Source organism: Dryobates pubescens, chromosome 6 (genome assembly GCF_014839835.1).
Source record: "Dryobates pubescens isolate bDryPub1 chromosome 6, bDryPub1.pri, whole genome shotgun sequence".
Classification (NCBI taxonomy): Eukaryota; Metazoa; Chordata; class Aves; order Piciformes; family Picidae; genus Dryobates; species Dryobates pubescens.
This window is the reverse complement of record NC_071617.1, coordinates 28,897,265-28,969,353: the sequence shown is the minus strand read 5'-3', so window position 1 is coordinate 28,969,353 and position 72,089 is coordinate 28,897,265. Positions and strand designations below refer to the sequence as shown.

Sequence of the window (72,089 nt, the reverse complement as noted above, 5' to 3'; positions counted from 1 at the left end):
GCCCACAAAGTCCTTGAACTACAGCAGAAATCAGAATAAGAGTGAATACTGCTAGTGTTTAATGAGACCTCTGCCACCAAGGCTGCTGTCTTAAATCCTTCCTCCCTACCTGATACAGGATTTCAAGACAGTTGATTTGAATCTGTAGCTGCCTTTTAATCTAACAATAAATTAAAAACACAAGCATTGGCTGGAATGTTTTTGAAGAATCATGTCAGGACCGACCACAAGCTGCTCAAAATCCTGCAATTCAAGTAATCTGAGGACACTGAAAAAAAGTTTCCAGAGATGTGTGGTTAATATTCATCATTATGTGCATTTTTTCCAGTATAACTAAAAAGCTTTTAGGCCAGTCTTGCATTCCTGCTCACCTAATGCAAATGATGACACTGTGCAATCAGTCACAGTGAACAAAGTGTACTTTGTAAGCAGTCAACACTTCTGAGTTGACATATTCTGAGCCTGGTCCAGTTCCACTAATCATTTATCTGCTGACGAACATGGCATTCAACTTTTTGATTCCTGCTGGATGTCTCTGCTTTGCAAGTCACATCTTGAAAGTACTCTCATAACTAGAGAGTTCTGTCTATCACTGTCATGCATTTCACTTGTGACCATTTTTGATTTTGTGGTTCTTCCTGTAAAGATATATCTAAATAAAGAAGAATATACAATGCCATTTTTCCCTTTGGGAGAGTGGGGCAAGTATGTGCTACTTAAAACCACCTGGCAGAATTACAGTGGATACCAGCAAAAAATGGACTGAAATTTCCAGTAATTGGCTAGGCAACAACCTCAGCTGAAGCAGGAGTGTATATGAGTAAGAAAGCACAATTAGAGCCCTGATGGGCCCCAGGGCTCCCTGGGGGTGGTGGAGACTGTCCACAGGGGTCTATTAGGGCAGGGACTGGCAGCCAGGGCCCATCTCATGCCCCATACAGGAGCAGGGTAGCTGAGGCCACCAATATGGGGTAGCACCAGCACCAGGCACTTCCCTGGGGACAAGGATGGACTGAGGCTGGCAGGGTCCATGGGTCTGTGGATGGGGCACAGGATGTGGACATGGTAAGGGGAAGCAGGGTCAGACATGACTTCAGGAAGACTCAGTAAGGCTGAAGGTGGGGGCTTCAGCTGAGTAAGTCCTGAAAAGAAGATCCACCCCTGGCTGCTATGTTTCCCAGTTTTTCTCTAGTAGCAGCTCCTGCCACGGCTGAGTCCATGCTTCCTGTGAGTGACTAAGCTCCTGGTAGGGGTGTGTGCTGGACAAGTCCTAATAAGGACTCCTTGAACAGCAAATACCAAAGTTTCAATCAACAGGGGTACATATAGTATTGCTAATTCTACAATGCCTTAGGTATGTGAGGTATTTTATTAACAGAGACAAATTGAAGTACAATGTGTAAGGCAGGCAGTTTCTCAGAGCTGAGTGCTATGGGCAGGGCTCCTCATGCAGTGGTTTTTGGACAGGTTCCACCTACAAGGCACAGGCAAGTAGTACCATTCCACAGTAGCCAGCAAAAGAACATGTAGAGGAAAAGTCCACTGGTCACATAAGGTCAACACTCAGGAAGTTCCTGTGCTATTGGCCCATCTGTATTCGATATGAGTTTGCTGACTTATTCTGTCTTCCTACTTTTCAGACATTAGCTGAAGAGCCAGGGTATGTGGGCATGCAGGAAAACCTGGTAACATCTCCTTCTGATGGACAGAGGTGGCTGCAGGGAGCATCCATCATACACCTTTCAATTTTTTTCATAAGTGCTCTCCAGGGACCTGTCCCCTGTGTGTTGCATGATTTCACTGCTGCTTGGTCCTTAGTTTCCTACTCCAGTTTACTCCAGACTCTGAGTTTACTGGGAACTAGGCTCAGAATTCACAGCTCCTGCTCCAGTCTACTGTCTCTGAAACTGGGGCATCCTACCACACAAGAAGACAAAATGTGTGCCTCAGTGGCACCTACTACTAGGTTATAGGAGTCTTTGATTTAGTCAGAAATTGGAAACAGCAATATAGCTGCTAAGGAAAAGAAACTTTCCCCATGGGTAGCAGTGAGTACCTGTTTCTGCTACATTCATACTCAAAAGGCAGCTGTCATTCGAGATCTCTTACCTATCATCAAACTTCATTTGTGACTGAGAAGAGCAGTAATCAATAGACTGAAAACCACACTTTTACATGAAATCAGAGAACCTACTGTAGTCCAGGTGCCACTGTCATTCCCACATTCCAGAGTGAAAGCAAAAACATCTCTTCCTTCTGCTAACCAACAAAAAACAGATTTGGGAAATGGATTCTGAGCATTTTCCTTGGGAACTCTCTAGCACCTTTTTGAGAAGCAGCTGCTTTCAGACCATTTCTTCCTTTTTCTTCTCTTGATATGTATCTTTTAGATATTTACTTATCACAATGTAGCTTGTTCACTTGTTTTCTAAGTTCTGCGGAACTTAATCCAAAGTACTTGAGTACCTAAATTGTTTCCCTAGTGTAAACACACATATCTGTGAACAACATCGTAGAAACCAGTTCTTTTTGTGATATTTCACTAAGACACTCAGAATTCAGACTACAATATCCTTGATGTTCTTTTCCCAAATCAAAACATATAATTTAAATGATATATGAATTGCATAGGAACACACATGGTAGTTCATGGTGAGTCCTAAACTACAGTGGAAATGAGTGAGAGCTCATTACTAAAAAGTTTCCAAAAAGCTTGCTGAGTTCTACCTCCCAGGAGGGAAGCAGCAAGTGCTCCTGTTTCACTCCTTGATCCCTTTAGAATTCATAAGCTTTCTGGACAGTGACAAGCTTCCTCTAGGGTTTCTAAATAATATGGGTGGCAAATAAGTATGGGTTCATTTTTCTGATTCAAAAGAATTAAAAAATAAAAAAATCAGTCTGTTAATTTTGTCCTCCCAAGCGTAACACTGAATCAGCCTGCCTAAATCATTTGAGCTTTATGCCGAACCAAATATCCTGTCTTCCAGAGCTGGCACACTGTTATCTTAAGAGCATAAAGCTGGCATGCACTATGTATCCTGGGTACTTGGGCTGAAATACAATTGATTGTGTGCCCAGGATTGATTTTTCTTTGAAGATATGTCTCAGTCATCTTGCAATACACAGATCTGATGTGAGCGATTTGAAAGGCAGATACTTCTGATTTCTGCCTAGTTTTTATTATCTTATTTTATTTTTATTTATTTTATTATTTTATTTTATTTTATTTTTTAGAAAAGTGTCCCTTTATGTTCCAAAGACAAACTGTATCTTAATTTATGCCATTAGATTAACCATATAGAAAGATTCACACTGATTTCATATATTCACTTTCTCCCACACAAACCAACCCAGTGATTAGTGATAGCTCTGTGATTCTGCTCAAACTCTTAGAAACATCTGGCCTTTTACAGTTTCCTGTTAGAGGGCAGGAATTTTTTGTCTTGGAATATGCTAACATAATGTGTTATTGTAATGACTTAATTACCCATAAAGCAAGTGAGGGGATGACACAATAGCCATAAAACGTTTGAAGTCTGGTTGCGAAAAAATGCATCTGGGGAAAAGATCAAATGAGAGTTTGTTTTCCCTTTCTTTTCTTGAAAGTACTCATGGTAAATAAGATTTAGAAGACCTTACAGTATGAGAAATCTTAATCTGCTATTTCAATTGCTAAGTATATACGTAGGCTATGGAATGAGATAATTATGTCACCAACTGAAACAGAAGAATACAGCAGAACAGTTTTTTTGCAATCTGTGCATAAAAGTACAAGGTAAATGTGTAATGACATTATTGTAGCTAGCTTGCAGAGTATGAGTACCTTATTGCTGTCTATAGCTACCTGAAGGGTGGCTGTGGCCAGGTGGGGGGTTGGTCTCTTTTCCCAGGCAACCAGAAGCAGAACACAGGCTAAAGCTGTGCAGGGGGAAGTTTAGGCTTATCTTAGAAAGAAGTTCTTCACAGAAAGGACTTCTGGAATGGTGGGAGGTGGTGGGGTCACCATCCCTGAAGGTGTGTAAGAAAAGGCTGGATGAGGCACTTAGTGCCATGGTCTAGTTGATTAGTTAGGGTTGGATGATTGGTTGGACTTGATGATCTTGGAGGTCTCTTCCAACCTGGTTGATTCTGTGATTCTGTGATACTAAAGATCAGGTAATATAAATGTAATACACACTACAGTGCAAAGGTACACAGTTGACCTTGAGACTTCATAAAGCATATACATGAATGAAAATAAATAACAAAAAAGTCCAGTCAGGTGCCTTTACTCTTTCTTTAGATTCTTAGCAATTCTGTTTTTTAACAGCATTGCTTAAAAGCAGTGGATAACCCATGGTGTAGCTTATACCTTTTAACTTGTAACAGTAGAATAGCACTACCAACTTTGGAAAGTATTTTGCATTTGTATTATAAACATTGCTTGCATTCCTAGCTGTACTAGAATGCATGGCTGTTTGGCAGTTCTCTTAAAAACCTTAGCTGAGCCAGTTTCTCCTTTCCTGTGTATTTTCTTTAGGCATCGAAAGAAACGAGCACCAACACACTGAACAGTGCCACAAAGAAAAAGACACATAGAACAATGGATTTTCTTACGAAAGAGGGGTTGGACAAATGACCTTTGAGGGTCCCATCCAACCCAAAGCACTCTATGATTCTGCAATTCCATGAATTTACACTATTTTTTTAAACTGAACAGTAGTGATCTACCAACATGTATTCTCCTGTGCCTGCTGATAGGTATCTGCCCCTATATGCTTTTGGTAATTTTCATCAACCTGCATTTTTTTTTCAGACCTTTCCTTGATGACAATATCAGTTGGCACTGGCGTATCTGACTCAATAAGTGCACTTCTAATGGAACAACATACTCTGATACTAGAAAACAGCGGACAAAGGTGGATGCATGAACCTGCTGAGTTGGTTGTACAGTAGCAAATTGGGAGGCTGGAGGTGAGGAGACACCTACTTAAAAGAATTAGGTTTCTGTTCCAAACCTAATGCTGATTGCAGGGAAGTTTGCAGAGAAGACACGTTCCTTCTCTAGGAAAACTCAGTAGCTTTACCATGCAGCTATAGATAGACAAAGCAAAAGCAGGTGCTCTACTCCAGAGTAATGAGGTGTGGGGAGATGATTTATATTTAAAAAGGTTAAATGGTTTTCTTCCAGACTTAAGAAAGTTCTTTTTTTCATTTTTAGTAAAAGGATTCTGAGGGGAAAAGAACCCTGTGGTTTCAAGCAGACTTTTCCCCCAAGACATATTACAGTTGTGCAAGAAATATTTGTTTTGTTTCTCCAAAATTTAGTTCTCAAAACTGGAAGTACTTGCTTTTTATTTCTTTGCTTGACTCACTTTATGACACCATTCATGCTCCCCCTATTTCTTGGTTGACACACAAAGGAAGCCACAGGCATTGTACTGCTGACTTGACCATTATAGCAAAGTGTAGTGGCCCTGATCTATATGGGTATTTGATCATGTGGCTATTGCCATGAAAAGCTGCATTTAACCACCTTTTTGCCTTAAGCATAAGGACTTTGTGTGTGTGTGTGTGTTAAGAACAAATTCCAAAAGAGGTCTCAATTAATTTGTATGCATTTTATCTTTCATTATATACACATGCATACATAAACAAACAAACCCTCTCTCCCTTCCACTTTGCTTCATTTTCTGACTAGGCTAACATTTTTAAAAGTAAATCTTTTATAAAAGCCTAACCCCTTTACAAAGACATGTACTTACCTTCTGAATAACTGTCACTCAGTATAATCTAGCATAGTTGTAGTGAAGAGTCCTGCATCCCTTTTATGACTATTTACTCTGTTGTGTTCCATCATTTATGAATTCATACAAAACATAGAACTGTTCTCGGAAAGTACATTCATCTCACTTCCCACTGAAGTAGCTATTTTCTATTCTCTCATGAATTGCTAGGAAAAGAAACAGTAGGAAAAGAAGAAATAAGAGTCTCTCTCCAAAGCCCCAGGAACTGGATCTCTTAAACCAGAAAAGAAAAAAAACCCACTAGTGAGTTACATACATCTGTGGGGAAATTTAAGTTGTCATACAATGACTGTTTCTTTTGCTTGAAAGACTCTTGGTCCTAGAGGTATTTTCTGTTACAATAGTAAAGAATTTAGTCTGTTTTATCTAGAACTATAGAACACTCTAGGTCCAGTCCTCTGCATCCAAGTTGAAGAAAGGATCCATGTTTTTCCTCTGTCTTTTTCACTGAAATGTTTAAAAGATGCTGCTACCATGTAATTACTAAAATACCAGGCCGGGTGCTTCACCTGGTAGAATGTATCTTCTGTAGCACAGACATGTCCCTAGCACCATGCTGAGAACTCTTCTTTGGTAATAATTCCTCAAATAGCATACAGTTAACACATTTCACTGTCTTCCACTGCATCCTCTATTTTATCACCGCTTGGTACTTGTGGCTTATTTAGATTATATGGTAGACAGTATGGCAAATGGCCCATGAGGAGACTGACTTCTGTTGAGAGTCAGGTCTGTGAAATAACATGATTTCAGCTGAGTGCTTATCTGACTGAGCCAATAAAAGACAGGGAGACTTTTCCATTCAGCAAAAATCTGTGTGGAAAGAATGGGATTTATTACTTCCTTTCTAATCCTACATAAATGAAGTCTTCACTTTCTCACATGGCATTTCTCAAAATATGGCATTATAGTAATACCAGGTTGACTCAGGTAGAACATCACAACCATCCAAAAATGACATTGTTTTTTCCAGAGGCTAGAGAATTCTGTTTCTTCAGTATCAATCACAGCAAATGAAATCTCTTTATAGCATTTATTGTACCATTGTTTTCCACTTCCAGTGGCTTACGTTTTCTCTCCTGTCTACATTTTTCTTTCTCCAGCTCCTTTTCTGCATATTTTTTTGAATTTCTGGTGCAGATCATTACTTTAGGGAAACATCATGCAGTCTTTGTACCAAATTTATTCTGCACTGAGACCCCCATGGCTTTTGTGGTGGGTTGAAATTCCTCCCCCCCCCCCCAACATTAACTTTGCCAGACCAGCTCAGTTGGAAGCAAATGAAAGCTGTATTTACAAGCAAAACTACAGCCTACAATGGAATGCAATGAATATGTACTAATATTGTACAGATATTTACAATTAACAAACAACATGAGACCCACCCTGGTCAAGAGACCAGGGAAGCTGTCTCTCTGCCCCCCACCCAGCCCCTGTCCAAAAGGGAGAAAGGAACAGAGAAAGTAGCTGTTAGGCTTAACCAAAACAACACAGCCAAGGCCAAGCAGAAGCAGGTTAGTATTCCCTCCAGAGCAATGAAGCAAGCAGAGACGAGACAAGAATCCCCACAAACTGTTTTGGTACAACCAGTTTTATGGTAGATATCTCTCCAATGAAATTGTTTAGAATTATCTCTATTTTCCTTTTCACACCCAATAGTGATTTATTCACATTTTATTGCTCGTCACTTCAAGATCTGTGAAAAATTTTAAAGGCATAGCCTAAAACTACCACAGGTTTTATGCTGCAAATCTTGCAGTTACACATTTTCTGTAACTCACCTTCCCTTTCAGTCGCCATCATCACTAATGAGGAATTTCAGTACCAGGCTATTCCTGAGAAAGAAACTCCTAAGTTACTATCATCTGAATCTCAGGATTGCAGCAACCAGCGCATCTTCTTCAGGAAGGCATTGGAAGCTTTTCCAAAGAAGCCAGGGAGAACTGTTTAGCAACAAGGACATTTCTGTTAGTAAAGAATGATGTATTTTGTTCTGTTTGTAAAAAACATTTCCCCTCTTGTCCCTGTATCTTTCTCACCTTCTCATTAATTTGACTCTTCTTCTCCTGCTCATACTTCTCCCTTTGCAAGCTTCTGAAAATTCTTCCAACTCTCAGCTTAATTTCTCAAGTAACAGCCCCAATCCATAGTTTTTCCTTTGCTATGATTGGAAAAGGTAGGATTTGGGTGTAAATTACATGCAGGGCAATGTGGTAACTATAGCTAAAAGAACCAAGAACAAATGGAGGAAGGAAACTGGGTGAAAATACTGCATTGACTTTTTCACTCCTGTATAGACAGAAGAGGTACTTAAGGAGGCGCTCTGCATATCCTTCGAAGTTATTCTATAAAGGCTAAACAGCTGGAAATACAGGAGTAACTGCATCCTACATCAGAGAAGGTCGCTACAGTTACTCTAGGCCCTGCAACAAGAGTGTGCTGGTTTATCTGTCAGTAAATGTTTCTGTTCATGTCCTATAGCAGGTCTCAACATTCACTAAGAAAGTGCATGCCAGCATCATGGGTTCAATCTCATTTCAGCATCTGATCCAAAAAGAGAGCAAAAAGATATTTGGACACATCTAAACTTTCAGCCTTTCCAAAATCCAGGAAACCTTTTGTTAAGTGACCAAACTATCCTTGAATCTGAGGAGGGAATGGAGAAAAGCTGTCCTGTGAAGACTGTGTTTGTGGGCTTACTCTTGAAATGGACACAAAGGGATGTGCTAAGTAGATATTAATATCACTCTAAGTGGAATATGGAGATACAATGGTTCCTTAATTGAAACTATGCATACGTTGTAAGAAACAAATCTGTCCTTTTTTTCTGAAACACATATCATGTCGATTCCTCAGTGCAGTAAACCAGCACGGCTTTGATACAGTCAGTAGAGAAAAGCCAACCTGAATTGTACTGAAGCTTTGAAATAAGAAATTTCACCTTCTCCTAGCAGTTTGTGAATTCAGTGACTTGAATATAAAATGCTTGCACATATTTACTGCAATTTTGCAACCAAATATAGCCCTTGAAAATGCAAAGGGCTCTATTTGGCATGTAAGTGTGGACAGTTTCAGATGAGTTTATCCTGAACCCAAATGTGCTCTTTTTTTTTTATTTGCACACTCTTCAGGTTATCTAGTAGATGGCAGTCACATATCTTGCATTTGCTGTCTTAGGGAATGCTCCTTCAGCTTCCAGGTTCAGAGAGTGCCGCTTGGTTGCTTTTTGTTTGTGTTGGTTTTTTGGGTTTTTTTTGTTTGTTTAACTTTTTTTTTTTCTTTTCTTTCTAATAAAGTTTTTTTTTTTAAAGGTATCCAGGGTTTAGATAGAATAGGTCACCCCTTAACTGATTTCAAGTGTTGAAAGTCAATGTAACATGAAGTGAACCACTGAACTGTACTTCACCCACTACAGATTTTCTTTGTAGTCTTATATTTTGTCATCCCTAAGGCTGTGGGATACAGTATTTACTTGATCCTGCACTTCTGGCATAGTAGTGTGCACTGAAGTGAAACACATTGTGTGGGTCACGTGAAACAGAAACTCTTATTTCATTTGGAGACAGTGACACCTGGAAACCCTTCCTCTCACATTACTGTGAGGGATCTCATCTGGGGAGAGCTGGGAAGTTCCAAGTATCATTTCTGCATACTGTCATTTTCCCAGCAAGGGAGTCCTTTCAGAGTCAAACAATTCAATTTACAGACTCTGACAGGTTTAATGAGAGGTAAAATAGATTTTATGTTGCAGATGTGCAGGTCCAAAAGCATCATTTTCTTTTATGGCAGGCACACTCCTTTCATGACGAATTTTTATTTGACCCACCATGATGACATGAAGAACTGAGGGAAGAAAAGGAATTAGGAGCAATCAGGAAAATATAACCAACCTCAGATGATTTCCTTTGCTAGGCATGAGTAGTAGAGGTGAAGATTTTCTTTTGACAAATCAGGTGCAAAGGAACCTGGCAACTGCAAGTAGCAATTCAAGGAGTGAACAAAAGAACAAAGACAATCATTACAGTCATTATTCATGCAGAGAGAAGGGATAAAGTGAAGGGAGTTTTATTGCTGTCATGTACAGTATCAATCACTGAATGTCAGTAAAAACTGTTCTTTGTGCCAAATCCATAAAGCTAGTCTGAAAAATGTCTGCTTGCACTATATTCTTTTTGCTTCATTGTCCAAAGATGGCTTCACAACTGGTAACAGAACTTCTACATACTATGGAGAATGCTTTACATCTTTAATTCCTCCACTAGTTCACTTTTTCATATATGTTGTTTTTGTTTATTTTCTGCAAAGTTGTCAAGATTTTGTTCAAGACATCTTACACAAGCCAACCAGCATTTGACTAGCTAAGCCTATTCCCCATCCAACTTACTCTCCACCACCTTCCTGGACTAAAGAAATATTTCTAATGGAATAAGCAAAAAAGTAATTTCATATTTCTTGCCTAAAATATTCCAGAAGGCTTTTTACATACTGTGACAGAGAAAGGAAATAGTTGATGTAGATATTTTTCACAGCTGGTTAACCACAATATATAAAAATAGAGTTATGATAAATACAAATACCATTTTTTTTCTCAATAAAATTATGCATTACATAACACCCAGGAGACTGCTGTATTCTCACTGTTTCAGACTTCTAGCTTTTCATTGATTGTTATTTTTAAATTAGATGGACTGGGAAGTGCCAAGGGAGTTCTTCAGTGACTGTGTGACTGAAGAATGAGACACTTTGTGGAAACTCCTTAGAATATCAAACTTCCTCCAGGAGGCTTTTAAAAAACCTTGGAGCAGATACAGTATTACATTTTCAAGGTCTTTACTATAGTTACATGAAATTTACCTGAACTTTGTTAATACAGAACTTTGGAGAAGTCACTACTCTACCACTACGAACTTTACCTTCTGAAAAAAAGGGAAATGTAATTAATCTACCTGGCCTCTTCTGCCTCTGGAGCACCCCCTTGCATTGTATGCCTTCTCTGTTCCTGCTCCTGAGCCCCCCTACTCTCTTCTTATGCTGACATGCCTTATACATTTACTCTGACACAAGAAAACATCTGAGAAGCATCTGGATGCATTATGAAGACCTCATTCTACAAGATCTGTATGAAGGATCCCTTGTCCCCATGACGTAGTGACTCGCTGTGCTTTGTTTATACTGTCAGGAAGTATGCCAGTATAATCCTAGCTACTACACCAGCATTAACTTCCTTGGAAATTATTCCTAAAATAAAACCTGAATTTATATATAAATTTTTAAGCACCTTGAAGCAGTCTTTTGCATCCAAAAATATTTGTGTTAGGGTTATAGTTACACTATTAGATCTTTGTGTGATCCAAGCTTTCAGCTCCGCATACACATACAATTCATGTCACAACACAGCATCAGAATGAGAATCATGCAAATTCTAGGCCCTTCCTCACCATCTTCTACACTCACATTTTCTCATTTCCTTGGAAGAGAAATCCATCTTGCAGGCCAGAAAATAGGTGCAACACATTTCAGTCATTGCACAGTCTGGACGACCCATTGCCCAGGACACCGATGTACACACTTTCTGCACAGCTGTACATGACCATGTGAAACTTCACAGAGGGCCTCCATTAGGCAGGAATGGCACAGGCTCTCCAGAGGCCCCAAACATAAAGTTTAGTTTACTTTGACTGGGAATACCTTCTGTCTTTGAGCCTCCCAGGCACTGAGTCAGTGCATGTCTGGAGCAACTCTGTTCCTCAACAGACCCTAAGCCTCAACATTCACATGATGCATCTTTCATCTTATTTTCCTGGACGACCTTGAGCTTCTAACTTAAACCCTGACAAATTATGTCTGCAAACCCCTTCCCACCACATGTGGTGGCCATGGGTGTTCTGTGCTTGAGACATATCCAAAAGGTTTTGGTCCATTTTAGGAAAAATTGAGCCAAGGTTTGAGCCCTAATTATACATACAAAATGATCAAGTGATTTTGCATGCAGTGCCATTTGGTATAGGAGGAGGGCACTTTGGAATCAATCCCTTAAATCCTCTCAAATCTGGGACACTAACACTGCCTTGCTACCTCAGAAGACCATAAATTTTCCAAACATTTAGGGTTGCATCTGAATTCTGGAGTGTGGGGAATACCCACCCTTGAAACAGTAAATCACCATCAACTCAGTCTTTATAGTGGCACTGTTCCCATTTAGTTCTGTGACATTTTTGAGTAAAGAATGATTAAAAACTGAGTATGGATATTAGAATTTGTTCCACATAGTATAATGCTGGGGCATTGCATGCAACCATGTCAGCTTCAGAAATGCAATTTTTCTTAGCAGCACTTCCCATTTTAATGTATAGTTCAGTAACCTCTTCACAGTCTCTTCCAAATGCAGCTGTAATGAGGAGTGACTTAAGGCCATCCATTTAAGTTGAGGAGCTCCTTTCACGCCTGTCTCTAGGATACAATTTAGCAGCTGTCATCCGAGATTCCTCAGGTCTCATGGGTGAAATAACTAACCAAAAAATCATATGTTTGTGGTCCAAGAAGCATTATACATTTATTCTGTCCTTAGCCAAACACTGTTACATAAATTGGATACATAGAACCAATACGAAAATATGTCAGACATGCAAAATTTTCCTGAAAAATATAAAGGATCAGCTGCACTTTGTGAGGTTTTTGGTGGTTGTTTTTATTATTGTTATTGTTATTGTTATTGTTATTGTTATTATTATTATTATTATTAATGCTACTTCTCTGGAAGATCTAAGTTTTCCTTCAAGAATCCTTTCTACTTCTAGAGGTTTATATAATGAGCACATTTTATCTTTCTGCTTGAAATATGAACTGAGGCTTTTTGGTTTTCCTTCTGTTTTTCTTTTTTCATGCATTAAACTTCAGAAAACTGTACTGATGCCATTTCAGTTTGTATCCATCCATAAAGTCTAAATTCAGTTTTTAATCACTACAAAAAATAAAGTTGTTTTTTTTCTTTGTTCAACTATAGTTAACTTCATTTCTCTGGCCTAGTCAGATTTAGAGAGAAATATTAGAAAAATCACTCAACAGATTACGGTCTGACTAGGAAAAATTCCTTGATCCTCCCTTCCTTAAGAACATTCCTAAATGGTGAGGGTCAAACTCTATTTCCTACCAACATAAATCTCTTCTGTTTGCTTAATATTTGTTCATGTAGCTAATCTGATAGTTGTGGATTATCTCAAGGCATTCGATAACAATTGCTGACATGACAGGAATATTACAGGCAGTACAGATAACAACATCTCTCTGTTAAGGTTCCCTGATTATCTTTTTATTAGCTTACAAGTTTCTTCTATGCTAATAATAATTTAAAAAAAAAAAAAAGTCTGGTTTTGAGGCTATTTCAGAGCTTCTTTTCTGGGAAAGTACTTGGGAAGATTGTTTCTGAGGTTGGAATAAATTCATCTTATATCTAATATCCCTAACTCATGCATAAAGTTAATTTTGAGGAAGCATTGTGTCCTCAGTTTTGGGGCAAAATTTCAAAATTCAAATAGAAAACTAATTAGCCTGACCTGGAAATGCCAAAATTCAGATTTGGAGTCACTTTGAAGAGGAGATCAGTGGAGTCAGGAGTGTGGGGAAGTAATGTTAGCTGAAAGCAGAAGGAAGAAGATCTTGGGACTAGACAAGACAGATGAAGGCAGGAAGGGTATCTTCTGATTGGTATCACATATAGAAGACATAAGGGGAGTGGGTTAAATAACAGAAAGAGACAGGAGTATAATAGCAAGAGAAGAGAGATATTCAAGAGAGAACCTGGCTTATTACAGAATATTTCTGTAAGTTTTAGCAACCTCATTGCTGAACCTAACTTTTAGATGTCTGAGTGCATGGGTCCCAAGAGGTACTTGTGAAATCTGTAGATAAGTGGGGGACCATCCTTGCCCAAATCCTGAGTCACTGCTTTTCCTACTGCCTGCAAAGTCTGGCAGAAGTCTGTACTGATGATCCAAGTTATGAGTAGATATGGTTTGACACGAAGGTGTTTTCAGTGGTCTTATACCACTTTGTGAACATCTAAGTACATGAGGACTGGTACGAGAACTGAAATAATAATAATGTGTTCTATATACCCTACCAGCCTGACTCACATGACTGGAGCATTGTATTTGATGGCTACAGGCTCTTCAGGAGAGACAGGCAAGGGAGAAGGGATGGAGGGGTGGCCTTGTACATCAGGGAGGATGCCATGGAACTAGAGATGAAGGATGATCAGGTTGAGTGCCTGTTGGTGAGTATTAGAGGGAAGGCCAACAAGGCTGACATCCTGGTTGGAGTCTGTTATAGACCACCCAACCAGGATGAAGAGGTTGATGAATTATTTTATAGGCAGCTAGAAGCTGTCTCAAGACCACCAGACCTTATTCTTATGGGCAATTTTAACCTGCCTGATGTCTGCTGGGAACATAACACAGCAGAGAGGAGGCAGTCTAGGAGGTTCTTAAAGTGTATGGAGGATAGCTTCTTATCACAGCTGCTGTGTGAGCCTACCAGGTGTAAGGCTTTGCTTGACCTTCCTTTTATAAATAGAGAAAGGCTGGTGGGAGATGTGGTGGTTGGAGGCTGTCTGGGGTCCAGTGACCATGAAATAATTGAGTTTTCCATGTGAAGTCAAGCTAAGAGAAGCAGCAACAAAACCTCCACTCTGGACTTCTGAAGGACAGACTTCAGGTTACTTAAGGAACTAACTCAGAAGGTACCTTGGGAAACAGCCCTTAAAAACAAAGGGGTCCAGGAGGACTGGACCTACTTCAAGAAAGAAATCCAGAAGGCTCAGGAACAGGCTGTGCCAATGTGCCGGAAGATGAGCCGCTGGGGTAGACGGCTGGCCTGGATGGGCAATGAGCTTCTGAATGAATTAAGAGGAAAAAAGAGGGGGAAAAAATAAGGGGGAAAAAGGAGAGGTTACCCATGAAATGTTTAAAGATGTTTCTAGGTCATGTAGGAACAAAATTTGAGAGACAAAAGCCCATTGAGAGCTTAGGCTGGCCACTGATGTGAAGGACAACAGAAATGCTTTTATAAATCTATTAATGGCAAAAGGAGGGGCAAGGACTACTTCCACTCCTTAGAGGACAAGGAGAGGAATATTGTAACTAAAGATGAGGAAAAGGCAGAGGTACTTAACACCTTCTTTGCCTCAATTTTTAATAGCAAGGTAGGTTGTCTTCCTGACAACTGGCCTCCTGAGCTGGCAGATGGAGTCAGGGAGCAGTAAAGTTCCCCTGTGATGCAGAAGGAAGTAGTTCAAGACCTGCTGAGCCACTTGGATCCCCACAAGTCCATGGGACTGGATGGGACCCATCCTAGGGTGCGGAGAGCTGGCAGATGAGCTGGCCAAGACACTCTCCATCATTTTTCAACAGTCCTGGCTCACTGGAGAGGTTCCAGAGGACTGGAAGCTGGCCAATGTGATGCCCATCCACAAGAAGGGCTGGAAGGATGAACCAGAGAATTCCAGGCCTGTCAGCCTGACCTCAGTGCCAAGCAGGAACTTGGAACAGGTCATCTTGAGTGTAATCATCCAGCACTTACAAGATGGTCAAGGGAGCAGGCCCAGCCTGCATGGATTTAGGAGGGACAGGTCCTGCCTGACCAACCTGATCTCCTTCTATGATGGTGACTGCCTGGTGGATGTGGGGAAGGCTGTGGATGTATTCTTCCTGGACTTCAGCAAGGCCTCTGACACCGCCCCCCACAGCAAACTCCTGGCCAAGCTGTCAGCCCATGGCTTGGATGGGAGCACACTGCGATGGGTTAGGAACTGGCTGGAGGGCTGAGCCCAGAGAGTGGTGGTGAATGGTGTCACATCCAGCTGGCAGCCAGTCACTAGTGGTGTCCCCCAGGGATCAGTGTTGGTCCCCATTCTGCTCAATATGATGATCTGGATGAGGGGATTGAGTCCATCATCAGTAAATTTGCAGATGGCACTGAGCTGGGGGCAGGTGTTGATCTATTAGAGGGTAGGAGGGTGCTGCAGAGGAACCTCGACAGGCTGGACAGATGGACAGAGTCCAAGGGCATGAGATTTAACACATCCAAGTGCCAGGTTCTACACATTGGCCACAACAACCCCATGAAGTGCTACAGGCTGGAGTCAGAGTGGCTGGAGAGCAGCCTGGCAGAGAGGGACATGGGGGTGCTGGTTGATAGTAGGCTGAACATGAGCCAGCAGTGTGCCCAGGTGACCAAAAAGGCATCTTGGCCTGGATCAGAAATAGTGTGGCCAGTGGGAGCAGGGAAGTCATTCTGCCCCTGTACTCAGCACTGGTTAGGCCACACCTTGAGTACTGTGTCCAGTTCTGGGCCCCTCAGTTTAGGAAAGATGATGACTTGCTGGAACGTGTCCAGAGAAGGGCAGCAAAGTTGGTGAGGGGTCTGGATCACAAGCCCTATGAGGAGAGGCTGAGAGAGCTAGTGTTGCTTAGCCTGGGGAAGAGGAGCTCAGGGGAGACCTAATTGCTGTCTGCAACTACCTGAAGGGAGGTTGTAGCTAGGTTGTAGCCTCTTCTCCCAGGCAACCAGCACCAGAACAAGAGGACACAGTCTCAAGCTGTGCCAGGGAAGGTTTAGGCTGGATGTTAGGAAGAAGTTCTTCACAGAAAGAGTGACTGGCCATTGGAATAGGCTGCCCAGGGAGGTGGTGGAGTCACCATCACTGGAAGTATTTAAGAAGAGACTGGATGAGGCATGGCTTAGTTGTTTAAATGGTGTTGGGTGATAGGTTGGACTTGATGATCTCAAAGGTCTTTTCCAACCTGGTCTATTCTATTCTATTCTATTCTATTCTATTCTATTCTATTCTATTCTATTCTATTCTATTCTATTCTATTCTATTCTATTCCATTCCATTCCATTCCATTCCATTCCATTCCATTCCATTCCATTCCATTCTATTCTACATCATGGAGTTTTCTTACTGTTACAGAGCTTGGAAAGTCAATCAGAATTAACTCCCATTCAGAATATGGCTTTTATGAGTCCAGCATTGACTTGAGCATGCAGTTCCACATTTGAATTTATCATATTCTACCCGTATATATTTCTGTATGATGAGTTCAATGCTCTCATTCATTCTCTCTGGAATTTTAGGAACTCTTTCTTCACTGTTACTTTTCAGTGTCTGTGTTTTCCACATTCCACTTTTTTGGCTACATATTGAATTGTGAGACCAGGAAACAACTTACTAGTCAAAGAACAAATTCTAGAGACTTTAAGCAGGAAACGCCAAGGGGATTTTGGCAAGGTTAGATAGATGGTAACACTTAAGCAAAAAAATCTGTTCAGTCTCATCAGAGTAACATATGAACTCTAGCATCTGTCACTTACTGTCACTAGAACCTTTAAAACTGTGTTTTATTCATTTTGTCCTTTAGTAAGGACCTCTGGATCTCGTTTATTGACTTGCTTTCAGGAGGGGAGGATTCATCCTTTGGAAATGCCTACATCTCTGTGTTGACCATAGAAAGTGCCAGCCTTAGACTATCTAAGACTTCTGAGTTAAGTGAGGGAAAAAATACAGTTAGAGCAGCTCTTGACCTGTCACAAATGGAATTTTCCAAAATCTCATTCTCCTACTTGACATTTTTCTTTCCTTAGGAAGCATAATCCCACTAGTGTTTAAATTCTCCTTATGAACCTTCTCTTTTTCCTCATGGAAATAAGAAAAAAGCAACCCACCCAAATAACATTTTTTTCATATTATTATTATTGCTGTTGTTATTATTTACCTGGGAAAGGATGCTCTTTGACATCGTCATAAGTTGTCATGAAGCTGCCTTAAACAGAGAATGTCCGTAAGACTGCACCATTCCGTGATCCTGTGCATGACATACTTTTACAATGCACAGGCATACACCAAATCTGCTTTCTATCATGAAGGCAGATGACGAAATGTTGTGAAATAGGTTGTCTATAAAGCAATCCAGTAAAGATGAAAGAAGATCTTGGGCTGGCCTTCTGTTATGAAAGCTCTTAAACACATTTCCTCTTGGCTGTGTATTCAACCTTACACAGAATTCTATGATGTAGAAATCTGATGACTGGGACTGCATTTCTAAGAAAACCAGCATTCTAACCAGGCCAAACCCCACAAAAGAGATTTCATTGTCTTCTTTTTTTTCCAACAATAATCTGAGATAATTTTCTTCTGCAGCACCACAGTCATTCTTTCATAGATCTGACTTTTGGAGGCCATATGTCCAAGGCAATTGGAAGCTACTGATTTTCATGGCAGAAATAGTAACTGCAGATTTATGTGATAATGTCAGGCCATGTCCTGCCAGAAGCAGAAGTCACTATTGTATGTCTAAAAGAAAGATAGTAGCAATGGTCAACAAACAAATTGTATACCTACGACTACACTACTGACATCATAAGCCTGATGTCTTTCAAGCTTGTTTGTGCTACAACCCCTGTAAAATTAATTGTTACTGTATATCTGTAAAGTGCTAAAGCTGCCAATCTACTGATTATCTCACAGCAGTTTTTTCAGTGACACACAGCAGAGAGACACATAACCCAAACATACGTCCTATTCACACTGGACTGAGGCACACCTCTGAAGAGAATGGAAGGGTGACAAGGAAAGCTTACACTTCAGCATCATAAAGCAAGTCTGTAAGTGCCACTTAGGGCATAATCTCATCCTCTGGTTATGTGCCACTTGCCAGCTCCCTTCAAAAGCTCCCTTCGGGTTCAAGAGATTGGAAGCAGTATTTGAATGAATATCTCCTACTCCGAAGTCCATATATCCCCACAAGGAACCTGAGGTTGGCTAAAGAGATTACACCACTTCCATTTACAGAGTGAAATCTACTCTTTTAGAAGTGGTGTCTATCTTTACAGTCCAAGACTAATTTTATATAAAGACCAGGCAGTTAGATTTTTATTAGTTACTAAAAACTAAAACCCAAAGAAACGCAATTTAATTTTGGCACACAAAATGGACACCACTACTCACACTCAAAATATTCCACTCATTTACATATATCCAAAATGTGCCTGAGAAAAATATATAAAACAAGAGAACACCGAGGAATTAATAAAGGATGCAAATCAGGACTTAGTTAACTATCTGTGATGATGGGAACAACTTTTAAATATCTAATAAACTTCCCCTGATATAAACCCACAAACTTTATTTATTGCATTAAAAAAAATGGCTCCTCACTACACATTAAGAATGTGGCCTTAAGGGGACTCACAAAAGTATAACTTATTGAAAATGATAGCTACATCTCGGTCAAAGAGGTTGATACAGGGAATATGCCTCACTGTCTACTCTCCATCTGAAGAGAAATGCATTAGTTGTTCCATAATGTTTCTTGAAGATCAAACCTGAACAGGACTATAGATCATCTGCTCTCATTTTATCACAGTAATATTATGCTAGCCGTTCAGAAAACATATTTTTCACCTAGCAGCCATAATCCAACAGCAGAAATATAATTTTCTCTCCTAAGTTCTAAGCCTGGAGAAGAGGAGACTCAGGGGTGACCTTATTACTCTCTACAACTACCTGAAGGGAGGTTGTAGACAGACGGATGTTGGTCTCTTCTCCCAGGCAGCCAGTACCAGGACAAGAGGACACAGTCTCAGGCTGCGCCAGGGGAGGTTCAGGCTAGATGTTAGGAAAAAGTTCTATACAGAAGGAGTGATTGCCCTTTGGAATGGGCTGCCTGGGGAGGTGGTGGAGTTGCCATCACTGGAGGTTTTCAGGAGGAGACTTGATGGGGTGCTTGGTGCCGTGGGTTAGTTGTTTGGGTGGTGTTTGATTGGTTGATGGGTTGGACGCAGTGATCTTGAAGGTCTCTTCCAACCTGGTTTATTCTATGTATTCTATGTATTCTAAATTGGAAAGAGGTTTTCTTGCTAGGACACAGTCACTCTGAAGCTGTGTTGAGCTGCCTTTGAATGTGGGAGCCAATGGCATTTTTGTATGATTTTGGATGTCTGAAAGAATAAATATAGATATATAGACAGGTTTATGTCAAAAGGATTTCAATTCTGCTGGGATGCACAGGGTGGATGGTTGGTACCTTCTGCCATGTTTAAGTACATCAAATGGGCAGAGTAATTCTGTGACCCAAAGGCAGGAAGCTGAACAGATAATATAAGAAAGCATTTCTATAATTTGGCAAAAGTATCAAAATTATGCTTTTTACTTTGCAAGAAAAACATGGATTACTTTTTTTGTCTGAGTACTAAGGCACTTAGGGAGAAATTTAGCAGGAACACTAGTACAGAAATATGTTCAATATTTATTTTCTATAAAGACATTTTGTATTCAAGTCCATAGCCTTATTTACATGGCAATTTCCATTTCAGTCAGAGGCAAGAGCCATAACATCTCTGCTTGATAAATGTAACAGACATAGCAGCATGTAATTAAAATAATTTAGATTTCCAGGGCATCTTCCACCTCAAAATATAAAAACACCCTCAGGCATGAGTAATCTATGAAATAAATAGTTCCATGAGGGAAATAAGAAATATTACAGACTTGGTAGAAAGGTGTAGATCTTGCCAAACACTAGAAAGATTTTTAACAAAAAAGGTTTTATCCTAATTTCCTTCCAGGTAATAACACAGAAATTCAGGAAGGTTGTATGTTTTAGATGATATCATTATTATTGTTGTTGTTGTCGTCGTCGTCATCATCATCATCTCAAGGCTAAAAGTGTAATTTTCCCTGAATGCAGGACCAAGAAAATAATGAAATGCTTTACTGGGCAAAATTTAAACTCTTCTGCTCCTATACATATTAAAGGCTTGTCAGGTATTTTCCCAAGAATCTTTAAAACACAGATCCATTACAGATCCAAACCAGTTGTAAATAGAGCATAGGAAATGCTGTAGTTGTAGTCATAGTTTTAAGCGAAAGATCTTCACTGTGGGTGGATGAAGAGTTAGGAATAAAGGGTATGAAAACCAAATGCTAACATTTGAGGTGGAAGAAAAGCCCAGAATCCCAGACTCAGACATGCTCAAACTTTACTTCACCAAATAATCTCGGTCTGAAGACTCTGAAGGAACTGTCATGACAGGTTCCAAACCCAGTAGAAAGTAATTTGAGTAAATCTGTCTCATCTGGGACAGACTCACAGAAAACAGGGAAAATTAATATAAATACTTTTCATAAAGAAGAAGAAAGAGCAAACCAGATCTCAGCAATGCACAAAGAATGTAAATACTTCTGGTGGTTTTAGGCTGTGCCTTTAAAATTCAGTTACAGATCTTGAGCAGAAAAGTTGAAAAATATAAATAAATCACTATTGGGTGTGAAAAAGAAAACAAAAGATTATTCCAAACAAATTCATTGGGTAAATATCTAGAATAAGAGGAGCTGTACCATAACCATCAGAGTACCTTGAGTACTGTGTCCAGTTCTGGGCCCCTCAGTTTAAGAAGTACATCGAGATGCTTGAACATGTCCAGAGAAGGGCACTGAGGCTGGTGAGAGGCCTTGAGCACAAGCCCTATGAGGAGAGGCTGAGGGAGCTGGGATTGTTTAGCCTGGAGAAGAGGAGGATCAGGGGTGACCTCATTGCCCTCTACAACTACCTGAAAGGTGGTTGTAGACAGGAAGGGGTTGGTCTCTTCTCCCAGGCAACCAGCATCAGAACAAGAGGACACAGTCTCAAGCTGTGCCAGGGGAGGTTTAGACTCGAAGTGAGGAGAAAGTTCTTCACTGAGCGAGTCGTTCGTCATTGGAATGGGCTGCCCAGGGAGACGGTGGAGTCACCGTCCCTGGAGGTGTTCAAGAGGAGATTGGACGTGGCACTTGGTGCCATGGTCTAGTCGTGAGGTCTGTCGAGACAGGTTGGACTTGATGATCCTTGGGGGCTCTTCCAACCTTAGTTATACTGTGATACTGTGATAACAATTTTTCCCTTTTTCTCTTGTCTTCTGATCTCTGGCTGGTTTTGCTTCATTCGAGAGAGATAATCTGTGTGCTTTGGCTGACCTTGGCTAAGTCTAACTCCTCTTTTCTCTTGTCCCTTTTGTACTGGGGGGTAAGGTGAAGGGGGGGCAGGGGAAGAAGCTAGTAGTTTCCCCTGGTCCTTGTGCTGTTTATTAATTGTAAATATCTGTATAATATTGTAAATACTGTATATTTTGTACATATTCATTACATTCCATCATAGAGTGTAGATTTTGGTTGTAAATACAGCTTCATTTGCTTCTAACTGAGTTGGTCTGTGTGGTGGTTTAGGCTTGGGTGCTGGCCCAGATGCCACTGCGCAGGCCACACCTGGGAGGTCCCAAGGGGTGGGCCCAGCCCAGGGGGTGGTCACAGGGACCAGGTATTCCATTCCCATAATGCCCTGCTCCCCTATAAAAAGGCCATGCGGGGTCTGCACTTCCTCTTTCGTCCCCCTGCTGCTACCTAGGTAACATGGCGTGAGCCGCCTCCCTTGGGCCTGCTCAGGCCCAAGGCTGGGGGGGGGGGGGGGGGGGGGGGGGGGGGGGGGGAAGAAAGAGCCCTGGGGGGGTTTGGGTGTACCCCCAGGTGGGGATGGGATGTTCTTGGGTATGTTCTGGGATCTCTCTCTTTGTCATGGTGCTTGTGGGTCTCTGTAAAACTTTCATTGTTGTTTGTTATTATTTTCCTATTTAAACTTTCCATCACTTTTTTTGCAATCCGTTTGCCTGAGTCGTTATTTCTGCCTGTGGTGGGGAGGGGACCTGCCCCAACCCATTACAGTCTGGCAAAGTTAATGTTGGGGGGGGGAAACTTCAACCCACCACAATACTGAAATAAAGGATAAAGGAAGATAGGAAGAAAATTAGATGGATTTATGAAAGGAAGCTCATGGTACCTTTTTGCTAAGATAAATCTAGTAGAGAAGGAAAATGCAAAATACCTAATTCTGTTGGCAAAACTACCTAATTTTGCTGGCAACATTAAGCCCAGCAGCAAATGGAGAATTACTAACTAAACTGCAGGAAACCAAGAGTGCTACAAGAACTGGATTTCTGACATGGGCTCATCCCCAGCTCTGCAAAAAACATTCATCCCGTTGCAAAAATGCCACAACCATCAACTCTAGTTTTATTTTCCTTAGTGTTGTGACCCACAAACATTTAAGATGCATTATGTGGTTAGCTGAGAGAAAAATGAGACAGTTTCTGGTCAGCAGCACTTTTCTTGAAGTAGGACCATCTTTGTTCTTACATGGTTTTCTAGAAGTGAATATTCTCAAAACATAAAATAAATTACTAAATAAATGCAAGACAATAATAAATGGAAATGTTCTTCTTCATTTGATGAATATCAGTTCATTCCTGTGCAACCATCATTGTGCACATCACTGTGGGCACTCATGAAAAGGAAAATGAAAGAATGTTAAGAAAACAATATGACTAGGGAGACTGCCTGTAAGGATGTTGTGGAAAGACTGGTGCTGGACTCTTCTCCCAGGCAATTAGTGATACAACAAGAGGGAACAGCCTCAAGCTGTGACTGAGTAGGTTTAGTCTGGACATTAGGAAAAAAAATTTTCACTTAAAGAGTGGTCAGGCATTGGAATGTGCTGCCCAGAAAGGTGGTTGAGTCACCAACCCTGGATGTGCTTAAAGGTCATTTGGATGTGGTGCTTGGGGATATGGTTTAGGAGTGAACCTTGTAGAATTATTGGTTGAACGTGATGATCCTGAGGGTCTGTTTCTGTGATTTCTGTGATTCTGAAATGCAGTTATTTGCTGTAAGTAAACAAGCAATAATAATCAGTACAGTATGCACAGGTTGAATTATATTACTGCTGATTATTATTGCCAGAGAAAAAGGACATAAATAGGACGAGTACGTTATGTAGGAAGGGGAACAATTTGCAGATTCTTCATACTGATGTGAAGCCAATTGGTTCTTTAACAGAGTGAAATGTAGAACAAATTATAAATAAATAAATAAATAAGCTATTAGCTTGCAATAACTGGCAAGTTTGCAACAAGTGTGTGGTGATACATGGTTTTGTCTCTGGTGTATGATATATTAGGTATTTTTCCCATTGCTTTAGTTTCCCCAGCATTTCATTACATGACTAATGAATTTCTCTGTGTTCACTTTTGAAGAGCACCAGAAACATCCATAGTGCAACATGGAACACAATCACCAAACTGATTTCTTTCACCTTTGAAGAAGCAATTCAGAAAAGTTTTTTAAACTTCTTAATTCAATGTGGATGGTGCCTTTTATAACTATTTCAGAGCAAAATGGATGCGTATAAGCATGAGTAGTAGGAAAGGCCCCACTTTTAATACCCAAGTATTTGTTCAGAAGTGATGATGTACTGACCAGGCAGATGAAATCTCACTCCTCTGACTCTTCAATGCTACACAAGAAGATTTGGATTCTAAATATTCATCAACAATGCAAGTAATAGCTATATGAGCACACTCAAGTAATCAACGTGCTCACGGAAGCTGTGGTCTGTGTGTGGATGTTCTTATGGTGGGTAAAAGAAAAAAACAGAGTGAAAAAAAAAAAAGGAGGGGGGAATTATTTGTTCAGCTTTAATCATCATAATCGTTATCAGGCCACAGCTGAATGATGATCTTTCTCCCTGTTAGAGACCCACAGCCATCTGTAGTACTTTCATGAATGGCTTGCTTTCATCTCTTCACTTCATCCTGTGGGACCCATGACTCCATCTGTGGGAGGTTTGAACATATGGAGAGATACCAAACCCCTAGACTGTTCTCTTTCCTATCTTTTCCATTCAATTTCAATTCTTGAGTATGGTGGGTTTTTTTGCCCTGTTCGGGCTTTCATCCATTTGGTTTCTCTTCCCAGTTGTGCCTCTTGATCTCTTCAGACTTTGGGAATCTTGTTTTTCAGGAATGCACTGTACCTGGTAAGACCAGACTTTGCTATCAGCCAGCCACACTGCCATGTGTACAGGAAAATGGAGGGCAAGAAGGGTTCAAATGTCCAGGTCCTTCCTGGGAGAGGGAAGAAAGCACAGCTGAAGCAGCACTGTTAGGTAGCAGGCTGCATGTGTGGCCAGAAATGTTTGCATCTGAAGTCCCCTCAGGATGGCCCTTCCCCAGTAGCCAGCACATGCAGCAGTGGGAATTAACCCACATTTCATGGGACAGTTATGTGGGTAAGGGCAAGGATCTAGCATGATTCTAGTAAAACATAAATGTGGGTCTCATCACATTAAAAAGTTATTTTCAGACCAAGATCATTCAAACGTTTGCTATGACATGTTAAGCCCTCAGTATACGTTTGATATTTTACTTCACCTAAATAAGTGACAAGAAACTAGGCCCAAGCCTTCAAATATATTTTGGTTCCAGTTCCTCCTCAAATGAATGACATCTGGCCTCCCAAACAACTTTTATAATCCATCTGGACCACTGAAGTTATCATTTAAGTTGTATTCACCTTTCAGCTAAAACTACTATCCACTTCAAGTATGTTTTACTTCTAATAAGAATTGAATGGAAATAATCTAAAGGCCTTCATATTTGGGCTGTCTTTAAAGAAATGCAAACACAAATGTAAGAACAAATTCCATTTAATCTAGAGAAAGCACAGTATTACAAATAAAACAAAAAATATTATAGCACAGACCAAATAATAGTCTAAAAGTCTGCTGTAGTGATGTATTCTTTTCCTGTTATACGTGAAAAGATCAATACCTTTGTGATAGAATGTGAAAATATGTGACAAAGTTGTAATAAAAGAAGATCTTTGAGTAATACATCTGTTCTGAATCTAGTAAAAGGGGTTTTTTGGAACCCTGAGCAACAATGTGGGATTTACTGAACATTTTCAGTGCTCATTTGCATTGCACTTGGTAGGGGAATGTTCATTTTTGGAGGCTGAAAATACTTGGCAGCTTTAACATGTTCAGCAGCTCACATGTGGGGAAAGAATAAAAAAATTCCATACAATGGTTAAGGACACATTTAACTGTTTGTAGATGGATATTTGTTTTATCATATGTACTACTGTAAGGATAAGGAGAGCAGTTTCCAGATTAAAATTTCTGACCATGAGTTAGAAGCCTAGGGTTTAACTTACGGCTCTATGTGATAGCAGTTGTGTGACAACAGTTATCATCAGAATCAATATAGCAAAACACTGAAATGTGGTTACCTTTAAACCCAAAGTCCTCCTGCCAGCGTCACTGAACAAACTTTTGTGAATAAGCACTTTGCTGATTAAAGATGAAGTTGGTAAATAGGTGGTAGCAAGATCTCCCTTTTTGACAAGACAATTGCAAAAGTATACCAGCTGCTACTTGTACAGCCCATGGCCATGTGTCCTGACACAGTGTGTTAGCATTTGGTTCTGGATACATTTTATGCCTAGAAATTACTAAGGAAAGTTGGAAATAAACCACTTCTCTCTCTGAATCAAAGAACAGAAAACTAGGTACCTGATTATGATGCCCAGTTTTTATGACTACTTATGCAGCAGAATGTAATCTATTCCAGGATTCAAAATCTCCATTTAGCTGGAGTACTTAAAATATACGTGTGAGGAACCACCCAGGTCTTTCTCCCTGCTGCTACAAACTCATTGAAAAAAAATGAATAGCTGACTCACGTGCTAATCTGAAGCAATTTGTTTCATTTTTGGAACTTGTGATATAGTGAATTATGAAAATCACACAGGAAGGGAAAAAAAAATAAAATGTCATGCCTGTGAGACAGCATTTCAGCAATAATGTTTACCAGCATTGAGTGAACATCTAGTACTGCTGGATAAGACCTGAAGGATTCCATCAGATTTGTGCAGCCAGATCCATTTCAATTAGAGGGGATGCTTTTGTGAGGGAAAATAAAAAAGAAGTTGATCAGAATTTCAGCCAGCAAAACTCAGGGAATTTGTCTTCTTGCATTGTGCCAAATTATCCTAGTATCATAGTATCATTTTATCAGAAAATTGGTACAAAAGAACTTTCTAGGAATTATAGCGTATTCTTCTTGTACAGTGGGAGTTCTTCAAATGGAGGAGAGTTCAAGTATCGTCCCCAGCTAAGTCAAAATATCAGTGATAAACTCCTAGGCAAAAATAAGTATTATCTGGTGGAGATGCACGAAATCACAGTTTTTTCTGAGATAATATTCCAGTGATTGTCAGCAGTGCATGCTACCTCACACAATGTCCTTTAGTGCTGGTGCAGAAGGGGAAAAAAGCAAAACCATGAACAATAGACTGGAAAAGGCAAAGGAAGATTTGGTTGTATCCAGGAGGGAGTTGGTCTCTTCTCTCAAGCAACCAGCACCAGAACAAGAGGACACAGTCTCAAGCTGCACCAGGGGAAGTTTAGGCTCCAGGTGAGGAGAAGGTACTTCACTGAGAGAGTCGTTCATCATTGGAATGTGCTGCCCAGGGAGGTGGTGGAGTCACCGTACCTGGAGGGGTTTAAGAGGGGATTGGACGTGGCATTTGGTGCCATGGTCTAGTCATGAGGTCTGTGGTGACAGGTTGGACTTGATGATCTTTGAGGTCTCTTCCAACCTTGGTGATACTGTGATAAAGAAATGAGAAGTTAAGGAATTACCTGGTGTGCCAATCTGAAACAAACCACAACAAAAAGGTAAAACTGCAGAAAACCATTAGCAAGGGGACAGCTATTACTTCACTAGTGATCCTAAATGTTCGTAAATCTGACTTTATTATCTAATTACCATTGCTCACTTTCACCTTGTACTACAAAAGCAGGTATACTGAGAAATGTGAATGTAATGTCAGTGTTTGCATGTGAACATTAGCTAGCTAGGGGAAGTAGAATGTACATTTGTTCCTGTGAGCCTTTATGTCAGTAATATTTGAAAGAAGTGGTTGTACATACCTCTTCCACGGTGGCCAGGGGAAAGTGAGCAGTGAGCATTTTCACAGTCACGGAAAGAACAAATCTGCCTTCTCAAAGGTCATCATTCTATATATAGAATGCTTGAAACAATATTCTGTCAATTCTTCAGTCCTGCAGCATTCATAGAGATGGAAAGAAGAGTTTTGTTATGAAATAGGTGGCTAAAAGTAATCATGACAAAATTTGTCTTTATTTTGCATTGTCCTTTTAACGACTGAAAGATTTCCACTGTAAAAGGTGTTCATACATGAATGTACAAATAGTAAACTGTACTATCTCTCTAGGTCTCTTAGACACCTTGCTGACCACTCTTCTCCACAGCAGCTGTTTGAAGTCTTGTAGAAAACACACTGTACAACTACATATATAGATATAAAGACTAAGTCTTAATATAGTGGGGGAATGAGTAAACTCAGTAGAATTTGTGGTTTTGTGAACTTCATTAGCTGTTTTTTTTAAAATTCTTGAGGTTTTGCAAAACTGAAACCCAAATGTCTAAGGAGGAAAAAAAAATAAACACAACAAAAAAACACCCAAAAAACCACCCCCCCACGAAACCACCCACCCCAAACAAACAAACAAACAAACCAACCAAACCAAACCTCAACCTCTCCCTCCTAGCTTGGCTCAGTCTCCTGGACCCTGTGCTCCTTGGCTCCTGCTATCCTGGAAGACCAAGGCCAGCCAAGTTGGAAGGAGCTTCCATGGCAAAAGGCAGCAATGCTTGCATTGGCATTTTCTCCTCTAGTGACAGATTGAGCCTTTTGAAGTCTTTGGAGTTCTGAAACATCAGCACCTTTTTCAACTGGAATTTAAAAGTGCAGTGAGCAAAGTTGATGACTTCCTATGCTACTATTTTTTTTCTTTTTCTCTACCTTAACATTTGTGATTTATATCCACCTACACATTTGACAGGCTTCCGTTTCTTGGATTCCACAGGCAATTCAACCAAATTCATGCATCTTCACATCAGCTACAGAGTCCTTCCATATATATTCTGCAACCTAAGTAGCAGGTATCCCGGACTTCTGCAATGTTTACACATGATATGGCAGGTTCTGTGGACCCAACGTGGGGCTCCATTCTCCCGTTACATGAGGGACAGTGACAGCAGCCATACTGGCTGCTACTCAGCAAGTGTTGAGACTGGAGTCCATCTTGTGGAGATACTTTCCAGTCCTCCCAAAGAGCAACATTTTTTGTCTGCCACTTTCATTAACCCAAGGCATGGCCTCCTCCCTGAGGGGCATGCTCAAGCAAAACTTCTCCAGATCAAGGGGAATGGCTCTTCCTATAGAGACAAGGACTGAGCTGCGGAACTCACTTGAAAAGCTGCTGCCTGACCTCCAATAAGCACCTTACAAGGTCGAGTGAAGGGTGACCTGGGCAAGTCTCTCCTTTGTGGTGGTGTGCGATTTAAAAGAGGATGTAAGTGAGAGGACTAGGACCCCGGGCAAGTTGAGTGTTGCCGCACTGGCAGCAGCGGCACGGAGCGCTCAGCCGGAGACTTTTCGCGAAGTCCCAGCACGGGCAGGGCAGGGCAGGGCAGGGCAGGGCAGGGCAGGCGCAGGGCAGGCGCAGGGCAGGCGCAGGGCAGGCGCAGGGTCGAAGGAGCCGGGAACATGGTTCCCTCCTCAGGCGACCGTGCTCGGAATCCGAAGGCAGCGAGTCCCGAGTGCACTGGCATCCCAGACGCCGGGGCCTGGCGCCGCCTCCCGGGGGCTCAGCCGCGGCGGGGTGGCCACGCTCCTCAAACCAAAAGCACGACGACACGACGGCAAGCTCGGCCGCTATTCCCCGCCCCTCCACGCCGCGCCGTTCCCTGCGGTGACGCCTCGGCCGCCCAGCCCGCCTCCCGCACCGCCCCTGAATCCCCCGCGGAGGGCGGTCGCAGGGCGGTGCAGGGGGAGGACCCGGGTCCGGGATGGCCTCGCAGGTAGGCGAGAGCTGGCCGCCTGCTGGGGAAGGGGCGGCAAGGGAGGTTTATGTCACTGACGCGGAGGGGCGAGACGGGGGCGCGCCCCAGTGCCGCTGATTGACAGCGGAGCCCGGCCCGCAGCCCATAAAGGCGGCGGTGCCGGGCGCGGGGCCGCGGAGGGAGTTGTGACGGCAGCGGGGTACCGCGGTCTGCTGGCATCTCCCCTGCAGAGCCTCAGCGCGTCGTTGGCTTCCCCCATGCCAGGTGAGGCGCAAGGCAGGAAGGCGCCGTGTCCCGCCGTGAAGTCCCCTCCGTGGGGCGGCTGCTGCCCGACGGGGGCGGCTGCTGCCCGACGAGGGCTGCTCCGCCGGAGGTCGACGTGGGTAGCGCCGGGTGGGCTCCCCGCTCTTCCATCACCCGCGGGTACTCTGGGTGAAAGATGAAGGGACCTGCCCCGGGGAAGGGTCGCCGGAGAAGGCGTGCGGCACTGGGCCGCTATTCCGGCTGCTGCCAGCACCCGTGTCCGCCACCGTGCCCGTCGTGCCAGTGGGGGCCGTGCCGGAACCGTCCAGGCAGGGTCCCACGGGAGAGAGGTGCTGGGTTTGTGAGGAGAAAGGCTTCCCGGCGTTTGCCGGTAATTGTCTGCAGCGGTTATACCTCGGGGTTATGGGTGGAGGAAAAATTAAAGATAGACAGTTGAAGGTCCTCACAAAAATGCTTGAAGTTAGCAATGCTGAAGTGATCTGCCTGTATCCAGGTCTACACATTCCATCGAATGCCGTTTGCTCCCTTGTGAGTGCAAATACAGATGGAAATGCAATTATGTTGGTATAGCTGCATAGTGCTTCAGGGTGAATATAGCAACTCGTTAAATGTCACTTTATCCAGCTATGGCTGGCTACAGAGGATCGTAAGGATGGATATCTATATATAGGAAAGAGAGAGGTGTTTGTTGCATGTTTGCATTGAAAAAGGTACAGAAAGGCAGAATCGGCACCTAGGGAGATCCCATTATTCCTACAAGGAATTTCATCTGAACATTGTGCTCCAAAGTAAGGATGCAACTACTAACATACTATGTCTAGTGTACTGTCATGTGGTCCCTATGACAGCTACTGAAATACCATGGAGAAAATAGTAGTGTCTATTTCCCGTGTATCTATTATTATAAAATATATTTACATAAAAAGGAGTTTTTATCACCAAGAATTCCTCATCGTTCATGTCATGTTGTACTTCTAGCATCAAGAATAACCCCAGAATAAGTATTACAGGAATCGGATAAGACAGAAATTTTGATTTTATATGTATGGTTGCTTATAATGAGAGTTCAGTTTATGATATTTCATGAGGTGAGTTAAAATATTTGTAACTGATCCTTATTAATTCCCTAATACCGAGTGCTTTTTGGTTTATTCATAGGAGTTATGCTGCAGAGGAGTGGGCTATTGTGGCTTGCTGTCTTAATTACCCTGTGGGTTTCCTCACATGCTCAGGGTAAGTACTGGCACTTCTAAACTAGATAGAGAGTAACTCCCAAAGCTAAAAGCTGGCATAAAACATTGCCTTACCTGAGCTACAGTAGGCAAAGCAGTCATAACTGACTTTTTTAGAAGTGCCTGGAACAGTACATCCTGAGGATATTTTTGGTAGTTACATTTTACTACTGCTAACTGAATATTCCCTAATAAGTAGAAATTTATTTAAAAATTATTGATAAAAGGGTATATAATCTCAGAAATAATTGCTATTATACTTTCCTTTGCGGTGGTGAAGACAGCATAAACGGAATCTGAATGGGGTGAACACTACAAAAAGATGGAGGTAGAGAAATAGACTTCTATAGAACAAATATAGGTAGAATGTAATTTGGCACAGTGCCAGCTCTCATTTACATCTGACTTCTTGACCTGATTCTTGAAAAAGCAAATCTCTTCCTTCCTGCTGTCATGTGGCCACATGTCTTCTTATTATTTTATTTTTATTTATGTGGTAGTCAAAATATAGAAATTGGCTCAGTGTCCTTATCCATTTAAAAAAAAGTATTTAATGAATATACAATTATATGCATCCATGCACAGGCATATACATGACATACAGCATGTAAATATATATATATATATACACACACACAAGTGTGTATCTATAGATACAGATATTTTCTATAGGTATAGAAAATACATAGCCAGGTGTTTATCAAACATATTTATACATACAGACTTGGAAAGAGAGAGTTGTCATGTACGTGAAAGTTAACAGGTGAAAAATAAGATACTCCTGCATGATTGTAGCAAATACTCTGTTTGTGAAAGTGGGAATGCACTGGGTTTACTCTGCTCATTTTTATGACTCATGTAATTGCAGTCACTGTGTATATGCATGAAGCGTTTCTTTTAAAGACTTTTTGTTGACACATTGTCACACAGTGTTAACTTTTTCAGATGGTGACAAGGAAGAGGAGACTACCTTCGATTTACTTCAAATCAGTAACATAAACCGAAAAACAGTTGGAGCGAAATTGTTTCGAGGTCCAGACCCCGCTGTCCCAGCGTATCGTTTCATTCGATTTGACCACATACCTCCATGTAAACCAGAGAAATTAAAAAAGATTGTGAAACTCATACGGCAGAATGAGGGCTTTATCCTTTCAGCTACCCTGAGACAGGACAGGCAATCTAGAGGCACTATCCTTGCTTTAGAGGGTCCTGGAATCAGTGAGAGGCAGTTTGAGATCATTTCCAATGGCCGGGCTAACACCCTGGACCTTATCTATTGGGTGGATGGTTTCCAGAATGTGATTTCCCTGGAGGATGTGGACCTGGCTGACTCACAGTGGAAGAACCTCACCGTGCAAATAACAGGGGAAAACTACAACCTCTATGTTGGCTGTGACCTTATTGACAGTTTCATCCTTGAGGAGCCTTTCTATGAGCAGCTGAAAGCAGAGAACAGCAGAATGTATGTGGCAAAAGGGTCCATTCGAGAGAATCACTTCAGGGTAGGTTACTTGGAGAAGCTCTGATCTTTGGTGAGGTAAGAAAGTGACTGCAAGTAGTTTGAGAAGATGCAGTAGGTGCAGTCTTGATCTCCCAATGCCTTCTGGATTTGATGGAGTCACTGGTATTCCCAAGCAGAATTTCTCCAGAGTGCATTCTTGTTCATTCCTGGATCTGTGCTATGTGAATTTTAGGTTCCTGAAAATAAAGGACTGGAAAAGTCAATTCTAGTTCCAGGAAAATGGTGCAAAACCAGCTTATGGGTCTTCTATGCCACCATCTACTTTCTTTTCTAGATGCAAGATTTCTACATGTTGCATTTTTAGTGGTGATTTGTAGAGTTCTTTGGAATACATCTGTTCAACTTGTAAAAGCCTGTCAATTGCTTTAAATTTTATTTGAAAAATGATGGGAAAAAATTAATGGAGCTGAAGCATATGGTTTTAGTCCATCCCTTATCAGAGTACCTTGGTTTGCTATTCTGAATAACTTTTCATTTCAATTTTAAAAAAAGAAAAAATTGGGAAAAAACCCTGTGGTGGGTTGAAAATTCCCCCCCCAACATTACATTTGCCAGACCAGCTCAGTTGGAAGCAATCAAAAGCTGTATTCACAAGCAAAAGTGCAATCTGCAACGGAATGCAATGAATATGCACAAAATACACAGTATTTACAATATTTACAGGTATTTACAATTAATAAACAGCACAAGGACCCCCCCTAGCCAAAGACCAGGGGAGCTGCAACAGCTTCGCTCCCACTGCCTCCTAGTTAGCCCCTGTACAAAAAGGACAAGAGACAGGAGCAGAGAGACATTAGACTTAAGCCAAAGCAATGTAGCCAAGGTCAAGCAGAAGCCAGTCAGTATCTCTCTCAGAGCGAAGAAGCGAGAGGAGAGAAATTGTTTGCATTACTAACTTAAGTCTGTTATCTTTCCAATGGGATTGTTTAGAACTATCATTATTTCCCTTTTTACACCCAATAGTGATTTATTTACATTCTACTGCTTTCTTTTCAAGATCTGTGAAAAATTTTTAAAGGCATAGCCTAAAACTACCACAAGCCCTCCATAACAACATGTTGTGTTGAGTTCTGTAAATGAATTCTTTTTTAAAAAACATTGATTGTTTCTCCTTTGTTTTAAAGTGGCGCAATTGCAAACTTTCTGCTTTTCCTGTAAAACGAAAATTACCTCCTGTGTCTGTCTTACAGTGATGTGAAGTGGTCCAAATGCTCTAAGTATGGCCTCTTTTCCCTCACAGTTGAAATCAAACTTGAACTCATGGCTTCAAAACTTTCCGGAAGCCCTTTCTTTCTCATCCATCTAGTGCCATCTAGTTGTTAACCAGAGTATGACATGCTGGAATGTGGTTCAGTTTTGGCAGGGAATTCAGAAGTTCTTGCCCACAGCCTCTCCATTCTTACTTCCATGACTAAGTTTCTTCATCAGTTGTGCTCTTAGAACTGGTTCTGGAGCTGTACTTTCAAGTGGGCCACTGACATAATCTGTCTTTAAAATAACGTTTTTCTTTTTTCTTTTTTTTTTTTTTTAATATGAAACAGGTAACAGTCTGGTTTTAGAGTGTTGTTTCAGGATAGTGTCATCACAATTGTGGAGGCAGTGAAGTGTGGTGCATGGGGATGACTGGCTAAAGATGGAAGTGTGATGGGGCAGAAACTTCGTAAGATGGCTTTGACCTCACAGTGAATGTCTCCTATAACTACAGTCTAAAACACCTCCTATGAAAATGGAAATAGGAGCTCATAACTGATTAGTAATTTTTATTTCTACTTATTTCAGAACATACCTTATTTTGTTGCTTATAAAATTAAAATATATATAAAAGACTAAACATTTGGGTTTATTTTAATGTGTGTCAGGTTTAATGCCTTTCAGATTGTGTTTTACTTATTTACTTCTGGATGAATTCAGTCAGTAGCAGGGCAGTGAGACAGATCAGTTGTTAGTTACTCCCAAATTGGTATAACTGGGTTTGTTGTTGTTGTTGTTGTTTTTTAATTATTTTTCTTCTTATTATTACAGGGTCTTTTGCAAAATATTCAGTTAATCTTTGATACTTCAATAGAGGATTTTCTGCGTAAAAAAGGATGCCAGAGAAGCCAGTCAAGTAAGGATTTTTTGCCTCATGAATGCTGTTCAATTAACTCTGAAAACAAGAAATGTCAAAAGTGATGCACTATCCTTGACCATGCAACAGATCCCTTTGAAATGAAAAAGAAAGCCAGTTGCATTTTGGTGGTAATAGGAACATATTTTGTAGCTATGTTAAAATACTGTTTTTACTCTCTAGCATACTATTTTAGTTCTTATTGGCTACGTATGTAACTCTGACTCTCTGTTTTTAAGTTAGGAGAAAAGCTATCAAGCAAGAAATTAATAGAACTAGAAAGGAAAATGTGTATGTCTGAAAATACCTACTTTCTTTCATGAGTTTTCTGTGATTCTTTGAGCACAGGACTAGTGATGTTGCTTCTGAATTCTGCTCTGGACTTTCAGTGTACCCATAAACAAATCTTCAAGTCTTAAAGACACTGGATTCCTCAGTAATAAGTTCGTTGACTGTAAAAGGTTTTGTGTTAGAATCCCAAAACACTGTTGATTAGGACAACCTAGGAAAAATAAGAAATAAAGCAGAGAGGTATGGAAGGCATGATGTGACAGACTAATGTTAGTCCAGTTAATACTGACCTCACCAGGGGGGAAACCCTCAGTGTGTGGGAGTATATTGGACTCATCATGAAAGAGGTTTGAAAATGTGTCAAGTATGTACTAAGATTTTGTACTTGAGCTCATATTTGGTGCTGGCTATTTTACTTTAACTGGCAAGAACTCAGTCAGGAATGAGAGACAATAACTGAGTCTATCAGAGGAATGTGATGGGTGCAGAAGGCAATTGGGACTTCAGAGTCTACTGTCTGAAGAGCTGTTATTTCTGTCACTTTGCTAAAACATATGACATACAGCAAATCAGTTAAGCAGACTATGCTCAGCTTTTTTCCTTATCATGCAAAACCCAGAAGTTAAACAATAGCAGGTCTTGGCTTTTTGAAAGAGTACTGAGTTTTTTTTAATGAAAATGGTCTGTAAGATATATAAATCTATATATGTATATACACAACTCTATATAGATATATATGCACAAAAGATTAAACTGAGCTTACTAGTCTGTTTTTAAATCTTTGCGAATGGTGTTAGTTATTTTGTACATTCCAGAAGTGCAGGAGCTCAGACACAAGTGTGTCAATGTCTTAGAAATGAGTCATGTAGGCTGGAATGGAAGTGGCCTTAGATGGCACAGGCAAGAAGAAATGCCCTCATTTGTTGGGCATCATTTCTGCCAGCCAAGCTGTTTTCTGTGCTCAGAAACTACTATTACTCATTTTCAGCATTGTTAGTGTAAAAAAAATGTTTGATGAGCAGAACTACAGCAGGAAAACAGAATGTGTTGAAGAGAAAGGTGGTTTCAGGAAGGATGCAGTTCAGCTATCTTACTTCATTTACCAGTGGAAATAAAATTCTCAGAACTTGAGGTAGGCACATTCATCTGTCAGAGGCAGAACAGTCTCAGCCAAGAGGAGGGGATCCCAGGTGTAGAAAGATTAAACCATCAAAATCAGAATGTGAGGTTCAGTGAAATAGTAGTGTGGTATTGATGTTGGGTTGATGGCAGGAAGGTTTCCTCTGTAGTGTGGTGGCTGCCAATACTTTGGGCAGGACTTGTATGCACTGGGTAGAAGAGATGACAAAAACACACCTAAACAGGCAGATCAAGAAAATAACTTCAGCTAGATCAACAGAATGACTTTTGCATATGTGAAAGGATGCACATTCTGCTCTTCTGCTTTCTCACTTAAAAGATGATCATGTGGTCCTTAGGAAATTAGCAGGAAGCCAGCAGCAGAGAACTGATTTCCCAGTGATCCCCAGGCATCTTCTTTCAGTCATTGCCAAGTACCAGTAGGAAGTGTGGATTTAGTTTTTCTAGCATAGTTTTGGTTTATGTTTCCTGCTGAGATTGCAGTTTTATTAATGTCCTCAGAATGTTCCGGTCAAGGCACACTCCATGTTGGCCTGAAAACTATGAAATTAATGACCTGAGAAGTGCTATGGGGGAATCTGAGAAACCTAGTGTTTCAGTGTGGTAGGAAAATTACATACTTTCCAAGGAATCAAAAAAGCTGACGTAAACAGTTATGACACAGACAGTTCTGATCTGTTATGTGGTATATTGGTTTTCTCCTATCCCGTAAAGGAAGCTGAACAGTTGCTTCAACTCTGGAATACTGTGAACAATTTTTTGGAGACCATGTCTAATAGCAGAGTCTTTGTAGCTAATTTAAAATCACATCAAGCCAATAATTTTAAGTATGGTTGAGTAGTTGAAAAGTAATTATTTAATGTCATCTGATGGGTTGATTCTTTGTTGTTTTAGTTTTAGCCTTCTAAATGAATGAAGATTACTTTGCTCTCATTTTCATTGCTTGTCTGTTTAAATATAACACTTTACATTGTGTAGTCAAGCATCAAAGCGAGCTCTCAGAATTTTTGAAGTGGTGCCACATTCTCTGACTTGACAACACTGAATGGTATTGGAGTGTTTTGAAGCATATGTTTTATGCTATATCATTTCTTCTCCTTTCTGTTTGGTAACCTTGAGTTATTACAACATTACTAAATTAGGTAAACAAATCTTTGTTGAGAGACAGGGCATAGATTCCTGTCTAGCTGATACCAGATTTGTGTGTACCATGGAGTCCTTAAAGAAAGATTCCATGGAATCCATAAGATATTCACATAGTGGAGATTTAAATGCTTAACAAAACACTGACTTTTATTTATTTATCTGAGTTCTTTTTTTATTAATTACTGCTGATACATTCTGCTGTGCTATTTTTCAAGAATTCCTATAGGGCTTTTAAATTGGTACTAGAAAATGTCCAAGTTTCCCAGTATAATGCATGAAAAGATCTCTTTAATTATGATCTGCTTCAGGGACAAGTGTTAGACTGACAAATCAAATATTCAGCCTGATCTTAGCTTGACCTTCATTTACATTCAGAATTGAAGTATCATTACAACAGCTCCTCTTGAGTTTAACACCAGGTGATGCAACATATAGCAGCCCAGAGTCTGGAATAAATTGTATAATGCTCCAACCAACCATGGAATTTATGAGCAGAGCAAGGACAATGACTTTCTGCCTATTTCTTTGCAATGAGAAAAAAATCTGAAGCCTTCCATGGCTCTGACCAGATAAAATGGGTTTGGTTTGCCTTTTTGATATTGTATCCTTTTGTTACACTTTCTTCATGAATTACTGTTGCAGTGCCAACAATGTTTTGGATGGAGGGCCCTGTGACACAGCTTTGCTCTAAGTTTTGAAAAGGGAAAGCCTACAGTTAGAACCAGCTGACATCTAACCTCTCTCTTTTATTTGTGGGTATAAGCTAGCATGAAGCTGTGCCAAAATACATGCGTTTAAATCCTACCAATGGGTGACAATCTGTGATTTCAGCAGGAATCTATAGTTGGTGGAAGAACTTTGTACATGATGCTCACCTCTTTACCTCTCTTGCTACCAGCTGAAGAGAACACCATCAATGAGAGCACAGAAATCCTTCACTTGAGCCCTGCTGTCACAACCGAGTATGTGGGAGAGAAATCAGAGAAGAAGGCTGAGTTCTGTGACCGCTCCTGTGAAGAGCTGGGAACAATGTTCACAGAGCTTACAGGCCTGCGCATTGTGGTGAACAACTTAGCTGATAACCTCCAAAAAGTGGTAAGTACCTGTAAGTCTGAAGAACTGAAAGAGGTGTGCTGTACAGTGCTCTTTCTCTGTTTTTATACCAGAGAACATTAATGGATATTTCTGTATGTACCTGTTAATCTACCTGCATAATGTAAGGATGACTTACTTTTTCAAAGTGATAGATTAGGTAGTTCCAGAGTATAACATTTAAGTGAAGACTTGGTTTCCATAGACTGGATTTAAAAGAGGTTGCTTCAGGTTTGAAAATTAAGAGCTAAGAAGCTCAACCTTGCCATGTACTCTTAAATTGTTACTTACCATGCTTATACCATTTAAGAATATGTCAGCATGTGACTGCACAGGGTAGCTAAAGTAAATATATGGGATTTTCATAGTTAAAGTATCATGATGATATTTTGCTGAAGTTTGCCCCTCTTCTTATGTGGAATCAGTTCATTCCTTCTGAGGAGAGTTTATCGCTATGCCATATGTCTCAGAACTAAAATCCCATTTAAAGATGAGCTGTATTAGAGGAAAGCAAAAATTATAAGATCCCTTAGTATTGTGTTTGGACTACTCTCTGAAAAATTGCTATGCATTATTGTGGTACCCAAGATAATCTTCTTTATGTAAAAATATGCTACTTAAAATATAAATGTGTAAAAATATGCTACTTTTATAACAGAAGAATGAAATCCAGTGAGGTCTCAGTTTTGTTTGTTCAAAATGGTTTGCCTACAAAATAAATTTTCATTTTCTCTGAATTTTTTTTCTTTACGTTTCTTCTAGTCTGAAGAGAACCAAATTATGTGGGAATTGATTGGGCCTAACAAAACACTGAAGAACCAATCAGTATGCTGGCAGGATGGCCGTGTCTTTGCAGACAATGAAAGCTGGATTGTAGACAGCTGCACCAAGTGCACCTGCCAGGTAGGGGTTTGGAAACATTGCTCTTTACAGAAATCGATATCAGTTTAAGCAAGCCTAGCTGTCCAGGGCAGGTCACATATACTCAGAGCTTGGTCCAGGCTGATATTGATAAAAAGTAGCCCCCAAAGTCAGCGAATTTCCACACATGAAACTTCTCCAGAAGTTTGCCTCTGTGCATGATCATAAATAAGTTGTTTTCTTTGCCTGTAGGATTCTAAAATTGTGTGCCATCAAATCACCTGCCCAGCAGTCTCCTGTGCCCATCCATCTTTTGTTGAAGGTGAATGCTGTCCAGTCTGCTCTCACTGTGAGTATTTAGCCAAAGAGAAACTTACTATTTGGTGATACTTCAAATCACTTCTAGTGTGTTAGATAGGTCAAAACAAGAGGGCAAGACAGGTAAGATCACATATCAGTCATGAAGTAACTTGGATGTTTAATGTTTCCTTCTGGAAAAGATGGTGTCTCTTCAGTGATTAAAATGACTGCTTAGAAGTAAGCTGTTAACCTGCCCATTGAAGCTGGACACTAAAGCTTAGATACATGCTCCTGCCCAGTTGTGTTTTCCAAGCCTGGACGTTCTGATTTTTGTTGATTTGCAATAGCATTCTGCACTATTGTTTCTTTTCCATACTGCTTGGTTAAAACAGAATAATATAGGTTAGGATGTCCTGTCTACTTGAACAGAATGCTTAAGTTCCAGATCAAAAGTTGGTGCAAGATTTATTAAGAGTGCAAGTTATTTTTCCTCTCCGTTATTGTCCTTCTGTTGTTCTGTTTTATTTCTTCTCTGTCATATATCTGCTTTTGGTGAAACGTAGGGGTGCCACAAGGAAATCTAAGGCCCTCGTGGAATTAAATCTGTCAAAGGATGCAAACTTAACAAGGGCCTCTTCAAGTACATTAGCAGGAAAAGGAACACCAGGCTAAATGTGGGCCTGCTGCTGAATGAGATGGGTGACCTGGTGATAAAGGATATGGAGAAGGCAGAGTTACTGAATGCCATCTTTACTTCAGTCTTACTGCTAAGGCCAAGCCTCAGTTCCTGGAGGTAACAGAGAGTCTGGAAGAAGGAAGATTTTTCCTTGGTTGAGGAGGATCAAGTCAGAGATCAGTTAAATAAACTGGTAATGCCAAGTCCATGGGTCCTGATGCGATGCACCTGTGAGTGCTGGGGGAGCTGGCAGAAGTTATTGCTGGGCCACTCTCATCTCTGAAAGGTCCTGGAAAACAGATGAGGTTTCTGAAGACTGTAGGAAAACCAGTCTTCAATAAGGGCAAGAAGGAAGACCCAGGAAACCTCACCCCATCTGTGGAAAATGATGGAACAGCTTGTTCTCTTCATCATCTGAAAGTGTGTGGAGGAAATGAAGGCTATCAGAAGTAGCCAACATGAATTTGCCATGGGGAAGTCATGTCTGACTAACATGATAGCCATCTAAGAGAGCATGACCACATGGATGGATGAGGGAAGAGTAGTGGATGTTGTCTACCTTGATTGCAGCAAGGCTTTTGACACCATCTCCCTCAGCATGTTCATAGGCAAGCTTAGGAAGTGTGGGTTAGATGAATGGACAGTGGGGTGGATTGAAAATGACTGAAAGATAGTGCTCAGAGGTTGTGCTCAGTGGCACAGAGTCTAGTTGGAGGTCCATAACAAGTGGTGTTCCCCAGGGGTAAGTATTGGATCCGGTCCTGATCAGTATATTCATCAATGACCTGGATGAAGGGATAGAGTGTATCCTCCGCAAATTTGCTGATGACAAAACTGGGAGAGTTTGAGACACCAGAAGGTTGTGCTGCCATCTGGTATGACCTAGACAGGCTGCAGAGTTGGGCAGAAAGTAACCTTACAAAATTCAAGGAGGGCAAGTGTAGGGTATTGCACCTGTGGAGGAATAACCCCTTGTATCAGTACAAGTTAGAGGCTGATCTGCTGGAAAGCAGCCCTTTGCGAAAGGACCTGGGAGTCCTGGAGGACAGCAGGATAACCATGAGCCAGCAACATGCCTTTGTGACTAAGAGGGTAAATGGTGTCCTGAGATGCATCAGGAAGAGTGTGGCAAGCAGATCAAGGGAGGTTTTTCTCATCCTCTACCCTGCTGTGGTAAGGCCTCACCTGGAGTACTCTGTCCACTTCTGGGCTCCTCAGTTATAAAACGACAGGGAACTGCTTGAGAAGGTACACCAAAGGGCTACAAAGATAACTGGGGGACTAGGACATCTCTCCTATGAAGAAAGGCACAGAGAGACTTGGGGGTTTTTAGCTTAGAGAAGAGGGAGATCTTATCAGTGCTTATAAATATTTGAAGGGTGGGTGTCAGGAGGATGGAGCCAGTCTATTTTCAGTGGTGCCCGGTGGCAGGACAAGAGGTAATGGGCACAAACTTGAACATAGGAAGTTCCATATAAACATGAGGAGGAGCTTCTTTCCATTGACAGTGGTAGAGCACTGGAACAGGCTACCTGTTCTCTGGAGTCACTCAAAACCCACCTGTATGCTGTCCTGTGTAACCAGCTCTAGGTGAACCTGCTCTGGCAAAGGGGTTGGACTAGGTGATCTCCAGAGGTTCCTTCCAGCTTCTTTTGCTCTGTTGATTGTGTGCTTTACTCATGAACTTCAACAGTCTTCCACATTCAAGACAGCATTGCAGGCTGAAAACTAGACTTTGGAGTGACAACAGTTTTAATAATTTCAGTGATTAAGTGACTTCAGTGTGGGTTAAGTATCCTTTACTGTCTACTAGGCATGTCTGCTATAGAATAAAATGTTTGCTTAAATGTTCTAAATAAAAATGTATTGGAATATACTCAAGAGGGTTTTTTGCCTATTCAGAGCATATTTGTACAACATGCTGTAGGGAGATTCAGACTGGATGCCAGGAAAAAACAAAATTTCGCTCTATTAGACATTGGAGTAAACTCCCAAGAGAGGTGGTGGGTTCCCCTACATTGGACAGTTTCAAGGCCCAGCTTGACAGGGTGTTGGGCCATCTCATTTAAACTATATTCTTACCCTGAAAGGTTGGACTAGGTGATCCTTGAGGTCCCATCCAACCTGGTATTCTATGAATCTATGAAATGTGGTTTGGTTATGTTATGTTATGTTATGTTATGTTATGTTATGTTATGCTCAGAGGTGGGGCCACATCTCATCATACTGACCTCTATTCTGAAGTCAAAGGCAGTTAGGACTCGAGTTTTTTGCTTAATCTGTTTTGAAGATGTTCTTTTTCCTCAAAAAGTCAGTGCTTTGTACAAACATTGCACACACCTTTATGAAGATCCTGGATTACTGGACTAACCTCTCATTACATTTAACTGTAATTCCCTAACTTCAATGCACCTTGGGAAAGCAAAAACAGAGAAAGAGAGATATAAAGGACAAAGTAAACATTCTACAGAAAAAGAGAAGTGAAAACCCTTCTGCTAAGCACTTTGTTACCATTTTCTCTGCAGCTGATGACAGTGAGGAAGGCTGGTCACCATGGTCAGACTGGACAAAGTGCTCAGTGACCTGTGGCTCTGGGACTCAGATGCGAGGAAGGTCATGTGATGTCACCAGGAGTGCTTGTACAGGACCACACATCCAGACAAGGATGTGTAGCTTTAAGAAATGTGACCATCGCAGTAAGTAATAGAATTTCTTCCTTTTAAAAATGTTCTCTGGATGTCTAAGCAAAAGCAAGCTTAATCTGGACTTCCTATGAACACTGAATAGTTAGGACAGTATTTGAGCACTAATATAATAATCACAGAAGACTTCTGCAATATATCAAACTACTTTTATATTTGAGGTGCCTAAAAGATCATGCTCTGTCTCCAGAACTGCAAGTTAATACTGTTGCAGGTAGCTGCTATATCCAAGCTATGATAGTACCTAATACTATTGCTGAAGCTACTAGATGTCCAAATGTACATCTTAAAGTTTTTGTTTCATTGGAACATGTCTATTTCTAAGTAAAGTATCTAACATCCATGTTAGCCATATGCTGATCACTGAGGTTCATAAGAAAACTACTTGAATGCCTGAGCTGGCATGCTGGGTTTTGTAAGTGGCAGTGGTAGGATGGAGCGAGAGGCTTAATTAGAAGGTTAACTTCCCAAGTGAGTTCATGTTACTTCTACAAGTGGACTAAATCCATGAGTTTTGCTCTTTTCTCTGGCAGTACGTCAGGATGGTGGCTGGAGTCACTGGTCTCCCTGGTCTTCCTGTTCAGTTACCTGTGGAGTAGGAAATATCACCCGTATTCGCCTCTGCAATTCCCCTGTCCCACAGATGGGTGGGAAGAACTGTGTGGGAAATGGACGTGAAACAGAGAAGTGTGAGAAAGTTCCATGTCCAGGTATGTCAGTGGTCTTGAAACCAAGGTGATGCAATAATATTGCAACTCAATTTCTTGTCTTTATTCAGCCTAAGTTACAGTGAATTTCTGTGATAGCTTAGGGGTGAAATAAGATACAAGGGTGCTTTTAAAATGAAGACAGTAACACAATCAGAGATTTTGGAAACCTCCTAAGTTGTGATTTGACTTTAAACATTAAGAATTTGAGAAATTTTGGTTTCATAGCTTAGTGATTTATCTCTGCATATCCAAAGTATAAACAATTTGTATCTGAAAAGAAGCTTTTTCCTATATATGTATCCTCCTTTATTCCCTCCTCTGTTCAGTCTTGTCTTTTAACTTATATGATAGGAGCCTGAAACCGATTCCAGGCTTCTAACCCAAAAGTGCTTAAATAGCTATGGCCACTTTATCTGTTTTTTGATCTACCTGTGCATGTGAAGCTAGTGAAAAGATTATTTAATTAAGGCCATACATCACTGCCCTTATGCTTTTTTTACAGTACCGAGAACTAACACAAGTTTGTTTCACAGATGTTTGTATTTCAAGAAAATTCAAGATTAACAACAGGATGAATAGAGTTGTACCAATATAAAATGTGCAGAAGAATCACTGCAATAAGTTGTTTAAACTGAGTCAAACACTATTGTTTAAGATACACTGATAAATTGATTAACAAAACAAAAATAATAGCTGCAGTCTTACTGAGCATACCATCACCATTAAAAAAGCCAATGAGCTAAGGTTTGGCTCAGCAGAAATTTGTATCCTGTGGTCCCACCCTGCTTTCAGTACAAAATGAAAGCTTAGGGAGCTTTGGAGGCACTGTGCTTTTTCTGATCAACTGAAATGAAAATACACTGTGCCAGTGGGCAGGCCCTGTTGTTTTGAATTACTGGCCAAAAAATGCCTATAAAGCAGTTGGATATTTTTTATTTGTTTGTTTGTTTCTGAAATACTGCTATCTCAGTGTAAGGCTTTGTCAACATCTTTATTCCTATGTGCATAGTGAGAAACTATCTCCAGTAAGGGATCTGAAGACAGGGTTGTTGTTACTGGCAGCAAATGTTGTCTCCAGCACATTGCCTGTGATGCTTCTCTCCTCTCCTCTGTGTGTCCTAGTGAATGGCCGGTGGGGTCCTTGGTCTCCCTGGTCTGCCTGCACTGTTACCTGTGGAGGAGGAATTCGTGAGAGGTCTCGCCTCTGCAACAGTCCAGAGCCGCTGTATGGAGGAAAGCCATGTGTTGGAGATACCAAACAACATGATATGTGCAACAAGAAGGATTGCCCGATTGGTTGGTATTCAGTTATTCTTTATTCAGTTTGAGCAATTATCATTACTGTTATGGATAATTATGAATTGACACCAGGAAAGCACATCTAACTATTTTGGATGCTGTTTAGATCAGTGAACAAGGATGCGTTTCACATCGCTTGTTTCACAGCGAACAAGGATGCATTTCTTAAACAGGGCTTCAGTATGCTGTAATTTATGCAATTGGATGTAGCAATCTGTAGTGTTTTTGTATTAAATGCATTTAATATACTACTGATTTAATAACCCTAATTCTAAGGGGTTTTGCATGAGGTGTGTTGCATGAGATGAGACTGATAGAATAGAATAGAATAGAATTAACCAGGTTGGAAAAGACCTTTGAGATCATCGAGTCCAACCTATCATCCAGCACTATCTAACCAACTAAACCATGGCACCAAGCACTCCATCCAGTTTCTTCCTAAACATCTGCAGTGGTGATAAGCTAATGAACAGAGAATACCTATGCTCCTAATTAAATTTACACTTTTATGTGTCTTTACCAGATGGATGTTTATCAAATCCTTGCTTTCCTGGAGCAGAATGCAATAGTTACCCAGATGGTTCTTGGTCATGTGGACCATGCCCTGCAGGGTACCTTGGAAATGGTACTGTCTGTGAGGATCTTGATGAGGTATTGACTTTGTTTCCATTAATGTCAGGAAATCACTGTGAAATTTTCATTATTTGGGAATTGCACAACCATTTAATGGTTTCTTGTTTTCTTTCTTTTTTCCTTCCCTGCAGTGTATAGCTGTGTCAGATGTTTGCTTTAAGGTGAATCAGATCCATCGCTGTGTGAACACAAATCCAGGATTCCACTGCTTGCCATGTCCTCCACGCTATAAAGGAAGTCAGCCCTACGGAGTGGGGCTGGAAGTTGCTAAGACAGAGAAGCAAGTAAGTGATGCTGAAAAGAATTTGATGAATTTGAGTAAGTTGCACCTCAAAATATCTGTGAAGGGAAGCATGTGAAATAGATATCTGCTTCTCCAGAGTATTTTTGGTTTAAGTAGCAAAAAAAACTGAATTTGAGGTTGGTTTTTTTAGTTTGTTTGGTTTGGGCTTTTTTGTTGTTGTTGATGGTTTGGTTGTTTGGTGGTTGTGATTTTTTTTGTTTTGTTTTGGTTTTTTTTAAGGGTTTTATCTTCTTTAAGTATTGGCACAGTTGTACCAAATGAGTATAAAATGCCATGACCAAGCATTCTCATGCTTTGAACTTCTTTCTCTCAGGTGCATGTGCCTCCTCTGGGGATTGGCAATGACTAATCAGGATTGTTTTCTCCATAAATACAACACTGTTGATGTGGGTGTCATCAGACATGTATCTGAAGTTCTCAGTTCTTAGGCTCCATTAGGCCAATGCCTATCGGTATCAAAAGACAGGATGAAGTGATAGGGAATATTACGGTTTGACAGACAAAACAAAAATGTTTAAAAGAATGGGATGCCTTCTCTGTGTTGCTGTTGAATCAGTCTGTGGTTAGTTCAACGTGTGAAGTCTAAATGTAAAACATCTCTGCAAGATTCTCAGATACTGTCCAGGAAAATAAGCAAAGTGATAAGAAAGATAATAAAAACCATTAGGTTCTCTGATTTAAGAAAACAAGGTAATCCGTGTATGCTGACAGCAGAACACTAAAGGAAAGTGGTGAATACAGTCTGCTTTCTTTTGCAGTTAAATTCTGGCAATGAATAACATCTGGAAGAAAGCAGATAGAGTTCTGAAATTGTTAATCGCTTTAATTGCTTGTTGACTAATGGCCAATTTTTCTTGTGGTTTGTTTTAATTGTTTTCCTTGTACACGTTGTCTGGAGTTGTGAACTGACAGAGCAATATGACTTACTAAATACAATTAAAAGAAAGTTCCTGCCTTTAGGCATCTAAATAACTGGCCTGGTTTTGACAAAGTTGAGTGACAAACAACTAACTGCAATTATCATTGGGTTTCAATGAGTGTTTTGCCTGTCACAGGTCTGTGAACCCGAGAATCCATGCAAAGACAAGACACACACCTGCCACAAGTCTGCAGAGTGCATCTATCTGGGCCATTTCAGTGATCCTATGTACAAATGTGAATGTAGAACAGGTTATGCTGGTGATGGACGCCTCTGTGGTGAAGATTCAGATTTGGATGGCTGGCCTAACAATAACTTGGTCTGTGCTGCTAATGCAACTTACCATTGTGTGAAGGTAAGCAAAAGAAGTTGGTAAAAATGCCATACTACAAACAAATTTTATCTCTTTTTCTTTCTAAATAGTTGTGAATTAGCTGGTGATTGATTTCATTAAGCTTTGACTGTTATAGCATGTGAATTTTCTAGGAAATGTGAAATGTGTGTCTCCTTAATGCTAGATCCATTATGGAATTCTCAGGATGAAATCCAGAGTCCTGTGCTTTGGATTTATTCCTGCTCAGAATACACAGAAAGTTGGGATGCTTGTGAATAGAGTTAGTGCATCAAGCAGGAGCTGCCTGAAGCACAGGTGTGGTGCACATAGCTAGGGAGAAATAAACGGAAATCCCTGGGCACAGGTGGGTATGAAATCCTAGCTGTGAGGCTTGTAGGACACTGACAGCCATATAACATCTACAGTTCTAAATCCTTTATTGAGCTACTCTGTCTTTTTAAAGATTTAAGCAGGTCACTCTGAAGATATTTTTTTGCAATAGAAACCTAAGAGAGGATTGAATATGAGCAATTAGACAGTGTGTTTCTCCTTATTGCAAAAGCTCAGTGGGAGAGGATGGGAAATGTAGCCTCTCTTACCCTTCAGAGATGTGGAGTCCCAGCTCACACCCTCCTGAGAATAATAGCCTACCTGCCACCATTGGTTCTGGACTTGGCAGGGCCTGTTCTGCAGTTATGCAGCTGCAGTTGTGCTGCTGTAGTTAAAAATGAAAAATTACTACACCAGGGAGAAAACAAGCATCAGGGAACCTAAAAATGGTGGTGTGTAGGTATAGCAGTGGGTGTCTATTATGGTGTATTCCCTAGGACCTGGTCTGTGCTCATCTGAAGCATGCTCTTAAATCTTCCTCAGGTCCATGGCCTGAGGTTGTATTCAGTAGAAACTATTCAAAAAATGGTAACCCACTGGGATATCTCATCTTGGTGTTGGTACACTACTCTGCAAAACCAGATAAGTTGTTCCAGGTCCCCCAGTTTAACAATGGCCCAAATAGATGAGGGGTGAAGGCAGCCGCCCTAACAGACAGTTCTGTGGATCCCTGTTCCAAACAGTGGTCCCACTGATGGTTGAGTGACAGGGGCTATACAAAGGAGAATATGCTATTTGCAGCAGCAAATGTGAAGTGAACTTTATCTGAGCAGAAGACATAAGCAAGTGTTCAGTTTTAAACACCTACCCATTGGACCGCTGACAACACTGGATTACCAACATGCTTGAGCACTTGCTCAAGTGTTTTGCTGAACTGATCATAGCTACAAGAGCAATGCTGTCCCTCCTGATGTTTTCAGAAATATTTTTTCCACCAGACTTGAATCATTTTGGTTTCTCCCTTGTTGTTAAAACAATCTGTCTCTAAACTCTCAGAGTTCTAGCACAGTAACTTCTGGTTAAAAACGAGGAAAGAAATGCAAAAATGACTGAGTTCTAGGCCACTCCACTGGCTAAAAAAAACCACAAAAATACACATCAAAAGACTAGAGAAGTTTGAGAGAGTCTGAAGTCAATCAAGCATAATCCACTGGAAGTTATGAATATGGCTCTATCAGCAGAAGGGTTTCAGACATTGATGACAATTTGAGCCTTGAATGTTGATCTTCCTCACTGTAGCCAAGGTCAGCTCATTGTGGATCCAGCCAATTCAGCAACTGCATTTCATATATTCTTTTTCAGTTCCTGTCATCAGAATCTGTAACATGTTGGCTCAAGAGGTAATGATTAGTTAATGCAAAAGCAAATGATTAGTTTTCATCAAAATTCCAACACAATGAACTCATGAGGAAGTAAAAGTGTCCAAAGATTGATTCGTGGTTTCTGTAACATATGTGTTGATCTAACAGACACAGGTACTTCATTTAAGGGAACTCCCTGTTCCCCCCAAACAACTCCGCCTTAAAAATACCACATATTTTCAGGTTCTGAAATACCCTAAATGAGTAATTAAGTTTAAAAAAACAAAACAAACCAAAAACAAAAACAACAAAACCAAAGCTTTTTTCTTTGAACTGATATGGTTCAAAATTAACTTGTTGTCTAAGCAAAGTTATATAAGTAAAGCAAATAGCTGTAAATAATCACAATCAAAAATCTTAGCAATCTCTTTTACTGAAAATGTCTTTCTCATTCACATGAAAGTAGCATTATTTTTTTCATAAGACACAACTTTGCCAATAGATGAACCAAAGCCTAGTGTCTAGCGTGTTTGTGCCTCAAGACTGATTCCACAAGCAGACGCTGTGGTGTCTAACAAGTCCTTCTTCTAGTATCTGTGACTCTCAGAGTGTACTGATAGAATCTCTCTCATCCATCCCTTTACCTCTTATTGCAAAATTTATTGGAACGTGCTACCCATGAAGTCTTCATGTTGCTACTGCAGTTTGAAACTGGATTAAATTCTATAGAGAATACAAGCAGAAAGAAAAACATACAGATATAAACATGCAATGTGATTGAGCAAGCTTCAACTAATTAATTATTTTAAAAAGTGGGGTTTTGTGTGTGTGTGTGTGTGACTGGTGTTGAGTTGGTCACTCAAGGCTCTTCACAGATATTTGGTAAAAACATGCCATAACTATTTAGATTTTCCCTGAGGCTTTTCACACTTAGCACAGATTTTCTAGTTCTTATTTCTTAAATTGCCTATACTCTTAGAACTACTGCAATTGAAAACAGGGCTAGAAACCTTCCTGCAATGTCCATCTTCTTACATTATGCATTACAAAAGAGTTGTTTCTGCACTGTATTGGCTGATTCAGTTTTGGTCTAAGATAAGAAACACGAGAAAAAGTGAGAATAACAGAGTGGATTTTTATAGGTGTATTTATTCTTAGCCTGTGGTAGAATTGCAATCCTTTTTTTTTTTTCTCCTTTTTTTTTTTTCTTTTACTGATTTTAGTAGTTTTGAAAGCAGTATTAAAAAAATTGGCAAGCTATTACACTTCTTAGTTTTTCAATGTAACCTAAAACTTGCTTGTTTAAAATATCAATTCTTTACAAAGCTGTGGTACAAAATATTAAAAAAAAAAAACAACAAAAACATTTGCCTTTTATTTTCACAGCCATAGAAGCATGAGAGTGCAAAGGCATATTTTCCAAAACCCTTTCTTACAGTGTTCCCCTTCATTGCCATGTATTACATTCCAGTAACTTTCTGTCAGAACAACTATTTCTGAAGACCGTCTCCTGGCTTATAGTTTTATTTTTCTGGCAAACAATCCTTGTAATTTTATATGTAATCTTTGAACATACTTCATGACTTTTCCATAAAAAGTTGATATAAGAAGGCATCTCTGTGTGTATGGGATATGTATTTTTCTGCTAGGTGGTTTCATCTAAAATTTACTGGAAACATCCCTATAGCAGAAGGAGAGCTGGGAAATGGAATGATTTGCAGATGTATTTCACTTACTTTACTATATGAAGGCATCACAAGAACTACCATCTTTGTCAGCAACCAGACTGTCACTTTAAAAAGCTTTTGTGATTGATTCTTCTTCTACAGTCTGTGGTGTGCCACATTATTCTTCTGCCCAGGCAAGTTATTCTATCATAATGTATTCATTATTTCTTTCGGATAGGATAACTGTCCACTTCTGCCTAACTCTGGCCAAGAAGACTTTGATAAAGATGGCAAAGGAGATGCCTGTGATGAGGATGATGACAATGATGGTGTCGAAGATGATAAAGTAAGAGGCATTTCTGTGTCTTCAGCACATTTGACCTAAGTAGCTGGTTTTAAGGGAAATAATTACAATAGATAAGAGCTTTATTGTTCAGAAACTTTCAGCTAGGTTAGTCAGCACTTCCTTCCATAAATGATATCTGATGCAGATTAAGATGTGTTGGGTCAAAAGAGAGAAGTGCTGTGCACAGTAAAGAATCGGGGGAACCTAGGGCTGAGTTATGTTCTCCATATTAGTTTTGGGTTCATTTGTGTACAGGAAAGCAATTTAATGGAAAGTGGTACTAGATTTTTATTTTGCAGTGGGAGAATGCTATGGCCATTATATTTGAAAAAGTCAGTAAATACTGTATCTAAGGTGTGTTGGAAACAAAATAGGATGAGCAATAATAACTATAAACACAGCTAACATCAAGGGAAAATGATGGGAGGAAAGTACCTAGCCTTGTCCGTACTTTACTCCTTTAGATATGCCAACAAGACTGAAATTCATTTATCTGCAGAGCCTAAAAGATAAGCAGTTAGTCACAACCTGTTCTCCCTGTGTGTTGAGCAAAAGGACAGAGGCACCTCCAGATGGGACTTCACCCTGCCTTTCCTGAACACATTTAGGATGCACTTATCCTAGTTGCTTTTAGGACTTTACTGTTCCTCTTTGCTCCCTTCAGAGGGAGCCTAAGGTTAGAACTGTGTTCATGGAGACTCTCTTTAGAGTATTTAAAAAACTGAAGAATGATTTGATAAAGCAGTATAACTTAATACATACATTTGAAAAAATGTAGCCAGAAATTTTTTTGAGCAGTATAAAATTTTTAATTACCTCCATATCTTGTCCCTGTGCATGTAAACTGTATTTCCAAGTAATGTAAAATGTGTATTTCATAGTAAATGTTTTTTGCTTTAGCAGGGGAATAGTAGTTCAAAGATGTATTTTTTTTCCACATGATCTCACTTCAGATTCAATGATGCTGATGTAGCCCTTACTCCCACTGCCTTGGTTTGGTTTTAATCTTCTTCACTTTGCACACTGAATACTTCTTTATGCCTCTGCAGAAGTCTGTGTTTAATTTTGTGGCGTGTGAAATGAGAATTCTTGTTCTGGCAGACATTCAAATTAGGGACTAAAGTGAAATTAATTTTTCAAAATTCCACTAAAGAGAATGGTCTCATGGAAAGAAATATTTTGGGTCAATAAGATTATTTCATTTTAACTCCGCTTTTTGAAACTTTCTTTGTCATATGCAATAGATTACAACCTACTTAAAAGTCAATCTTTGTTTAAACTGAAAAATAAAAATATGAGGTTTAGCAAGGGAGACTGTAGATGCTAGTTTGTTTCAAAAAAGTCAGAATGACATTTTTTCCCCAAAACCATAATATGCATTGGAGGTTGGCCTGAATTTGCAAGATACTCTGATTTTTTTTAAAACACACATATACTGGTGATACAATTTTTTTTCTAGTATCTGAGTACAGATACAATATAAAATGCCTGTTGCTATCCTAGTGAGATATTGAACACATTTTACATGGCTTGTACAAAAATCAAAATGACAGTGAACCAGGCTGTCCAGATGCTGCCCTGATGCTGCTCCATTACCATCAAGATTTTCAGTGTAGGTAGAGCTTGTCCATTGAAAAAATAACAGATTCATAGATTGGTTTTTGGCCTCTGTCCAAGATGAGCAGGAAGAGTTATAGAATCATAGAATAGTTAGGGTTGGAAGGGACCTCAAGGATTATCTAGTTCCAACCCCACTGCCATAGGCAGGGACCCCTCGCACTACATCAGGTTGCTCAGAGCCACATGCATCCTGGCCTTTAAAACCTTCAGGGATGAGGCTTCTACCACTTCCCTGGGCAACCTGTTCCAGTGTCTCACCACCCTTGTGGTGAAGAACGTTTTCCTAACATCTAATCTGAATCTACCCATTTCTCATTTTTTTCCATTCCCCTTAGTTCTATCATTACCTGACACCCTAAAAAGTCCCTCACCAGCTTTCTTGTAGGCCCCCTTAAGATACTGGAAGGCCACCATTAGGTCTCCATGGAGCCTTCTCTCCTCCAGACTGACAGCCCCAAATCCCTCAGTCTGTCTTCACAGGAGAGGTGCTCCAGCCCTCTGATCATCAAAGTTACCACTGATCATGCAGTTACCACTTCATATTAAGTTTTCATGAGTTGTGATTTATATTCTGAAATGTTATTTTTTCTTACTAGGACAACTGCCCACTTCTGTTCAACCCTCGACAGTTTGATTATGACAAGGATGAAGTTGGTGACCGCTGTGACAATTGCCCCTACGTGCACAACCCTGCTCAGATTGACACAGATAATAACGGGGAGGGTGACTCATGTGCTGTGGATATTGATGGAGATGGTATGCTCTTAATTTTGGGAATAAAATGCCATTCCACAACTACAGCTTGCTCTATGCTCACTACCTACTTTTATACATACATGGAATAAAATTTGATCTAGCAGCTAAAAAATGCAGGGGAAGGAATAGAAGATCTATTTGCTCTGTATAGTATAGTTGTCCATAAAGTTCCTAAAGGACTACAATGGATATTAGTGAAGACTAAAACACATCAAGTCTTTCACCAGTGGAATCTTAAAAGCAGTTAATTCCTCTGTTCCAAACATTTGGAAGTTCTCTCATCCTTTTGATCATCAAGTCCTTAGTATTACTTGTGGTGTATCTGCAGTTGAAGAAAAATGTAATTATGTATTATTGGACCATGTAATGTAGGAAAGGGTTCTTGTATGCTTTCCAGCCAGGTATGCCAACATGTCTTGATTTTGTCCTTTTCTTTTTTGGCAAAGTATAATTTGGAAGGAGATTGTTGGATATATTGTGAAGTTTTCTGAGGAGGAACAGTTTCTCTTGAAAATTCAGCATGCTGTGCAATAAATGATGCACTTTTTCTGGTAAAATTAGTACTGCGGCAGCTGACCATTAATGCAGGTGCTCCCACATAAAGTTGTTGATAAATTCCACCATGACATAGTGGTGAATTCGAGTGTGGCAAGAAAATCACAATCAAATTATTTAGAAAATATCCTAAATAACAATCAAATTATTTAGAAAATATCCTACCCCTTTATCTGTTATCCTATTAAAAAGGGCTAAATTCTTGAGACATGAAGAATTTTTCTGGCAAAATTATTTAGGGAAATCGTACAAACATCTTATTGAGAAAAGTGGAATCTATACTGTAATTTCTTTCTAATGTTGGACTTATCAGTAATTCACGTACAATTGAGAAAGCCTATGAACCCCTTAAGAGCTTTGTTTCTTTACTGGTAACTCTTACAGTCTATAGCTGCCTGCTCTTGATGCTGTATCATTTGGATTTCTTCAACCTTTTGTTTTCGGTTTTGTTTTTTTCTCATAGACATATTTAATGAACGAGATAATTGTCCTTACGTCTATAACACAGACCAGAGTGATACAGATGGTGATGGAGTTGGTGATCAGTGTGATAATTGTCCATTGATGCATAATCCAGACCAGGTAAATGTTAGACTGTTTCTTTAATGATGTCATCAGAATGAGGGCAGATAAAAGAACACAGGAATTACATCCAGACCCTGATTACTGTAGAGCTGAAGAGATGGATCTGTTCTGCTCATTTTCACATCTCGGGTTGTAAGGGAAGTAGAGTGATGCCTTCTAATACATCTTCCAGCTTTTGAACTGTTTTTCTTCCGCCATGACAAGAGAGTACAGCCTCAGGACTGTGTTGCATTTGCCTGAGTTCATTGGTCCATGTGCAGATAAGTAACATCAAATATGTAGAAGCAATCAGAAAATATGCTGCCCAGACTGACACTTCCCTGTGATCTCTAGAATGGGAGCAATGAAGGTTGTGGCCAAAGACTTGCCCTGGAAGCATCTTGGGGATCAAACCTTATGCACTTATAGCAGAATAAGTAGCTGTACAACTTTGAAGATATGTGTCTGCTTTAAGCAGGGTTGTTATCATGATATCATTTGCCTCCAGAGAAGTCCTTGAAGAGAAATGTTGAAAAAATTAATTACCAATCTATCTGTACTTTTGTGTTTAGTAACAATAATAAATTTACTCTTTAAATATTTTTGGTAGACTGATGCAGATAATGACCTTGTTGGTGATCAGTGTGACAACAATGAGGACATTGATGAAGATGGCCACCAGAACAACCAAGATAACTGCCCTTACATCCCCAATGCTAACCAGGCTGACCATGATAAAGATGGCAAAGGAGATGCCTGTGATCCTGATGATGACAACGATGGTGTCCCAGATGACAGAGACAACTGTCGCCTCAGATACAACCCTGAGCAGGAAGACTCTGATGGTAAGAACAATGTCATATGAATTTCAGTTAATTCATGGTATCCAGTGCTGATCTTGGAGTATTAATTTCTCATAAATTTCAAACACCTTGAATTTCAAATGTCTTTAAAAATGAAAAATGAGCTGCTTTTCTTTCAAAACAGGTTACCTTCTGAAAACTGAAATGGAAAAAATACGTGTTTCTATCCTGTTCTATTTTGAAAAACAGACTTTTAAAATCTAAATCCAGACTGTTTAAATCTAAAAGTCATGTTCAGCTAGTTTTATAACAAAGGCTTCTGAGCAGCTTTTCTCAAAATCTCCTTATAGATAGCTGTAAGTGTGTCCTGATGATTTATGTCTCACAGTTAAAAAGTGGATCCATAATTGTTCTTTTTTTCAGTTCTGTGGTAAAATGTTGCTGATCACTCTCAAGGAGTCATCTGTGCTTGGCAGTATTTCAGTAATGAAATAGTGATAGTTTCACAATCATAAACATACTTGAGAATGAATTACCATCTTTTGAAAACCATCATGTATCTGCTGGTAATAGTGCTTACAATCAATGCAGGTGATCAGTTTCTGTTCTGAGTTACACAGCTTGCTGGAGTCATTCCATGGTTATGCTGGTAGAATTGAAAGCAAAATTTAATACATGCTCAATACAGTTTTATGTACATTCAGAAAGATAAAATCCTGCTAAGATAGCTACTGGAAATGGGAAGTTTCTGGTTGGTAGTCAGTAGTAGTTTTTAAATTACTTAACCCTTCAGTCTAATTATATACTCTGAATATCTTTGTACTTGCCAAACTCTGTCTTCTGAATTTCAGAAATGTTCCAGGATAAAGGTGTCCCAAACTGGGACAGATTTTTATAGTCACTTGTCATGTGGGTCTTGCAAGGGAGACTGCATTTGGGTAAGAGCTAAGGATTCAGAAAAAGGGTAAATTTAAGGAGTTCAGCCAGCTTACCACTCATTAGCAGCAGGTCCAATAGAAATCTTGGGAAAGAATCAATAAATCCAAAACATTCTTCCATGCTTTTGAAGTGTTGAACTATAGCATATAAAGATGAGGCCCTGGAAAGAGCTATTGGACATGACTGAGCAAACAAATCCTTTTTAACTTTCCTTGACAGGGAATCGGTGTTGTCAGCAGCAGCTCAATGCCAAATGAATGTCAGCAGGACTTACAATGAATAATTAGACTCTCCTATAATTCAAGAATTACCTCTCTGATACTGGCAAAGGGAATAAAATTGGAAATTAATTTTCTTTTCTTCAACAAATACTAAGACGAACAGGTGCAGGAGCCTGCAGCTGGTCAGGATTTGTAGTTCTTCATGGCTGATTGCGAGGGTGAAAAATGGGACCATTTTACCACATACCTGAACTATAGAAAGTCTTTGAGATATTAGATACTTCACTTTCTCTAACTACTGTTTTTGGCTGTTGCCTAAAACTCACTCTGCATTCTTCCTGAAAGCTTCATACTTGGATAATGCTGTGCTGTTTAGGCATAGTAATTAGCTTCCCATTTATCTCTGAAGCATCTAGTAGTAGGTCAATATTAAATGAACTGGAATATTGCTATTTCCCATTGTGTTAATTCCCATGTTCTTAGAGTAATCACAAACACTTAAAGAAAAGTAGATGCCAATTTGCATGAGGATAGACACAAATTATCTGACAGTTCCACTCTGGGGTCAGAATGGCTGGAGAGTGGCCAGGCAGAGAGGGACCTGGGGGTACTGGTCAATGGTAGGCTGAACATGAGCCTGCAGTGTGCCCAGGTGGCCAAGAGGGCCAATGGCACCCTGGCCTGCATCAGGAGCAGTGTGGCCAGCAGGAGCAGGGAGGTCATTCTGCCCCTGTGCACTACACTGGTTAGGCCACACCTTGAGTACTGTGTCCAGTTCTGGGCCCCTCAGTTTAAGGAAGGATGTTGACTTGCTGGAAAGTGTCCAGAGAAGGGCAACAAAGTTGGTGAGGGGTTTGGAACACAAGCCCTATGAGGAGAGGCTGAGGGAGCTGGGGTTGCTTAGCCTGGAGAACAGGAGGCTCAGGGGAGACCTTATCGCTCTCTACAACTACCTGAAGGTCTCTTCTCCCAGGCAACCAGCACCAGAACAAGAGGACACAGTCTCAAGCTGCACCAGGGGCCATTTAGGCTGGATGTTAGGAAGAAGTTCTTCATAGAGAGAGTGATTTGCCATTGGAATGATCTGCCCAGGGAGGTGGTGGAGTCACCATCATTGGAGGTGTTTAGGAGGAGACTTGATAGGGTGCTTGGTTGCATGGTTTAGTTGATTAGGTGGTGTTGGATAATAGGTTGGATGCGATGATCTTGAAAGTCTCTTCCAACCTGTTTTATTCTATTCTATTCTAGTTTTACTTTAGTGCCCAATGTAATACTTAGTGCTTTCTGTTATAAGTCAGAGCCATTTTCAAATTTGTTTCTATGCTTGTCAATCAAAGCTTTTCTACTTCATTTTCAAGTGCATGTAGTATTGTGTGCCACTGAATAACAGTGGCATTGGGAATGAAATTATTTTTTAAAATGTCTCCTTTCACCACCTGTTATGCAAGACAAGACACATCTCCTGTTTTCAACCAATATTAAGGATAAATTAAGAAAGACAGTAGTAAAAGTGCTGAGCAGAAGCACAACTGTAGCTGAAATGTATGGATGTAGTTTGAGGTTCTTTAAAAAATGTCTTGCAATTTATATAATAAAACTTAACATTTCCTTTCCTCCAAGGCCAGTTCTATTGTATACAATGTTTCTTTACTTTTATTAACATTTTTTTCTGAAGTGCTACAATTTTTATAGGAAGAAAGACCGACTAAGCCTGTATGCATTCTTTACTGCAATACTGTTCCCACTCTCTTTCATTGTAGGGGTGTCGATTGTGAAACATTAAGTAACTTCAGATGGATTGTTGCTGAAGGAATCTTGAGGCAGAGATTTGAGTCTGACAACAAGTTTAAAATCTTCAATAGTATACAGGATTTTAAAATGTGCAGGAAGATTAAGATTTTAACACTGCTGTTTTAATTCACTTACACTGCAGGTATTAAAATGTGGTGTTGTTTCCACATCTGGGACAAAAGTGAAATAAAAATGTAATGCAAGCATTAATGAATTGCATCAATGTAGCAAACTTCCAGCTTTCCCCACCCCTCTTGTAAAGCAGTGTATAGGCTGATCACTGTCATAAACCACTGACAGGTTTATGCTGACAGGACAGTTTTGTCTACAACAACTTTAGCCCTGGTCTGTTCTGATTACTTCTAGTCACCACCAGCACTTTTCAAATGGACTTTCAGAGAATTAATGTTTCTTGGAATCATTTGGAGCATTCATTGAGAAATGGGAGAATAACATACTGATATGTAGTATAAATGTCTTCTATTATTGGGAAAGCTGTTAGGAAAGCTGGATAAATTGCTAACAATTGCATTTGTTTGTTCTTGTTTTTAGGTGATGGCAGAGGTGATATTTGCAAAGATGACTTTGACAATGACAATGTCCCAGATATTTATGATGTATGCCCTGAAAACAATGCCATCAGTGAAACTGATTTCAGAAAGTTCCAGATGGTCCCCCTGGACCCCAAGGGAACAGCTCAGATTGATCCCAACTGGGTTATTCGACACCAAGGCAAGGAACTGGTGCAGACTGCCAACTCTGATCCTGGAATAGCTGTAGGTGAGTATCAGATGTCAGCCATTGTCTTTGGAAAAGTAACTGGTGATCTAGCGATGAGCACCCATTTGTTTGCTGTTTTCAATGCCCCTCGTAAACAACATATTTCTCTCTAGAAGCCCCAATGCTATAGTTAGGCAAGTTGTGGCATGTGGCAGGTGGAGGTAATTACCTCCTCTCCTACAGATAAGAAAATGGAAAAATAGTTAACTCCTGACAAAACTCAGGACAGAGCTGGGACTCTTGAATGTGCATGGCTGGAGCCAGCATTGCAACTCTATCGTTCATCTGTTTTATCCTCTCCCAGGTTACGATGAGTTCAGCTCTGTTGACTTCAGTGGGACATTCTATGTTAACACAGACCGCGATGATGACTATGCTGGCTTTGTATTTGGCTACCAGTCCAGCAGTCGATTTTATGTTCTGATGTGGAAGCAGGTCACTCAGACCTACTGGGAGGACAAACCTACTAGGGCTTATGGCTATTCTGGTGTGTCACTCAAAGTAGTGAATTCAACAACTGGTACTGGTGAACACTTGAGAAATGCTCTCTGGCACACAGGAAACACCCCTGGACAGGTGAGAGATTTAAAACTTCAAGCCAACGATTCATGACTAATATTTTAAAGAGAGGTGTCACAAAAAATAATTTCCTTTCACAGCTCAATTTTTGCAGACGTCTTTCATCTTTTCTTCAGTTTCTGTATTACTGGTGTCAATAATCACATTTGCTTTGTTATTCAAAGAAAATGTTGCACATTCAAAAAGTTACCAGTGGGAAAAACGATATGCATAAAAGAGAAGATGTGTTGTGGTCCAAAGAAAATGGAGTGAAAGATCTGTTTTCCATAAATCTTTTGTACCTCTGTGTTGGCACTCCCTTCTTTGGTGTTCCAGCTTGTGATTTAGAGTTCAGTAGCCAGTGGCAGCCAAAGGGAAAAGAAAGGAAAACAGACAGAAACTGCTGCCACTCTAAATAGGGTCCAGCCATGGAAGAAATTTGTGCCTTTTGGAAATGAAGTTAGTGAGGCTTCACATGTGGATAGGAATTTCACGTTTCAGAGCTCCGTGCAGGAGAAAGGCTTTGACTGAGTGCGAGAGACTTTAAGAAGCAGGTCACATGCAGTAACATCTGTGCAAAGAGCAGTCCCTCTCCTTTGCTGGAAGCATTCATACAGATGGGAAAACTAGCATCAACTCTGGCAGCCATGGGTGTGTACTTGTGCAAGCAAGGACAGGACTTCCTAAAGAAAGTCAGGTTTGATGCTGTAATGGTCTTCAGTGACTCCAGCTGTGAAACTACAGATGAGTAACTGATGAACAATTTAAGACAGAAATTTTCCTTACTCTCACCCTATAAAAGAGGTCTGCTGATCATACCATCAAGTGTTAAACACTATCTTTCATGCTATGCAGCAAATAAGCTTTGGCTGTATATACAGTTACTGGAGCACAGTCTGTTTCTAATAAGGCATTTGTATTCCTACTATAGGTGCGTACTTTGTGGCATGATCCCAAGAACATTGGCTGGAAAGATTATACAGCTTACAGGTGGCATTTGATTCATAGGCCAAAAACTGGATTAATAAAGTAAGAAATGTTTCTGCACCTCTTTATTTTTTTTTAGTATCAAACCCTTGTCTCTGTTTATGTAAGAGCTATGCTATCAGTTTGTTATTTCTGATAATGATGGTACTTGCGTGACGTTGTGTTCCAATATTTTGGTGACATTTTTTTATCTGTAAAATAAGTTGTTTTCCTTTTCAGAAGTATTTCTTTTAGTCTGGATGGTTCAATATTTACTTCAGCTAAATATTCTTTAACTAAAGAAAAAAATTAAGGTTTTTTCTCAGCAGCTCTTCTGTAAAGTGACCAAAAATGCGTAAGCAAAACTCAAACCAAGATCAGAATATGAGATTCCTTCCCAGCCTCTGGAATTTGAGTGAATGAAATTAATTAGAAACATCAGAGTTGCCACAGGGAAGTAGACCAACGGCCTGTCTACTTCAGCATCCTGTCTCTCATAGTGGCTTGTGCAAGATACTGCAGGAGTAGCCATGAGCACATCTGTAACGCATACAAGAATCTATGGCATATGATTTTCCTTAGAGCCCAGATGTTTATCTAGTGTTTCAAAGAATGAGCATTAACTGTCCATGTAAATTTTATCTTCTACTAACACAAAGTTTAACTGTAAAGGACATTTTTCATTTTTCATGGGGTAGAGTCTGAGTTTACCTCTTAAGGTCTTGTTTGTGTTTATGAGCAGGGAAGTTTTGTTTGGCTGTGAAAGACAAAGGGTAGACAGATTTGGTCAGATTAAGTTACCAAGTGATCTATTTCTTGGAAAGAGTTTCTTTGTATATCAAAGTCTTGCAGTGCAAAGCATTGGCTGATACAGATCAAAAGGAAACTTGCTTTTCGTTTGTATTGCTGTTATCTGTATCTTCCTTTGCAGGATCTACTTAGCATCAGACAAAGCACATTTCTGCTGGTATTCACTTAGATTAATCTAGCATGACAAATCCTATGGTACAGGACATGAAATTTCTTCATCCTTTAGGGCATTTTTATAGAAAATAATTTGATGTATTTATTTCACTAATAGAGTCATGAAGCTATTTCATTTGTACAGAATTGGCCATTTAGTGTTAATATAATAAGAGCAGCATTATTTTTTTTGGTGGGAAGAATAGTTTATTAAACTCTTCTCATACCTTTTGGGTTCTTGACATTTTGAATTGTATTAAATAGGGTTACATGAACCTGTCATCCTTTATGCTGTTCTTTTAATCATCCATTAAATACTATTTTCAGGGAGCAGGTTTACACTTCTCTGTAGGCACTTTTCAGAAAATAAAACACTTCAAGGTAGAGCAAGTGCTCTAGCCCCTGAGTTACAGGAAGTTGTTCAAGTGTGTTCACTGTTGTATAAAGCTATCCTGCTTTGTATAACTGCTATATTTCCAATTGAAGAAGAAACCCAAACCCTTCCTCCAGGGACCGCTTTAATTAATGAAATATAGATTCATTTCTCATTTAGCCAAAAGTTATTTTAAGAGACTGAGAGCCTAAAACCCATGACTATCTCAAGATCTCCCATGTGAAGTGGAGACTCCCAAGTTTAAGGAACTGCATCTTATGTCATAAAGAAAGAAAAAGAAGTGGCATCTTTAGAGGTCCTTTGGCTCCAGGGTGAATGCCTGAAGCACTACAAAAAACCTCTACAAACCAAGGGAAAAAAAACACCACAGAAAAAACAACCAACCAAAAAACAACAACAAAAACAATCCTCCCCAAACCCCTTTAGTTTTTCTTTTCCAATTTATTAGTCTAGATGCTTGTGTCCAAGTCATTCCAGCTTTCATTAAGCTCTTAAAATGTCTGAAACTGAGATTCAAAATGTCTTCAATTAATGTTTTGTTTGACTCTAAAGGGATGGTTCTTGCAGTTTTTGGCCCTTGCACCTAAAGATAAAGAAATCAGCCATTCACACAGCTGTCAAGATGACTTTTCTAAGTGATGTGGCGAGGTCTTGTGCTAACATCTGAGTTCACAGGGACAGGATCTTATCACAGAGTACTAGTACATGACATAGTCATTCCAGGAGACATGCCTGTTCTAAAGAAAAAAAATTGGGAAATCTTTTGCAGATGGTGTGCATAAAATTACTTATGGAACAGCTCCACTGCTTCTGATTAATGTATTATGGCTGCCAGCCAGGTGGGTGTGAGACACAAATGAGAGATGGTTCCTACAGCGATGCTGGGTTTTCATGTGCCATGTTAAAATTAATTCTGTTTCATTTCTTGGGAACTGTTACCAACACCTAGCACTGGACACTGTGTTATCCTCTTTGTGTAATTCAAATTGGTTTTTTTTCAGAGTTTTAGTGTATGAGGGGAAACAAGTCATGGTGGATTCTGGACCAATCTACGATACAACCTTTGCTGGTGGACGATTAGGTCTTTTTGTCTTCTCTCAAGAGATGGTCTATTTCTCTGACCTCAAATATGAATGCAGAGGTAAGTTATAGAAGATGTCTGGAAAATGCAGAAGACTTTGATAACCTGTGGAGTAAGCATGCATATGGAAATGAAAGCTATCTTCTAGTTACTGAAAGCAACCTGAAATACCATACTGTGGAGTAAACTTTGATTTGCTTAAATACCATGAATGCCCTTTACCCCTGTAGTAATCTCAGTTTGAATAACAAGCCCCATATGGTTAATGCTACCCACCTGGAAAAAATGAGATTGAAATCTATGGGTGACATACGTGCTTAGAATCTTGTATATCCACTTCCTTTGTAGGCTGTTTGTGTCCTGTGGGCAAAATGCTTCTTCCGAATTGCCTCTCTTGAAAGAGGCATGAAGGAGAGAGCAGATATTTTTACCAAGCATATCTGGCTATAATACCTTGACCTAAATATTTTTAAATACAGGAAATGCTTTCCCAGGTTTTCTTATATATGGCTTTTCATACACATTTAGATACATAGGTACACATACACGTGTGTGTCTCTGTATAGGCAGATACCTGTTTTTACATAGGCTGGGGGAGTGGTGATAGGTCAGCCAGACATGGGCCAGCAATGTGCACTTGCAGCCCAGAAAGCAAATCACATAATGGGCTGCATCAAAAGAAATGTGGCCTGCAGATCAAGAGAGGTTATTCTGCCACTCTGCTCTGCTCTGATGAGACCTCGCCTGAAGTGCTGTGTCTAGCTCTGGACCTCTCAAAATAAGAAGGACATAGACCTGCTGGAGAGGGGGGCCACGAAAATGATCAGAGGCCTGGAGCACCTCTCCTATGAAAACAGGCTGAGGATATTGGGGTTAGCCTGGAAAAGAGAAGACTCTGGGTAGGCCTTAGCAGCCTTGCAATACCTGAAGGGGAAAAGGAGGGACTGTTTATAAGGATCTGTAGCAACAGGACAAGGGGCAATGGTTTTAAATTAGAGAAGGGTAGAGATTTTGCTTGGACACTAGGGAGAAGTTCTTTACTGTGAGTGTGATGGAGCACTGAAACAGATTGCCCAGGGAGGCGGTAGAGCCCCCATCCCCGGAGACATTGAAGGTCAGATTTGATTGGGCTCTGAGCAATCTGGTCCAGTTGGGGATGTCCCTGCTTACTGCAGGACTGTTGGACTGGATGACCTTTGAAGGTCCCTTGTAACTCAATGCATTCTATAGTTCTACATTTGTAGAAGAATGCAGAGTAGAAAACATTGTGCTACAGCCCTGTACTGTATCATGATGGAGCTCTGTCTTTTGTGTGATCAACTTCCTAACCAAAATAAACACGCATAAATGAGATTTATTTTTTTCCTATTTCTTTCAGATGCTTGAGCCATGGTTGCTGCATTACCAGCAAAGTACTGTAAATGCTATGCAACCTAGACACCTCAGTACATCCTGGTACTCCCAGTTTCTATTTTTGTGTACCTCCTGTCCTTTGTCCTCGTGCTCCACTCACCAGGTACCTCCCTGCTGCCAGGAGTACCTCAGCCATCCCTCCACCAAAGTGCCTTCTTACAGCCAGGACTGATGAAGCCTAAACTTGAGCATCCAACCCACCACTGAAGCAAAACCAGACTGATAAATTAGAACACTTTTGTAGAGTGAAAACTTAGCAAAATATATTTGTTTGTCCTTTTTAAGGAATGAAATTTACATATAAAAATGTAATTACTTAATGTACTTTTAGAGAGAGAGAAAAAGAGGGAAGTGATAATTATCTGTCATTGTCTTTAAGCAAGGAAAAATGTGTTTGAATAAATTTTTAGGTGCATGGTTGACACTTCCTTGATCTGATCAGGACTGGACTTCAGTAACTCAAAGCCTCTGGGTCTAATTTTGGCAAAGTAATGAAGAGCCACACCAACAGTATCTATAATAACAAGGAAAATGCCTTTGGATAATAAAATAAAGATAAATTATGAACATTTCTTTATCCAAAGATACATTCTTTAGCTGATGAGAATGCTCTTAATAACAAAACCTATTAAAATCACAGTCAGTAGAAACGTTGAATTTGCAATCTAAATCATTGTCTAATAGAGGCTTAATTCAGGCCAAACAGAACTAACTAGAAACTCATGTGTGAAAGGGAAGATGATTAATCTATCACTATTGTCTAACTTTCAAAAAATTATTTTGCATTTCTTTTCCATGAAGAATATACCGTGGTCATGTGGAGCAAAATGAACCTGAACCACTTTCCCACCTCTGCTGCAAAAAGCACTTTGGAATCTTGAATCCTGATGTGGGTTTTTGAAAAGGTGGCAACGCCACTATTACCTAATTTGGTAACATATGAATTTAAGGTTCCATTTATAAATACTTTTAGTATTTATTATGATTATCACTCTGAGCTACCTTCTCTGATAACTTATTTTAAAGCATGTCATATAATGCATCAGTAATACATTCACAAATAATATTTTAAAGCTATTTTTTTAAGCATATCACAATATGTAGATATTGTCAAAGCATGGTAGACACTTAATTATAGGTTCATGGATTATATTCATGTATGCTTTAAAGTTAAATGAATAATAATAACAAATTTATAAATGGAACCTTGATATATATCCTGTTACCCTAATTTTAATATTTTATATTGTTACCTATGTCTGCTGTATATAGAACTCCTTAAGTAATGCTGAAGGGATACCAGTGTTTATTCTAAACAGATACATTTACTTGGATATGCAATAGTATAAACATGTTTAACATTTTTTACATTTTGTTTAAGTTGTATGAGCTTTGTTCACAAACAGAACACGTGCTGGTGTAATTTTATTCATAGATGGGTTAACTAATGAAATACAGTACCTCTGCATTCTTACAGGGCACAGTGAGCTAAATGTTGAATCAACTTTTTCTCCCTTGAAACAGGTTTTGGTTTTGTATTCATTAGAAAGGAATCCACAGTTGCTGGCTTTATTGCACATTTTATAGCGTTCATATTATCAGATCTTTCAGTTTTGTTTTGTTGCTGATTTGATTTGTTGTTAGTTTCTTCAAGTCCTCTTTATGAGGTTTTTAAATGCTTCAGTTTCTTACTTGTGGTGTTTCAAATTGTATCCCCAAGTCTCAAGCAAAAGGGAGGGTGACTTCATTAAATGTAATGGTTGTAATGGCTGTGTAGGGTTTTTTGTTTTGTTAGAGAGACATCAGTATGGGGGTGAAGATGTTAATATTTGGACTGTATCATAATTTTCCTATTCTATGTAAATTATTTATGATGGTTTTTTAAATTTTCTTTTACATTTTTTCCTTGCCAAGTGTGTGTGAGAGAGTGAGATCAATGAAACTTCATTTTGTTTTGCCAAAGATTGTAAATAATTATTTATTTGTTTACATGGACGAAACTTTATCATCTAACGTCCTTACTCATTTAGTTAGATCCTCATTTATATATATATATATATAAAAATATATATTTTAAGAAATTAATGATAGGAAATAAACTGTAAAAAGGTTTTATATAAAAAATATTCTCTTTACCTTTTTTATACTTAAAATGTTTCTGTAAGAAATATACTTCATTCCCCAAAGTCCTCAGTTAAATAAGCCTCTTATCTTACTATAAACCAGTTCACTTCAAGCAAACCAGAAAATCTATTGCATGGTTATAAATCACCAGCTGTCCTCCGGGGTTGTAAACCACAAGTTTCCTAGTTTCCCTACAAGATATTGTTCACCATGAAGTCTTTATCTGGTGAACTCTCTGAAGTTTTATTTATGGCATGGTCCCTGAGAAATGCTTCTCTTTATGTGCTGGACTCATACACGCATTCTTTATCTTATGTTCTTTGTATTGTGTCTTGGCTAATATGTTTGAACAAATAACTGTGTCTGTTGCAAGTCCCGTTTGAGTCCTTGGGTTCTATTGGTGTGAGAGAGGACTGTCTTCCTGCTGGACAGTTGGAGGAACCAGTGAATTGTCGATAACCAAACAGAAGAAAAACACAAGAAAAAATTACTAGCATGAGAGATATTTGCCATGAGTATGAGCTGCTCTCTGAAAGGGGAATTTGTGTTAGGGAAAGTAATAATGCTCAGCTTGCCAAAATACTGATTTTGAGATGTGGACTCAGGTCATATTCTCTTATAAGTATCCCAACTATTAACTTTTCTTGACCTTATAAATATTCCAACTATTCACTTTTCTTGGCTCTACCAACATCCCAGCTATTAGGTTTCCTTGTCTTTTGGTTCCAGTGTGAGTACTCAGTACACAAGAAAGTCACATGGTCCTCAGCACAACCTTTTGATGAGTTCCTTACAAGACCAAATATTTGTATTTGTTAGAGAGGTAGACTTCTTTGATTTATGCTGCAAGGACATCAATGATTGACATTTTCCAGGAATAGAGTGATCAAAATCCTGTTACCCACATTCTCAGGAATTCCATTTGAATCTCATAGGAGAGTTTTGAGCATGAACACTCTAGAGATGATTTGAAGGCAAAAAGAAAGAAAGTAAATCTCTTCATGGCAACTAAACAAAACCCCACATAGCAGACACAGGGAGATACAATAAATTGAAACAATGTGAAACCATAGTAGCAGCACTTCTGTAATGGTCTCTAAGAAAAACAGCGAGGGAAAGACCAAACCAACAAATACTGTGCTGTGAATGAGCAGATTCACATAACACAGTTACTTACTGTAACATTGCTCTAATGATGGCCTTTTGAAGATAATCAGAAATATTTGAGTAATTTGGGAAAAATACATGTTTAAAAATTTTGCAGCCTTTGCACTTCTGATATAGGAGTATGGAGGAAGAAAGCCTGAAATGCCTGCAGAGAGGCTGTTTTTCTCACAAAGGAAAGGAGAGTAGAGCAGGTGCTCATTCTGCCACTGACTCCTGCATGATAGCAGGCAGAATTTTTTTTATTTCCTTAAACATCAGGATTCTATGTACTAGAATTCAGTGGTTAACTCCCTCCACTTTCAAATCCTTTAATAAGTAAGTATCTTACTGTTTCTGGACAAGCCAAAAGAAACAAGAAATCTTGAACTGCCCCTGAGATTAAATTCTGATGCAAGTTCTTGACCAATTTTAAAACATAGATCTTCAGATAAATTCTGGAATTTTTAAAAGTAAACTAAAGTATTAAGGGATTTCTCCACTATAACACATTTACCATGTTTTCTCCCTGAAAGGAAGGAAAAAACTCCACCCACAGATTATACTTGTCATTTTGCACATCAGGCAGTCCAAATATTAGCATCATAGAACCATACAATGTTTTGAGTTGGAATGAGCAACAAAGGTCATCTAGTCCAACCCCTTCACAGTGAGATGGGACATGTTCAACTAGATCACGTTGCACAGAGCCATGATCATCCTGACCTTGAATGTTTCCAGAGATAGGGCTTCTATCACCTCTCTAGGCAGCCTGTTCCCAGGCTGTTTCACCACCCTGATAGTAAAAAATTTCTTCTTTACTTCTAGTCTGAATCTACCCTCTGAGTTTAAAACTGTTATCCTTTGTCCTAAGACAACATAAATGCTAACAACTATCTACTGCTTGCTATCTACACAGTGGTGGCAGAAGCTGAGCAGACTATCACAGTCAATAGGCCAAATCCTCATTTGGTCGGCTCAGTGGGAGTTTTGCTGTGGACTTGAGTGATATCTGGATGAGATTCAGGGTTCAGCTTGTGCTGCAAACATCCATAGAACGAGAGATCTAATGCTCACATAGGAACATCTGCTCTTCTAAAGCCATTTGAAAAATAAATAACTGTAATAACTTGGCCCAGTGTTGTTCTCAATGTGGAGGAGACCACCCTTGTAGAAAACAAAAGGGGGACATTGAAGCAAAAGAAACCTGGGACTTACTATATCAAAGATCTTTCTAATTGATTATATTGCTTCTGGAAAGCTGCCAGTATCAAATGCACCAGAGGAAGGTGTAAAATGTTTATGATTAAAAATTTTCTATTAGTATGCCTAGAAGGGGAATGTCATTCATAGCTCTGGGTAGTTAATGGGTGGTTTCTGTCTTCATACTTGCATGACTTGTTTTGCCCTAATGTAACTGCAAACATTCTTGTTATTCATATAAATACCCCAGGCTTTCTTTAATCCCATTTCTGAACCTATTGAGAGTTCTGGAGGCTAATATGCAGTAAAAATTTCCTTTTACCAGTTTTATGTATGTTTCTGTTTAATTTCATTGACAGGCTTTATTTTTCACAGACTTTGGAAAGGAGTGAATTGTATATATTTTATCATAAAACCACATTTTAGCAAACAAAATACTATGCTTTACTCTTACTGTTCATCTGCATGTGCCTGTAATGAGTTTATGCAGTACATCAAAGGCAGAATTTCCTCTACTTGCCAAGATCCCCAACTGTCATGTTGCAGTTCTGGATGGTGCCCATGGTTATGGCCTTCTCTAAGTCTCTCTGTCTAGCTCATGTATAGATCTGTTATATATGCATGTGCATGTACACAGGCACTAAAAATCTACATATTTTGCAAATGATAAGTCATTCTTTGCTCATTTTTTTCCTTAATGCTTTTGCTGGACATCTGCTATGGGCCACAGTTGGAATCATGCAAATGTGTTGGACAGATCTTATACAACTTTTTATCTTGTCAACAATCATTGATCATTACATGTTAATCTTGATACTTGTAGAGGTAGATGGGAACATGTTTGGTGTTGTCCCAGTAGAAGCAAGTGAATTTAAGATACCTGCTAATATTTCTGGACTCTTTTCATCACTGCTGAATACACCAATCTCTGGATGTTGGAAGCATGCATTGCAAATCACACCGAGCAACAAATCTTAGCAACAGCTGTAATAAGGTAACTTGTAACTTAGAAACTGTTTTCAATCATTGAGATTATGTACTCATTCAGTAAATTTTAGGAGCTACAATCTTGAAATTTCCTTTTTGAGCTGATTTCCTCTCTTCAAATCATGCTGAACCAAAAGAAAACAAGGGGAAGGATGGAAAGCTACAGACACTGTCAGCTGCTGCAATGGATAATATTTGATCATTACCTTTTTATGTATGTGGACAAAATTAAACCCAGAGTTTTCAGTCTCATGCAAGGCAGGTTTCTCTCAGATAGTCTTCTGACTGACCATTCAATCCAGTTCTCTTCCTGGAGTTGCTGCTGCTGCCTTCTTGAATGTAGCAACAACATCAAATAGAAATTGTAGTGATGGATCTGCATATCCTAAAGAGACAATGATCCAAAATATTAAAAAAAAATTCATCTCACCTTGCTTTAACAAATATTCAGGAGAAGTGGCTACAAATGTTAAGACATTCCTTCCTGAAGAAAGTCAAGAATTTTAGACCTGAAGCATGGAGCCCAAGCAAAATAATCTGTCCTGATTACTGAAGATTCAGCTGCAGTGTCTCTGCTCTAGAATTTTGCAGTCAGAAGGACAAAATGCCATGGATGTATTCCAGTGGGTTTGGTGATGCACAATAGGTCAGACTTGCTGCTGAAGAAGTGAGGACAATGCCTAGAGCTGAAACCAGTGACATGGAAGATCACTAGTTTTCTCAAGTGAGACTCAGTTTCAAAGATTGTCAGAGATATTGACAATCACTGCTCTAGAGAATAGCCCTTCTTCATTTAAAGAAATTCCACTGCATGTAAAAGAAATCAGGAACAGGGAGAAAAATAGATCATTGTTAAATGCTCATGTTAAGACTTGCACAATTTTCAAAGTGTGAAGCATTCATAAACTGTAAAATGGCTAGACCACTTCCTTGTTTTTTTCTTCTTGGAAATTCTTTTTAACTGGATGCAGAAAGACATAAATTAAGAGTCACACTGCATTCTTCTCCCCCTCCCCCCCCCCCGCCCCCCTTTAATATATCAGTGACCATGAAATAATTGAGTTTTCAATATGGAGTCAAACTAAGAGGAGCATCAACAAAACCTCCACCCTGGACTTCGGGAGGGCGGGCTTCAAATTACTCAAGGAACTAACCCAGAAGATACCTTGGGAAACAGCCCTTAAAAACAAAGGGGTACAGGAGAGCTGGACCTACTTTAAGAAAGAATTCTTGAAGGTGCAGAAACAGGCTGTGCCAATGTGCCGGAAGATGAGCCTCCAGGTTAGACAGCCAGCCTGGTTGGGCAATGAACTTCTGGATGAATTAAGGGGAAAAAAGAGGGTATATCATCTTTTGAAGAAAGGTGAGATAACCCATGGAATGTTCAAGGATGTTGCTAGGTCATGTAGGAAAAAAATTAGGGAAGCAAAAGCCCATGTAGAGCTTAGACTGGCCTCTGCTGTGAAGGACAACAAAATATCCTTCTATAAATATATCAATAGCAAGAGAAGGGGCAAGGATAACTTCCGCTCCTCAGTGGACATGGAGGGGACTAACAAAAGATGAGGAAAAGGCAGAGGTACTTAACACCTTCTTTGCCTCAATTTTTAATAGCAGGATAGGTTGTCTTCCAGACAACTGGCCTCTTGAGCTGGCAGATGGAGTCAGGGAGCAGTATAGTTCCCCTGTAATCCAGGAAGAATTAATCAGAGACCTCCTTAGCCACTTGGATCCCCACAAGTCCATAGGACTGGATGGGATCCATCCCAGGGTGCTGAGAGAGCTGGCAGATGAGCTGGCCAAGTCTCTCTCCATCATTTTTCAACAGTCCTGGCTCACTGGAGAGGTCCCAGAAGACTGGAAGCTGGCCAATGTGGTGCCCATCCACAAGAAGGGCTGGAAGGATGAACCAGGGAATTCCAGGACTGTCAGCCTGAGCTCAGTGCCAGGCAAGATTATGAAACAGGTCATCTTGAGTGCAATCACACAGCATTTACAGGATCAGGCCCAGCCAGCATGGACTTAGGAAGGGCAGGCCCTGCATCTCCAGCCTGATCTCCTTCTATGCTCAGGTGACCCGTCTGGTGGATGTGTGGAAGGCTGTGGATGTATTCTACGTGGACTTCAGCAAGGCCTTTGACACCGTCCCCCACAGCAAACTCCTGACCAAGCTGTCAGCTCATGGCTTGGACAGCAGCACTCTATGCTGGGTTAGGAACTGGCTGGAGGGCTGAGCCCAGAGAGTGGTGGTGAATGGCACCACATCCATCTGGTGGCCGATCACCGGTGGTGTCCCCCAGGGATCAGTTCTGGGCCCCATCCTCTTTAATATCTTCAGTGATGATCTGGACGAGGGCATTGAGTCCATAATTAGTAAGTTTGCAGATGACACCAAGCTGGGGACAGGAAT

At 40.0% G+C, this 72,089-nt stretch overlaps 1 protein-coding gene across 2 annotated transcripts; it reads left to right on the top strand.

Annotated features, from left to right (window-relative positions):
* Nucleotides 1-29,574: 29,574 nt before the first annotated feature.
* Nucleotides 29,575-66,245, top strand: THBS2 (thrombospondin 2). 2 transcript variants are annotated; one of them, XM_054162810.1, is made up of 22 exons: nt 29,575-29,600; nt 31,005-31,079; nt 32,024-32,580; nt 34,623-34,707; nt 38,183-38,379; nt 39,139-39,279; nt 39,490-39,586; nt 42,739-42,909; nt 43,449-43,625; nt 44,748-44,921; nt 45,448-45,575; nt 45,689-45,841; nt 46,917-47,135; nt 50,711-50,818; nt 53,035-53,194; nt 54,213-54,331; nt 54,924-55,158; nt 58,620-58,847; nt 59,152-59,423; nt 60,337-60,434; nt 62,730-62,869; nt 64,188-66,245. In XM_054162810.1, the coding sequence occupies exons 2-22, from the start codon at nt 31,010-31,012 to the stop codon at nt 64,193-64,195; spliced, it is 3,537 nt and encodes a 1,178-aa protein (XP_054018785.1). In that variant the 5' UTR covers nt 29,575-29,600; nt 31,005-31,009; the 3' UTR covers nt 64,196-66,245. The 2 variants fall into 2 exon arrangements, with proteins under 2 accessions (XP_054018785.1, XP_054018784.1); XM_054162809.1 differs by lacking the exon at nt 29,575-29,600 and adding an exon at nt 29,642-29,846.
* The last annotated feature ends 5,844 nt before the right edge of the window (nt 66,246-72,089 follow it).

Excerpts from the sequence above, each read along its gene's own strand:
- THBS2 (XM_054162809.1), top strand. Across the intron at positions 31,080-32,023 it reads GGTTTCCTCACATGCTCAGG|ATGGTGACAAGGAAGAGGAG; the intron begins GTAAGTACTGGC and ends TAACTTTTTCAG. Across the intron at positions 54,332-54,923 it reads TGATGCATAATCCAGACCAG|ACTGATGCAGATAATGACCT; the intron begins GTAAATGTTAGA and ends TATTTTTGGTAG.